Source organism: Mauremys mutica, chromosome 7 (genome assembly GCF_020497125.1).
Source record: "Mauremys mutica isolate MM-2020 ecotype Southern chromosome 7, ASM2049712v1, whole genome shotgun sequence".
NCBI classification, from domain to species: domain Eukaryota; kingdom Metazoa; phylum Chordata; order Testudines; family Geoemydidae; genus Mauremys; species Mauremys mutica.
This window is the reverse complement of record NC_059078.1, coordinates 119,747,695-119,819,783: the sequence shown is the minus strand read 5'-3', so window position 1 is coordinate 119,819,783 and position 72,089 is coordinate 119,747,695.

Below are 72,089 nucleotides of genomic sequence, written 5' to 3'. Positions count from 1 at the left end.
CAAGTCAGTTTTTCCCTAACCAGAGATGACTCTCTGCAATAGCCATGATGTATTTTCATACTGCATTATGTCTGTCTTATGTATCTGTCTGCCTATCTTATACTGTGCTCATTATCTGAGCAGCAGAGTATCTTACTTAGGACTCAATTCTGAAAAGTGTGAGCAAAACATTTAAACAGATGAGTAAGTCTCACTGTCTTCAGTGATACAATTCATGTCTTAAAGTTAAGCATGTGCTCAAAGTTAAGCATGTGCTCATGTGCTCTGCTGGATCAGGGTCAGAATCACCATCAGGCACGATCAGGCCTGAAGTGTACACAGTGCCAGTAGAAGTAAATTACTGAGTTTAGTTCTCTTTCCTTTTCCTGAACATGGAGCAATAGTACTTTCTCCTTTATCTTCTTTACTAACATCACCTATAAGTGTAGACAGGCCATCAACCTCCCTGTCTTGTTTCTTGCTCCCTCACAAAATGCAGATGAAGAAAAGGGTTTTGAAGGAAGAGGGTTGGAATACTCAAGAGCAGGGATAAATAATTGCTCCCACTCACAAAACATAAATCCAGCAATAGCTATAGCAAGGGTGGCCAACCTGAGCCTGAGAAGGAGCCAGAATTTACCAATGTACATTGCCAAAGAGCCACATTAATATGTCAGCAGCTCCACATCAGCTCCCCATCCCCGCTCCCAGTGCCTCCCACCCACCGGCAGCTCCATCAATCAGCATCTCCCTCTCTCGCCCAACACCTGCCGATCAGCTGTTTCATGGCGTGCAGGAGGCTCTGGGGGGGACAGGGGAGGAGCGAGGGCACAGCAGGTTCAGGAGAGGGGGCGGGGAGGGGGGGAGTGGGGGCAGGGTCTATGGCAGAGCCAGGGGTTGAGCAGTGAGCACCCCCCAGCATTGGAAAGTTGGCGCCTGTAGCTCCAGCCCCGGAATCCTCTACAAGGAGCCGCATATTAACTTCTGAAGAGCCACAGGTTGGCCACCCCTGAGTTATAGGGTTGTAATCCCTCTCACTCGCAAGGGAAGGATTAGCTAATATCTACAGGGAAATGTCTTCCTCTAGGCTAGGAGACTGCTGCCCTCACTAAAATAAGATTGTGGAAATCTGACACCTGCTATTTTGAAAGGCAAATTCCCTGGGCCCAAAGGTGACCTATGCCAAAGCCATTTCACACTGCTCTTTACTGTATGATAGGGCCTTTGAGTGAATGTAAATAGTATTACAGAGAGCCATGAGGACAAGATCCCTGCAGCAAAATGCTTACAATCTAAATAAACAGAGGACTGGCCCAACACAGGAAGGAGGAGAATCCAAGAGTTCCCTTCATAGTAAACTTTAGACACAGAAAAATTAGATGAGAGAGAAGGAGGGTGGAAATGTTAAGTGTTTTTCATCATGATGTCCTTGAACACTGGGTTAAGCGCCTCACCCCAAGCCTGATAGCATTTGGGAGAATATAACTACTGCAATGACCTGGCTAGTGTTTATATGCATCTCTGCCCTCTACTGGATTAAATCAGAGCTGCACAACTGTGCATCATAGGCTTATACTGCTAACTGCTAACAGAAATTCTGCTTTAGCTCAGTTGCAGGAAGCCACATTTCTTCTTCTTTTGTTTGTTTGTTTGTGCATGAGGCTCTGGGTTCTATCCGCACTAGTGCTGAAAAGTCCCAAATGGGCCTGGTGTCCAGTATAGTAGACTTGTAACAAAACTTAGGTACTATTTTGCGTTCCTAGAGTGCGTTCCATCTCACCTTCTCACTTTGCAGACTTTAATGCATTAAGCCTCTCAACACCTTGTGGAGACAGACTAGTATTATTCTCATTTCACTAGTGGGTAAATTAATTATTATTATGAATCACTTATATAGTGACAGGAATTTAGGCAGCATAGATATAACTTGCTAAAGCTTTTATCTTGTGGTATTTTCCTTCACAGGTGTCAATGATACCCATCAGTTAAAGGGGTTCTTCTATTTGTGAGAACAATATGAGCTCTGATCTTGCTTCTATTGAAGTCAATGGTAAAACTCTCATTTACCTCAATGGGCATTGGATCAGGGCCCAAGTGGCTTAGGCTAGGTCTACACTGGGGGGGGGACCTAAGATACGCAACTTCAGCTGCACGAATAGCGTAACTCAGGGGTTCCTAACGTGGTGCCTGTGGGTGCCATGGCGCCTGCTAGGGTGTCTAAGTGCGCTCGCATACTGGCTGGCGGACGAGCATCCGCCAAAATGCCGCTGAAGCTACGCCTCTGGATGACACTACTTGCTGCTGATAAACAGCGTCATTCAGAGGCATCATTTTCGCGGCATTTTGGTGGATGCTCATCCTCTGCCACAGTCCTCCATGGCTCGTCATCTGGCACCCGCCAGACAAAAAAGGTTGGGGACCACTGGCGTAACTGAAGTCAGCGTATCTTAGGTTGATTCACCTGGCTGTGAGGACGGTGGCAAGTCGACTGCTGCCGCTCCCCCGTCGACTCCACTTCTGCCTCTTGCACGAGGTGGAGTTCCGGAGCTGACGGCAGAGCGATCGGGGATCGATTTTATCGTGTCTACAATAGACGCGATTAATCGATCCCCAATAGATCGATCACTACCCACCAATCCGGCGGGTAGTGTAGACATACCCTTAATGCTAACCATGAGTTCCTTTTGTGATCTGATCATCTTGTTATCTACTATCCTCATTTTTTTCAGAGTTACTGCACCCTCCATTAAGCAGTCCCAGCCATTCAGCTTTTGAGTAACTATTTTTTTCTATTTTGGGTCATGAGGCAATTCCCCATTTAAAAGTTTGCAAAAGAGAAGACTTTAAAATTCTACCAAAATATTAGATTCGCTATTGGAAAGTAAAGTTCAGCACTGAAGGTAGAGCTTACATTTGGACAAGTTAACCTAATGACTAATAATTTGAGCTGAGAGCATCTCAGTAGTTTTAGTTACCAATGCCTGTTGGGGATACATATAGTTCAATGTATAGGGGTTCACAAGCCCCAAATTTTACTTTGAGTTTTAGTCTTGAACAAACTCAAAAATTTTAAGAGAAGCATTGAAACTATGTGAAATTGTCAGTTCAGAATGGGTTCAGCCAATACTGAGCTCTCATACAGCATTTTACACATCCAAAGAACTTTATAAACATTAGCTAATATGTTGTCACAGCTCCCATGTGAGGTATTATCCAAATTTTACCAATGACCCACAGAGAGGTTCAGTGACTTACATAAGAACATAAGAACGTCCATACTGGGTCAGACCAAAGGTCCATCTAGCTCCGTATCCTGTCTACCGACAGTGGCCAATGCCAGGTGCCCCAGAGGGAGTGAACCTAATAGGTAATGATCAAGTGATCTCTCTCATGCCATCCAGCTCCACCCTCTGACAAACAAACAGAGTCTAGGAACATGTAAAAGCCCAGCAAGTGAGTCGATTGAAAGAGCTGGGTCTTGAATTCCCACTTCCTAATCTGAAGTTCAAGGCTTGTCTACACACTGGGGCGATGCAGACCACGGGGCTGTGATTTCTGAAGAGTCTTAACATGCTGTGCACTAACTGGTCTGTGTAGACCCCGGTGGTGAGCACTAAAAGTTCCTGAAATTGTAGTGCACAGCAGAGGATCTATATGGACCAGGTGGTATGCAGAATCTTGGTAAACAAGCATTGCGTAGACAAGCCATCAGTTTGCTATATCAAACCACCTATCTAAATCTTCTCAGCTTCACCTGAAATCCAGCAGATATTTCAATGAACTTGGGTGAGCTGGTCTTCTGAGATGTTGGCCTAAAATGGCTGACATTTTATAAGCTCAGCAGTTTTTTAGTTTCCCACCATCCTGAACGGACTGTTCTCATGAGATTTCAGGTACAACAGAGCTAGACCTAGAAAAGAGGTGCCTTTTGGTTTTCCATACAGCCCACAGTCAAAATTGTAAGAGTGGAATTGGCTCTGGAGGTTCAAATCTGAATTGCTCTAGTTAAAAGGAAAAAAGGGAGATTTGGATTAGAAACTCCAGTTTCGGTCCATTTTTAGAAGCCATGTTACATACAATACTGCTGAAATGCAGCTACCTCTTGGGTGGACAGTGACAATAACTGGGCGACATGCTGCACAAGAGTGGTAGGAATGGAAATGTTGACCAGAGACAATGGGGCAAACCCCTACTTCCTACATCAAAAGCTCTGGACTCTTTACTCTCCACATAGAACAGATAAAAACCTTGCTGAGTGTGTGTCTGTTTTACAGCAATAGAATCATAGAAGATTAGGGTTGGAAAGGACCTCAGGGGGTCATCTAGTCCAAACCCCTGCTCAAAGCAGGACCACTAAGCTACCTGATACTCCATACATCTTTCTTTAAACTCTTCAGAGATAAACTGACCTTCTCGGGATTGAGATTTGTCATTTCAGGGGTTTCAAACATGATGTCTGTTCCTCATCAGCCACCCTCTTCTGGATAAGAGAAGACACAGAGGGCTGGCTTCCTTAGTCTCCCAGAATGTTCATAATAGTTTAACAAGCTCAAGACTACACAAAAGAAGCTATCTAATTATTATTCTCATGGAGAAAATGAAGGAGGGGAAAGACAGCACTATCTCCGTGTAGCAATCATGTTATAGAAAACTATTATGAGCATTCTAATTTATTTTTCTGGCCTTGGACAGCCTTCTGCTGCAAATCACATTTCAGCAGTCAAGCTGCAGATAATGCTTTTCCTAGCAGTCATTCCTACTATGTGTATCTTTATAGCCGATTGTCTCTGGGTATACATATCTCACTTGATTGGTGTCAGGTTTGGGAAGTAAGATTTGTGATGGCTCACGGCAAATGCTACATCTGACTCTTTGAATTAGAGTGAGGTTGATATTTTTTTAAAGCACTTCAGATCTGTGGAGTACATGATATGATATAAAAGGACGCTCATGAGCCACTGTAGAGCTGGACACCTGACCAGAAGAACAGAGAGGGGTCTCAACTTCCTCAAGACTGTGTTTAAGATACAGCCATAGGCCCAGCTTTTTAAAGATATTTAGGCATTGCTGTACTCAATGTTGCAAGGCCTAATTGATTTAGGAGCCTAAATCTCATTTTCAAAAATGATTTAGGCACTGAGTGCAGCAATGTTTAAATACCTTTAAAAAGCTGGGCCACCGTAGTTCTCAACTTGTGGTCCAAGGATCCCTCGGGGTGTGCAGACTATGTCTAATGGGGCCGCGAAAGGTTGTCGTTACTATAGAACAATGTTTTTTAAGCTGTGGCCAGGTAGCCACAGACTATATCTAAGATTTCCAAAGGGGTATACACCTCCATTCGAAAGTTTTTAGGGGTCTGCGAATGAAAAAAGGTTGAGAACCACTGGTCTAGATCATATATAGCCGTAGGAAATATAAGTATAGTGTCATACAACGGGGAAGTGCTTTGGTTAAATGACCTACTCCAGAAACACAAATCTTGTCACTAGAGCTGTCTGGAAAATGGAATTTTTCCCCAGAGGAATTCTGGCAGGAAAAAAAACGCCAACCAAAGTTTTTCCCATTGGAAAATAATAGTTTTCCCCTGGGAAAATTAAAAAAAAATTAAGACACCATGGCAACCTTCCTACTTTTTGGCTTTTCCAAATTTTGCCAGTTGGAAAACTGTAACAAAATGTGGAAATTGGCTTTTCCCCGTGTTCTCACACTTCTGATGTTGTTAGAAAGCAGCAAAAATTGGAAAACTGTCAGAAAATATTGAAAGTGTTACTTTCTCTCTGAAACTAACACCTTTGCTTTTAAGTATTAACATGAAAAATAAAGATTATTTAAAAGTGAAAGTGTTACTTGCTTTTTACCCGTCCCCCCGCCCCTCTACTTTTTCCGGGGGAAGAGGGGGAATTAGACAAAGTGTTTTCCCACAATTTTGAAATAAAAAATGTGAGGAAAAAAACCCTGACAAATGTAGTGTTTTCAACTGTTTTTTTCCTCAAAAATATCAATAATGAGATTTTTCCGTGAAACATTTAGCTTTCAATAAAACCCCATTTTTTTAAATTGAAAATAAATCTTTTTATCAAGAAATATTTTGACCAGCTCTACTTATCACACACCAATCAAGCACATTTTACTATCTTTGGACATGCCTGAAAGGACTCTAGTTCAGTTTGCAGTGCTAACATGAATACCGCTGATTGTGAAAAAATTCCCCATAAAAATGGCAAACAAAAAGCAGTTGTAGACTCTCCTGTCTTATGTGGATCAGCCACTATAAGATCACAAAGACACAGAAACTCTTAGGACCTGATCCAAAGCCCCTGAAGTTAACAGAAAGGCTCCCATTGACTTCAACAGGCTGGGTTACTTCCCCATTCACTAAAAAAGGCATAAATAAAATAAATCTCTCAAGTAGCTGCAATATAGTATATCATTAACTTGCTTTGAATGTGACCATTTTATCTTTCATTAAAACTAACATATCTTTTTCATATACCTTGCTAATATATGGTGGTCGTTTTCTCAAAGCCCTTTTTGGTTAATTTCCTTTTGGATTGGAGCTTGCTGATATAATGGACTCAGACTTTAAGGGTCAAGTTTATAAATATAGTGATAAATAGCTGTTCTCCAGGAGGAGAAATAAACAGCCATTTTTCACCATTGAGCCAGCAGTTTAGCCTGGAGTGAAACATGAAATGAGAAAACTCAGTGCAATATTGATTCACTTGTTGGTATTCATGTGGCTGATAGGCTAGCCGTACGGTACATGCTTACACAAAACTTTCCAATAACAGTGGGTAGGAGAGGAAAAAGTTTAGGTCATTAAGCATCCCAAAGTTTAGCTACATCCTGAAGTCTGGGACTCTTTGATCTTCAGATCTCATGAAAAACAGGCTTTCTTGAATGTTTCTCTGTATTTCATGGTTTCAGCTGGCTTTGGAAATACGGTGATAATCATTGTTCTGCTCCCAGTCTTGGATGGAACCAGGAAGTGCAGATGGATGTTGCCTTCATTGAATTGTAGCTGTTGGTTAGATTTAGGCACAGGCTTCTCCTTCCTTTCTCACAAACTATCTGGTCACCACCACCTACTTGCAACTTATTTCTAGCTTGAATCTCAAAATGGACCTGGATGACATAGATACTGTGAAAGACATGTTCTCTGGCTAAGGAATCGGATGTTTTTCATTTATGCAGCCCACTCAGTGTTACATAGAAGAGGAACTATACTGCCCATATGAGGGAAAAAGCCAAGAGTGGACCAAATAAGTGGAGTTGTGAGGAACAAGCTGGTTTTGGTCCACATGAACATCTTCAGCTGCGATCCAATGTCTATGGGCCAGTCACCAAAAGACCTGCTTCTGTGGAGCTAAACTGAGGTTACACCAGGTAGGTTTTAATTTTCACTGTGCTCACTCCCTGCTCCATTTTTTATGCTCAATTTATTCTGGATTTTTTCCCTCTTTCCTCATCTCTTTTCCTTTACACTCTGCATCTCCTCCTTTCTTTTCCAGGTGTGATGCAAACATCATAAAGTTTGAGTAGAAGCTGATATTTGAACCCACAGTTTTAAGATGGATTCAAAATGAAACACAAGTTACTCCACCTCTTATAGTACCAGCTGTCAGTCCTTAATGACTTGGGCTGGTTTTGAATGGACAAACTACAGGTGGACATTTTTGGTATTTTTACCAAAGGTAAAGGTATTTTTTAAATTACATAAAGGACATTTAGATATGGATCAAGGCCTGGACATGCCTATAAGGTACAAACCCTGTGTTGGGCACATCATCCTTCTTCATAGCAGGAAGCTTTCCATGTCATGGAGGCAGCTTGCTTTCTCAAGCTCTTTGATGTACAGAGGCAGCACTCCTGATATACCCTTCCTGGGGGTCATCTGACTTTCCCCTGCTCGGCCAGCCCGTGCTTCTGGCTAACACATTCTGGGCCACTGAACTACTGTCCCACCTCCTTCGCACTCCCTTTAGGGCACTGTGACAATCAAGGTCCAGGCAACCCAATGGAAGAACAGGGGTTTGAACCCCCCAAAATAAGCAATTGAATTAACTGGTTGTATACAGTGTTGTTGTAAAATATGCCAAGTAAGGTCAGTTATGAAAGCTTGTAATGGCTAGACTTGGTGGTCATGGGGAGATATGTATACAAACTAGGGTTATGAATCTATATATTTAGGTATATGGAATAGTATGTTCATGACACGTACTGTACTACCTTTTCAACTATACCTCACAGCAGACATACCTTCCATAATAATAATTAATAAGCCTCTCTCTGAGCCCATGAATATTCTCCTCCCAAATTTCAAGTTCCTGTTCCAATTCCCTAAAGCACTAGAGTTCTGGACAATAAAATGGTTGGAAACATGTGAGTGTCAACACTACCAATTTCACTAATCTATTTTTTTTATTAAAAACCCATTTAATATTATTGACTAACATTTTGGCAAAAAATTGGTGACATTTATTATCAATGTTTTTATCGACTTTATTGAAAAAATTCTATAATCATTTCAATAAAAGGTTTGAAAAGGGTGAGTTTCAAACCCTTTGGAAAGAAATGGACTTTGTAATTTTGAAATTTTGTACACGGCTATGTTTTCATTTCTTGACCAGGCACCAATCTAGTTCAGTGATACTTTCCATCAGTCTTACAAACTTTCAGCAGCCTGCACAATATCTATGATGCCAGTTAAGCCTGTTTAATCATATAAGATAAGCACTGGAATAAATTACCTGGGGAGGTTGTGGAATCTCCATCACTGGAGATTTTTAAGAGCAGGTTAGACAAACACCTGACAGGAATCATCTAGATAATATATGCCATGAGTGCTGGGGACTGGAGTAGATGACCTCTTGAGGTCCTTTCCAGTCCTATGATTCTATGATAATATCGTTTTCAGCATTCTGGTCCCTAATAAAGACATTTTATCAGGCTACATTCCAAATCAAATTTAGATCATATACTGATCTGTTTTTCAGCGGCTCAGATGACTGCTGAAACATTGTCTATATGGGTTATCTCACCTTATTTCCGCAAGGTCATTTAGCAATTGTGGTGGCTCAAGCATCTCAAATACCATCACTACCAAAATACAATGTTTACATGGACCAGTCACTGATAGTTCAGTTAGGTTAAGCCTTATTTCCACGTGGCAATACCACTCTGCTAGCACCCTGACTTATTCTAATGGATATCACATTCACTCTGGCTTTGTGAATGTTATACTCAATTTCTGACGTCAGGCAGAAACATCAATATTCTATTCTATTCAAGTTCTTATACCACACTCCTCACCATAGCTTAATGCTTAAGGCTCTCAGACACTATCATCTGTCACATTTGTTCTTTCATGCTCTTCCCAGAGGAAGAAGTGTGCGCACACACACAGGTGTTGCTATGTTCATGTTAGAGAAGGCAAGCTCAAAGTAGTGCGCCTTGTATTCGGGAGTGGAAAATGATGAAGTTTGTGATGGTCCTGAGTTCCTGTGGGAATTCATTCCACAGTCTTGGGCCAGGCTCCAGGATAGGCTGTCTTCTCAATCTTGATATGACTTGGAATTGCATGTTCTATATCTAAGTGCATCTATATCCTCAGAGAAGGGACTCATCTCTCATTTAGCTGTGCAGGGGAGTAAGAGCTTGAGCCTAAAGTCACAATCTGGACCACAGTGGTTAATGCCACAGATTTCAACCAGGACGACTTTATGGAGAAGTGCAGATTTGTGCAATGGCAGCTCCATGCTATACTTTGTGCTTCTGGCCACGAGCAGAAGATAGAACGCTACAATGACAAAATGATGGTCAACCGTGGCCATGTTCCAATGGCTTACAAATTACTGCCAGATCTACTGGTGCTGGTACAAATCATGAAAAATCCTGGCAGCACTTGTCTCCATGGAGATAAGATGAACAAGGTTTCTGAAAGAAAAGATCATCCCCATTCATGCTGATTTCTCTCATCCTTCAGTTCCCAGCACCAGGAAGAATCACAGCTGTTTGTTTTCATCTCCTCTCATGAGACTTTAATTGCAGAGCCTTGGTAACACATGGGATTCAAATTTGGTGGGTGGGGACAAGACAGAAACACTCCCACAGACACGCCCAGTTGTGTATACTGCTTTCTATTTAAGCCCATATTTTATGTTAAATAAGGGCTGCTTAGCCATGTAGTGGCAAGTAGACAAGAGTTTTTTGATAGCATATGTGACCCAGTTCTATCTCGCACCCTGCATAAATCAACCCTCCTTGTTGTGCTGTCATTGCCACAGCTGAACTAATGGCCCCCTGCCTTCAGCAAAGCCATATTATGGTCACCGAGGAGAGGCTATAACAAATGTCTTCAGAACGGAAAGTTATTTGTTATCTCTTAAACCCAATTCCTTTTTCATATAAAGACAGGGCCGAGGGAATCATATTTCTTGCAGAAGACTTTATTTCCTTGTCAATAGAAATCTTGTTAGTCACCTTGCAAGCTGAAATTTAATGTTTGAGCCTTCTTTGGCTGTGAGCGTTGCTTATTAACTCTGCTAGCAAAATGCCCAAGAGAGATAAGATATGGTCACTGTAGAGGAGAAAACTTTCAGCAGAGTCTGATCATCTTGATTAGCTTCCCTCACTGTGGATTCCATCCACTGGAGAGAATGAGATAATAAAACAATTCCTTTTCTCCAAGGCAATGTCTGTAGCTTGCCAAACAGTAAGTCTCCTCGGTGGAGATGGGTGAATAACTCATAATAATGAATAATATCATCAATGAGTTTCACCTCTTTTTTTCTTTCCAGGACCAGATTGCAATTTTCTCAAATGCCTTTGTTATTCCAATGTATATGCCGACTAATTTCTGTGAATAATTCCTGACCTGTGGCTCATTAGTGAGCATTTCATTGAGAGTGCATTGATTTGCGGAGTTGGTCACTTAAGTCATAAAGTGTGTTTCTGTTCACTGGTCAGTTGAACATAACTCTTACAATGAGATTCCTGGTACAATGCTTGTGCAAAATGAATTTAAAATTCATTTTCTGTAAAAGTTTTCCAACATTCTCTTCAATGTCACTGTTTCCAGGATTGGCCCTGCTCGTATGTTTGTTCACTAGGCGGTACAGGTCTTAGCTACACTGATTACATTCAACATTTCACCAACTTTTCACTATGTTCTGTAACTTCAATGGGAGATGCAACTGGTCAGCAGCTATCAGGATTGGACCCATAGAAAAGAGTTCTTAGCTTCCAACCATCTCTGCATCATTCAAGGTGCTTCTCCCATCGGCATAGAGTGGCTACACTGGAGCTCTTACAGCAGTGCAACTGCATCGGTACAGTTGTGCCGTTGTAAGCTCTTTAGTGTAGACATAGACCAAATCTCCCTCTCAAAACACAGCCAGTTACACTGTAGCCATCAGAATCTTATCCAATATTATACCTTATGGGCCAAATTCTGCTCTCAAACACACCAGTGATGTCAATGGAGTTACTCCAGATTTACACCTGATAGCAGGATACAGCTCAAAGTCTGTAGGGATTTGTTCCTAAGAAAAGAAACCAGAGAAAATCCACACTATCTACACTATATTATCTATTTTCTAGCACTCAATACCTTTCCAGCCAGGGAACATGTGTGTCCTCTCCTTACTATATTTTGTTGTGGTTGTGTTACTTGCTGGATACATAATTCACTCTTTATGTGAGCTGGTCAAACAGTTCCCGTCAAAATGCTCTTTTGACAGAAAATGGCTTGTCAATGCAAAACATTTTGTGGAAAAAAAACACCTGAATTTTAAAAAAATGGTTTCAGTTTTTGACTGAAATTCAGGTGATAAAAAACAAAACATTTTGCTTTTTGAAAAGTTAAAAAAAAATCATTCAAACAGAAAAAAATATTGTTGAGGAATTTCTTTTCATGAGGAAATAAATTATTTATCAACTAGATGTGCTATTTCCTTGATTTGTTCAAGTGCTTCACATAATTCTTACTTACTTCACAGAGTAACACTGCATTTTTGTTAATTAACATCTGTAAAGGGTTCTGAAGATTAAAAAATATGTTAGTGTTAGCCAATCTACTTTTCTCAAGACTGGTCATGTTTAGTCTTAAGAAAAGAAGACTGAGGAGGGGACCTGATAACAATCTTCAAGTATGTCAAGAGAAGTTATAAATAGGACAGGGATCAATTGTTCTCTATGTCCACTGACGGTAGGACAAGAAATAATGGACTTACTCTACAGTAAGGGCGATTTAGGCTAGATATTAGGAACAACATTCTAACTATAAGGGTAGTTAAACTCAGGAAAAGGCTTCCAAGGAAGGTTGTGGAATCCCCATCACTGGAGGTTTTTAAGAACAGTTTGGACAAACACCTGTCAGAGGTGGTCTAGATTTGCTTGGTCCTGTCTCAGTGCAAGGGTTTGGACCTGATGACCTCTCAAGGTCCCTTCCAACCCTAAATTTCTATGATTCTATGATTATTATCACTGAGTATGGATACACTCAAGTTGAGTAACACCTTCAATCCCAATTTCATCTGGCTTTAGGCCTAGACATAGTATAGGGAATTCACCCGTCCGGCCTCTGTGTCAGTTCTCTGCTTTGGCCTACCTTCTTCTGATGAAGGCTACCTCTTTTCTACTCTTTTCCTGGCCTATGGAAACCAGAATAGGGGCAGGCAGCTCGTTTCATCAGAGTAACCTTGGGATGAATGTGGGATGGGAATTATGGGCAGAAGGAGAGCTGTTCATAGTTTCAGAGAAATTAAGGATTGAAGGGACCATACAATAATCTAGTCTTACATATCACAGGCCACTACATTTCACCCCATTATCCGTATATTGAGCCCAGTCATTTGCATTTGACTGAAGCATTTGACTGTATCCTCCAGAAAGGAATCCCAACTTGATATGAATACAGCAAGACATGGAGAATCCACCATTGCTGTTGGTAGTTTGTTCCACCCTCACTATAAAAATTTGTGCCTTATTTCTAATTTGTCTGGTTTTTGCTCTCAGGCATTAGTTCTTGGTATGTGGTTCTCCAGTAGATTAAAGAGTCCTTCATACTCAGTATCTGCTCCCTGTGAAGGTACTTATATATTGTAATCCAGTCACCTCTCAATCCTCTTTTTCAAGTCACTCAGTGTAAGGCATTTTCGCCAGCCCTTCAATTATTTTTGTGGCTTTTTTTCTGCATTTTCTTCAATTTTTCCACATCCTTTTAAAAAGGTGGATGCCAGAATTACACACAATATTCCCATATCAATCCGATTAATGATTTACACAGAGGTAAAATCACCTCCCTGCTTATACTCACTCTTTACCTGTTTATACATCCAAGGATCATATTAGCCCCTTCTTCCATAGCATTACACAGTTTGTCATGGAAGTCATGGAAGTCATGGATTCCATGACTTTCTGTGACCTCCATGACTTCTGCAGCAGCTGGTGTGGCTGGCTCCTCCCGGGCTGCCCAAGCAGCTCAGGCAGCCCCTGGGCCAGTCACACTGGCTGCTGCTAGGGCAGTCTCAGGCTACCATCCACCCACCCCCTCAAGCAGGAGCAGCAGGAGGAGTTTGGGGCTGGGGGGTGGGGCGCAGGAGGAGATGAGGGCTCTGAGAAGCGCTTACCTTGGGGGTTGGCTCCCCAGAAGCGGCAACATGTCCGTCCCTCAGCTCCTAGCTCCACGCATTGCCTCCGCCCACATGCACCGCTCCTCTAGCTCCCATTGGCACACACACGCCCCACCCCAGCACTTGGGGCACCTCCCTCCCTGGGTGGCCACCCCCCCATAAATTTTTGTTTACTGCCAGTGACCTGTCCATTACATTTACTACAAATACCTGTGACTAAAACATAGCTTTAATGATGATCCTTGAATTTTTTTCAGTCATTGCTTTCCAGGAGACAGTCCTTCATTGTGTAGGTATGGCCTACATTCCTTGTTCTTAGATGTATAACTTTGGAGTTGGCTATACTAAAACACATTTTGTTTGAATGGGCCCAGGTTCCCCATTGATCCAGACTGCTCTGTATAATTACCCTATCATCATATTATTTACCCCTCTACCAATCTTTGTGTCACTGGCAAATTTATCAGCAATGATTTTATATTTACTTCCACATCATTGATGAAAATGTTGAATAGCATGAGGCCAAGCACTAATCCTTGTAGAACCCCACAAACACCTCCGTTCATTGATGATTCCCCACTGACCACTGCTTTTTGAGCTCTATCAGTTAGCCAGTTCTTAATCCATTTAATGTGATCTTTATTGATACTGTATCAAGCTAATTTTTTTTAAATCAAAGTGTCATGTGATACTAAGTCAAATGCATTTCAAAGTCTATTACATATACATAGTTAGCTTTATCAACCAAACTTGTCATCTCATCAAAGAACTAAATCAGGTTAGCATGACAAGACCTATTTTCCACAAAACTATGTTGACTGGCTCTACCAAAACTTCTCCACCGCTAGAAACCTCTTCTTACCACAGTGCCTCCCAATGTCAAATAGATTTTAAGATGCCAACTAATTTCAAATAGTTCACAATAGAAGATCCCTCTTCAAAGGTAGGAGTGAAGTATCGTTATTCTGTGTTGCGAGAAATTTAAGCCACTTCCAGCCAAGTAACATTCTGTTTGGCGTCTCAGATCTATTGCTGATTAGGGTTTGATCCAAAGCCCATCAAAGTCAACAGTCGTATTTCCACTGACTTCACTGAATTTTGGAGCAGGCATTTTATGCACTGCTGGAAGACTATTGAGTGTAGCTAATTATTCTTAGTAGCAGTTGCAAGTTGGCTGCTTTTGTTTTTAAAGGCAACATTACTCCAGTTTTCTTTACCTCAGAGATTGACGAATAATCACCTGCTTCCAATTTACATTGAAACATATTGATGGGGAATTAGGCACTCTGCCTTGATAGCCTGCAAAATGTCCTGTGTTAATAGAGAGAAAGAGGAGCAGAAAGTAAATCACTGCTTGAGAACAGACCAGTATATCAGCCACACACAGAGTGTATGAAGAAATACATATATGGGTAGGGCCTGGTTTTGATTATTCAAATACTACTATTTTGGGTGCCTGGGAGCAAGGACCAATGGAGCACTGGATTCTGAATCTGAATTTTTCTTGCATGAGTTCAGAACCAATTTCCTGAGAATGCTACTGTGTGTAAAAGAAAAATATTTTTCCTCACAAAATGTTTTTGTTTGCTAGCACATCCCATCCATTTCCATATGTTGTATCGTAAACTGGGGACCCTTTGCTAATGGCTTGCTTTTTTGAGCACTCATAAATCAGCTACTTGTTCAGAGCTGATTTTTATCGGCACTTTAAAATCAAGTTATTCTCCAAGCCTCTGAAGTCAAGTGACAGCTAACTAAATTATTATTGCCCATTTTCAGTACCTCATGTACGGATCTCAAGATTAATGTGTTACCTGAAATTAAAAAAAGCAATGAGTAAATTAAGTTTCTTCAAAGGGGAAGGCCTGGATATTTGAGAAGGTAATTTCTCTGGTCATGCTTTTGTATTACACTTGGGTTTTTTGTATTTGAAAAACTAAAATGTCTAACATTTTTTATTTATCAATATGATTAGGAGACAACCCAACTGAAGGACACTTGAATTGATGCCACATAGATCACAAGTGTAGTATTTGAAAAGTTGGATCTTAACAGCTTAGTAGTTGTAAAACAACTGATTTATTGTTGTAACCGAGGCGTTTTTAGGAGGGATTTTGCTATTATTACTTTAAGTGGCATATTTATAGGAATTGATTAGAAAGCACAGGGATTTGGTAATGGGATGCAGTCTTTCATTTTTAGGTCGCTGCTATCAATCTAGTGTAGGTTCTGTTGACAGGTATTTTCCACAGTACACTTTGCCTAACAGAACTAGGAGTTTTTAACTTTCAGTGTATGCGCCAAGGCCTATGCTTTCTCTTTAGCTACGGCAGGAGAGATTTGACATGTTTGATTGTAAGACCTTCTTATTCATGGTAGATTTTTACGCTGGGGTTTTCAGAATCCTAAGGGACTTAGATGCTAACTTCCTTGAAATTCACATGTATAAATGAGAAACAAATTTTTTTATTTGAGAAGTATTCTTGCTGGATATGCCTGCTTATTCATCCAATCAGGGGCCTGGTCTACACTAGGACTTTAATTCGAATTTAGCAGCGTTAATTCGAACTAACCGCTCAACCATCCACACCAGGAAGCTATTTAATTCGAACTAGAGGGCTCTTTAGTTCGAATTTGGTACTCCACCCCGACAGGTGGAGTAACGCTAAATTCGACATGGCTAGCTCGAATTAGGCTAGGTGTGGATGCAAATCGAACTTAGTAGCTCCGGGAGCTATCCCACAGTGCACCACTCTGTTGACGCTCTGGACAGCAGTCCGAGCTTCGATGCTCTGAGCAGCCACACAGGAAATGACCCGGGAAAATTTGAATTCATTTTCCTGTCTGGGCACTTTGAATTTGATGTCCTGGCTGGACATCGGGGCGAGCTCCGCAGCACCTGCAACGATGCAGAGCTCTCCAGCAGAGGAGTTCATGTTATCTGTGAATAGAAAGAGGGACCCAGCATAGACTGACTGGGAACTCTTCGATCTGATCGGTGTGTGGGGCGAGGAGTCTGTGCTTTCGGAGCTGCGCTCCAAAACAGGGAATGCGAAGACCTACGAGAAGGTCTCCAAAGCCATGAGAGACAGAGGATACAGGCGGGATGCAACGCAGCGCCGCGTGAAAATCAAGGACCCCAGACAAGGCTACCAAAAAATCAAAGCGGCAAACGGACGCTACGGAGCCTGTCACCACTGCCCCACCAGTGACCGTGGACTCTGACGATGGGACAGTGTCGACGGCCAGTTCCTCGGTGATGTTCGCGGACGGGGAAGATGAGGAAGGGTTTGTGGAGGACGAGGCAGGCGAGAGCGCTTACAACGCTGGTTTCCCCGACAGCCAGGATCTATTCATCACCGTCACGGAGATCCCCCAACAACCCTCCCCGGCCATTAACCCGGACCCTGAATCAGGGGAAGGAGCAGTCGGTAAGTGCTTTAACCATGTTAACTTTTATTCTTAATATAACAGGAATCTTAACTGTGGGAAAAGGAGGTCTCTCTAGATATGGGGATAGAACAGAAATCATCCTTGGAGATCTCCACGAAGCTCTCCTTGCGTTAATCGAAAAGCATCAGCAGGAGGTTCCTGGGGAGAGCTGCCTTATTGGGTGCTCCGTGGTAGCACAGTTTTCCGCGCAAGGCTTTCATGAGGTACTCAGGGAGCACTGCCTCCCCGAGCACGGCTGCATCGGGCCCTGGTTCGTGCTAGCTTTCACGCAGCATGCGCTCTCTATCTCCTTCAGTGACCCTCCTCAGGGTGATCTCGCTCGGAGACTCCTGCATCTAATTAGGGTAATTACTGTAATTTTACGCCTGGTCCAAAGTATTTTAAAAAATCTACGGACAGACGGCATAGCACAGACTCAGCACGCAGCTGCGTGACGAGCGTAACGGAAAGCCAAAGAATATAATGGACGCTCATGGAGGGAGGGGGGAATGAGGACGCAAGGTATCCCACAGTTCCTGCTGTCTCCGAAAAGTATTTGCATTCTTGGATGAGCTCCAAATGCTTCTAGGGTCAAACACAGTGTTTGCGGTGGGTCAGGGCATAGTTCGGCAATTTGCGCACACACCCCACCCACCACCAGAAGTGAAAACAATCCTTGGTTGACTCTTTTACATGTCACCCTATCTTTACTGAATGCTGCAGATAGACGCGATGGTGCAGCACTCAACACCAACATCCTTGCTCCCCCCACGCTATGGATGGCTGATGGTACAAAAAGATGGAAATCCGTCCTCATCATCAGCCTATTGGCACATGGGGCAGTGCAAAAGGGCTGGTAACCATGCCGACTAGCATCAGTAAGGTCGATCAAGGGCGCCTGTCCCTAATTTTTGATGGCAGATGGTGCAATATGGCTGATAACCGTCCTCATCATTGCAACAGGGGGCTGAGCTCCATCAGCCCCCACCCTTCATTGTAAATAAAAGATTCAATTGCCCCTGGACTAGCAGAGGGATGATGGGCTCCTTCATCCACACTCCTTAATGTCCTGCCTGGACTATCATTGCAGCTGGAGGCTTCCTTCCACTCATTTCTCACAAACAAGTCACTGTGTCTTATTCCTGCATTCTTTATTACTTCATCACACAAGTGGGGGGACAATGGTATGGTAGCCCAGGAAGGCTGGGGTAAGAATGGAATGAACAGGTGTTGTTGTTGCAGGAGCACCCCCTGTGAATAGCATACAGCTCATAATTTATGCAGGATCGGACACAGAGCAGCTGTGCTCTCTGGTTCTATGATACAGTGGTTCTCTAGTACACTTGCCCATAATCTAGGCAGGACTGATTCTATTTTTAGATACCAAAAAGGAGGGATTGACTCAGGGAGTCATTCCCAATTTTGGCTTTTGCGCCCCTGGCTGCTCGGCCAGGGGCACTTATGACAGCACCAAATGGGGCAGTGCAAAAGGACAGGTAATCATGCCCATCTTATTACCATCTTATTACCAATTTATGGTATGGTAGATGGTACAATATGGCTGGTAACCATCTCTGCTGTCATGCAAAAGCAAAAGCATGCTGCTGTGTAGCGCTGCTGGCCCGCTTCTGTCAGCGGCTTCTAGTACACATACGGTGACATACACAAAAGGCAAAACAGTGTCCATGGTTGCCACGCTATGGCGTATGCCAGGGCAATTCTGGGAAAACGGGCTTGAAATGATTGTCTGCCGTTGCATTCCCGGAGGAAGGAATGACTGGCGACATTTACCCAGAATCCACCGCGAAAATGATTTCTGCCCCAGCAGGCACAGGAGTCTCAACCCAGAATTCACAGAGACAGCCTAGACTCAGTTAATTGTTCGCAAAAATGTATCTTTGCAAGGAACTCACTCCCTGTTTCCCATCTCACAGCTTCCTCTGTCTCCAGACCTGCGACAGCATCCCCCTCGCAGAGGCTGGCAAAGATTAGGCGGCGAAAGAAAAAGACAAGGGACAAGATGTTCGAGGAACGTATGGGTTGCTACCTAGCAGAGGCGGACCAGCAGAGCCAGTGGAGGGAGACCGTCTCTCTGTGCCAGCGCTCACACAGCGAACGGGAGGAGAGGTGGCGTGAGGAAGACAAGCAGGCGACTGAAACGCTGCTTGGACTAGTGAGGGAGCAAACGGACACGCTCAGGCACCTTGTGGATGTTCTGCAGGACCGCAGGAGGACAGAGACACCTTGCAGTGTATCTGCAACCGCACTCCCCTGCCACACAGTCCCATACCCCTCTCACCGAAAATAATCAGGAGGAGGGGCGGCCGGGGATGTGAATACTGTCACTGCACCACAGCACAGTGCTCAAGTACCTAAAAGCTCTCATACCCTACATTTGCCGAAGTCCTTCACTTCCAGACTCACAGTAGTCCCAATCCCAGTCCCATCCCCTAACTGTCTACTTAATTAATAAAAATGCTTTGCTGTTAATTACTGTTTCCGTTATGTTTTTTCAAAGAAGACTGTGTTTGAATGGGGGGCGTGGGGAAGGGGGTGGTTAATTGCATAGGACAGTCACCTTTCCCAGGGTACAGACACGGGGGCAGGATCAGCAGCGGGTCACACACACGGTGCAGTCAGTAGGCACCCTGGTCGGTTTTTGGAGGTGGTTTCCAGGATCTGTGTGGGTGGGGGAGATGTGACTTTGCAGCGGGGGAGGGCGGTTACAGATCTTATACAGCGGTCCTTGTCCTGGACCGCAGAGTCACGCAGCTGAGGAATCTGTATCCGTCCTCCTCCACCACAAGGTCACATATCCGCCCGCACACAGAATTCCATAAAGAGGGATGGCAGGCTCCATTGAAAGAAGCATTCCGGCACTGCGGACCGCTCTAGGAGCAGGAGCCTGTCATTCGTTGAGTTTAGAGGCGGTCTTTACATCACCGCACACCCTACCCAGCACAGCCTGCGTCCCAGTTTCAACCCTTTCACGAAAAGTCATGAATAAAGAAACCTTTGTTAAGTAATAATGGGACATGTATTTTATTTTTACACGTGTGCTGGAAGTGGGGGTAACGGGGTGAACGGGGTATGTAACCGAAGAGGAGAGTCAACAGTAACTGGGTAAAGAAACAGGGGCAGGTTCAGCTTCTCTGTAAAGAAACTGAACAGTCACAGGTCACGCTGCTCGCTGCTCGCTGGTATTTGAAGAGTTCCTTGTCGCTGTCCCAGGCGCCTGTATAGGGCTTCATGAGCAAGTGCATTAGCGGGCAGGCTGGGTCCCCGAGGATGACTATAGGCATCTGCACATCCACAACAGTTATTTCGTGGTCCGGGAAGAAACTACCTTCCTGCAGGCGTCTGAGCAGCCCACAGTTCCTGAAAACACACGCATCATGAACCTTGCCCGGCCACCCGACGTTGATGTTTGTAAAACGTCCCCTATGGTCCCCCAGTGCTTGCAGCACCATTGAAAAGTAGCCCAATTTCTCATCAGCTGACTGTGGAAGAGGTGGACGATAAAGTGCGAGGAGGAGAAAACGGCGATGATCGCAGCGGGCTCCGTGCTTGCAGTGCTGTGGCGTCCGCGCTGTCACTGACCAGAAAAGTGCACGAACAGATTGCCCGCAGGCGCTTTCAAGGAGGGAGGGAGGGAGGTTGTGATTGACGGTTCAATGACGACACTTACCCAAAACCACCCTCGACACATTTCTCCCCCCAGCAGGCATTGGGGGCTCTACCCAGCATTCCAATGGGCAGCGGGGACTGCGGGAACTGTGGGATAGCTTCCCACAGTGCACCGCTTCCAAAGTCGACACTGGCCCCGTGAATGTGGACTCAGAAATTCGAATTAGTGTATTTAGTATGGATACACAAATTCGACTTCATAAGGTCGAATCCACAAATTCGAACTAAGTTGATTCGAAATAGTCTTGTAGTGTAGACAAGGCCAGGGAAAAGCAAAAGTACTGCACAACTTAATTGACCAATCACAACTAAGTAACATAGTTTTAAATATTTGTGATCAATCTATACAGTAATAAATCAAAAGGATTTTTGCATACATTCAGATAATTAATACATTTCAGAAAATTGTTGTGTACTCAAATATTTCAGGTGCATAAAAAGAAGATCAATTTGCAAAACAAACGAGGAATTGCAAATTATTCCCTCAGCAATGCCAAAATTCTTCTTAACTTTGACCCTCTGAAGGGCATTGCATGTATAATGAATAAATACATTAAGAAAAATTCCAACTTATTGGTGTGAAACTCTACAGGCATGGCTTTTTTTCCCCACTTTTCTTTTGTATCACATTCATTGGGTTTCACAATGAATATTTATTTTTTAAAAAATCAAAAAGAAATCTTTGAAAAAATTCATTGAATTTCTTCTAGCTCTGAGTCAAAATAAAACTGCTGAATTTTGCATAGTCATCATAGGAAAGCATAAATCACCACAAGTGCACTGAAAAGGTTTTGGTTCTTTTTTTCAAGAAAAGAGGCTCCAGTTCGGGGGTTGTAATTAAACTCAATTCAGGTGGGTTTCATCTGATTTGGAGTGTTGCTATGAACGAACCTCACCAAAAAAAAAAAAAAAAAGGGAGAGCGAGATCAAGAAAGGTGAAATGGGAGGTATGTACAATATTGTAATGTGGATAGAAATACTCTAGCAAATGCATGAAACATGATCTGGCAGAAGAAATATTATGGAAATGTAATGATAATTCCAGATAGGAAAGGAGTTTTACAGTCCTCATTTAATGACATTGACTTGGAATCAAAGAGGAAGAAAGCCACTTGATGTAAATTACAGTTTGCCAGCTGAATGTATTGATCTTTGTTGGAGAGTCTTGTCTCTTTGTTCTCCTTAACTATAAAATTATGCTGATTTAAATGAGTACATTCTAAGCTGGGAGGGAAGATACCATCATGATGGGAATCATATAAATAATATAATAGGATGCATAAAGGATGCATTTTTCTCTCTTTATTTAAGAACAATATATGTATGGAGTGTCTGAATGAAAGTAATTATAGAAAACAACCTAGCACCAAAGCTATAGGTAAAATGGTGGGAAACCCCCCAAAATGGCATGGTAAGCACTAGCATATTTATTGCTAACATAGAGAAAAACAAGATAGATAGTACAAATTTGCTTTAAATGGATGGAAAACAGTACACGGATAAAAGAACAATACAGTTAAATAAGTAAGCAAATCCATTTATTCATGTCTGAGTATTAGTGATATCATAGCAGAATTTGCAGAAGTCTTCATGATCTTTCATTAACGTCCAGCATTCAGCAGCTGACCTTCCAGGGATCTGCCACACAGCATCCACGCATCTTCCGAGGGGACCAGTGGGGGCAAAAAACCTAGCTGGTTTCAAGACTGAGCTTGATAAATGTATGGCGGGGATGGTATGATGAGACTGCCTACAATGGCATGTAGCCAATCTGTGACTGCAAATATCTCCAACGGCTAGTGATGGGACACTAGATGGGGAGGGCTCTGACTTACTTCAGAGAATTCTTTCCCAAGTCTCTGCCTGGTGTGTCTTGCCCACATTTTCAGGGTCTAACTGATCACCACATTTGCGATCAGGAAGGAATTTTCCCCTGGGTCAGGTTGGCAGAGACCCTGTTTTGGGGGTTTTTTTTGCCTTCCTCTGCTGCATGAGGCACGGATCACTGGCAGGTTTAAACTAGTGTAAATGTGGATTCTCTGTAACTTGAAGTCTTTAAACTATGATCTGAGGACTTCAATAACTCAGCCAGAGATTAGGGGTGTATTACAAGAGTGGAAGTCAGACTAGATGATCATGATGGTTCCTTCTGACATTGAAATCTATGTGTCTATCTCCTCACTGGTCATTCCCCTACTACAATGATCTTCCACCTTCCATTTTTCTTTCCGTAATCACTTTCTCAACGTTATTTCCATCTCTGTGCCTAATGTTGCCAAAGTACTTAAGTTTGCATCTGTTGATTTCCAACTTCAGGATCTGCTTCTTTCCAATAATATTTCTAACTAGGTATTCATCTTTTTTTTCCATCCAGGAAATATACAAGAGGCTTCGCCAGCACTATATTTCAAAAGCTTAAATTTACTTCTTGCCAGCATTAACTCTCCATGCTTCACATCCATAAATTGCTATGGCAAAATTAGACCTTTCAAAAGTCACACAATTGTATATTTTGAGATGCCATTGTTTTCCCACACATTCTTAGGATAGACCATAGCTGAGAAAACCATTGCTAGTCTTTCTGATTTCTTTAGAACAGTCTCTGGGTGGATATATATTATACCAGATAATATAGTTACATGCTTTATAAAGCCTAAATATTGTGCCCATCCTGAATGAATGATTTCAGATGTTGGTTTTACTTGGATGCTGATTTTAGAGAGAATTTGAGGATCGCATAAATGTGAATATAGATGTTTTAAAACTTTCAACCAAGGATCTAGGGATTACAGTGGATGAGAAGCTGGATATGAGTCAGCAGTGTGCCCTTGTTGACAAGAAGGCTAACGGCATATTGGGCGGCATTAGCAGGAGCATTGCCAGCAGATCAAGGGAAGTGATTATTCCCCTCTATTCGGCACTGGTGAGGCCACACCTGGAGTACTGTGTCCAGTTTTGGGGGACAGAAGGGATGTGGACAAATTGGAGAAAGTCCAGTGGAGGGCAATGAAAATTATTATGGGACTAGGGCACATGACTTATGAGGAGAGGCTAAGGGAACTGGGGTTATTTAGTCTGCAGAAGAGAAGAGTGAGTGGGATTTGATAGCAGCCTTCCACTACCTGAAGGGGGGTTCCCAAAAAGATGGATTTAGACTGTTCTCATTGGTACCAGATGACAGAACAAGGAGTAATGGTCTCAAGTTTCAGTGGAGGAGGTGTAGGTTGGATATTAGGAAAAGCTATTTCACTAGGGGGGTGGTGAAGCACTGGAATGGGTTACCTAGGGAGCTGGTGGAATCTCCATCCTTAGAGGTTTTTAAGGCCTGGCTTGACAAAGCCCTGTCTAGGATGATTTAGTTGGGGTTGGTCCTGCTTTGAGCAGGGGATTGGAGTAGATGATCTCCTGAGGTCTCTTCCAATACTAATCTTCTATGATTCTATGATTTACCGTGGACTTTATCTTACAAAGGCTTTTCCTCAAATTTCTTGCATTTCCTAATTATCTGCAGCAGTCTGCTATTGCTAAATTTCATGCTGCCTAATGGACATATTTTCTTTTTGTCACTGCTGTTGTCTTTAAAAGGAACTTTATCTATGCTTTGTTTATATTCCCCTCCGGTCATTAAATTAACTTATGGGCACAATGTGGGGATTATTAAAAGTGTTCATTCCTGAAATTACGCTTATTCTATTTCCCACGTCATTCCAGAATTCACGGACTCCAGGGCAAAACTGAATATAAGCATCAAATTACCACTGGTCATTTCTGGCAACCGCCCCTCTCCTGTATTCCAGCTTTTAAAAACAACAGTATAGAGTCAGACAGAAAACACATGGTTGATCGATGTGATCAAATTTAAGCCTGGTTTCTTAAAGCCTTCTTGTGGCTTTTTATTTAATGGTGATAGAAATAATAACAATCTCTGGAGATAACCAGCTTATTGTTACAGTAAATTCAATATACTATATAGTTACAAGTACAGAATTCTCAACATTCCAATTTGCGAGCTATGGTTCAAGTTCAGGACGCATTGGATAAAAATCTTGGTCATCTATGGGAGTCCTACGATTGACTTCAATGGGGCCAAGTTTTCACTCGGTGTTTTTACTAAGGCAAATCCTATTTGATCTCAGTGAGAGTTTGCCTCAGGAAGCACTCAATAAAAAAAAACAAAAACACCTGGATTGTCCCCTCACATAGAGAAATATACAGGAGAAAAGGTAAACCCTGTGTGCTCTTCGTGGAGCTGCTCAGAGAGATTTCCCTGATTTGCTCCACTATGCGGGTCATGGGTTTGACTTCATCAATGGGAATGACAGCAGTTTTCTTCCCAAATTCATTGATCTTGTAGGATCCATATTAGCAAAGGATGAGGCTAATGTAGGCCTGGTGCTTTGGACCATCTTTCTTCTGTAATCACTAGGGCTGTCAAACAATTAAAACAAATAATTGCAATTAATTGCGAGAGTTAAAAAAAAATAGTCATGCTCCAGTGCAGTTTTAATTGCACTGTTAAACAATAATGGAATACCAATTTAAATGTATTATAAATATTTTTGGATGTTTTTCTATATTTTCAAATATATTGATTTCAATTACAACCCAAAATACAAAGTGTGCAGTGCTCACTTTATATTATGTTTATTAAAAATACTTGCACTGTAAAAAACAAACAAAAGAGTATTTTTCAATTCACCTCATACAAGTACTATAGTGTAATCTCTTTATTGTGAAAGTGCAATTTACAAATATAGAATTATTATTATTATTAATTTGTACATAACTGCACTCAAAAACAAAACAATGTAAACCTTTAGTACCTACAAGCTGAAGCATGAAGGGGCATATGAATGTTTAGCATACCTGACATGTAAATACCTTGCAACATAGGTTAAAATAGTGCTATGTGAATGCCTGTTCTCATTGTCAGGTGACATAAATAAGAAGCAGGCAACATTATCTCCTGTAAATGTAAACAAACTTGTTTGTCTTGCCATTGCCTGACCAAGAAGTAGGACTGAGTGAACTTGTATGAGGTGAATTGAAAAATACTCTTTTGTTTATCTTTTTTACAGTGCTAATATCTATAATAAAAATAATATAAAGTGAGCATTGTACACTTTGTATTCTGTGTTGTAACTGAAATCAATGTATTTGAAAATGTAGAAAAATATCCAAAATATTTATAATAAATGTAAATTACCATTCTATTATTGTTTAACAGTGCAATTAAAACTGCGATTAATCGTGACTTTTAAAAAATCTAGTTAATTTATTCTGCATTAATCACATGCATTAACTGCGATTAATTGGCAGTCCTAATAATCACCCTTGGCTTCTTCAGGGACTTTGACTGGCATTGCTCCATCCCTGTAAGCAGGTTTCCCAGGATGGAAGCACAACATAACTTTTGCCATAAGGCATGGGGGAAACGAACTCCTGTCACTGCTGTGGCCTTCCCAGGCATGATTCCTCAACCCAGTGAAGGGCTTTCCATGGGATCTGGGACGTGAGAGATTATAATCCATGGCACAGAGCACATCCACATGAAGTCACTGCTAAATAGTTGATTCTGGTGAATGATTAGGCCCAGAGCAAAGAGGTTTGGATCTGGCACTCTATGAATAATCACTAATATTTTCAGACTGTTTATTTTGAAACTGATTTATTAATACCATAGTTACTTTGGATTGCCCAGGTTGGAATGAGAGGATATGCCAGAAGCAAGCTGAGTATTTGGCTGTAGGATCATAAAAACAAGGATATGGTTCTGTCCTAATGTCTGAACTTGGAATGAGACACCATTTGATTCAAATGGAGGTGAGAGCGCTTGATTGAAGTCTAAATTTAAAAAGGCTAGTTAAAAGCAAAGTGCCTGCAATGAGATGGAGCTGTTCCTATTGCAGAGCCCAAGGCAACCACACTGGTTCAAAATTCAGTGGGTTAGGAATGTCTTGCCAATCAAATAATCTGATTGGAAGAAAATCCACGTCACAAACATTAGGGAATATTGTGGGGTCCTTTGCCCATAAAAAGGCTGCATTGCTCATACTTTGCATTTTTCCATTCACTCATTGTTCCATTTTCTCTGTCGCTTTCAGACGCCACATAAATCCCTCAGGCAAATCTGCTGCCCTCCATAAAACAAATCCCAGATTTCTGAGATATGAACATTTGGAAAGACATTTGACATGTATTGCTCTTTTCCAATCCCAAGTGGAAATTTAGTATGTCTACTTTTGGCAGAGGATTTCCCCCTCTCACTGTAAGAGCAAAATTGTAAAAACAATCTTACTATTTACAGAGCAGCTAACTCTCTCCTGTTTCAATACATTAGGAGGTCAATGGTTTTTTGCTCAACAGCATCTCCAGTGCTCACATACTTTCTTTCTTCAAGAACGTAAAATGCAGTTAAATATACTACGTATGTTATTCTAAAGCGGCCGTGCTTCTGAAACCTAAATATGATTTGGACTCTCGCTGAAGTCAATAGATATTTTACAACTGATTTCAGTGGGAGCTGGCTAGGGCCCTAATTTAGGACAGCAGAGATAATAAGCCACCTACACCATTATCTAGCCACTTTCCTATTCCCTTTTTCTAGTGAAATATGCAAACGCAATTGCTGAAATTCTGATGATATCAATATTGAACCAGATTCTTTGGTGGTGTAAATTTTCAGGTGGTGACAGCAATGTAGCTACACTGAATGAGCTGATAATCTGGCATGTTTCTTGCAATCTTCATAAACATCATATTTGATGCATTTTCTGTTGGATCTTTCCAATCTTCTGCTGCGGGATGGCCGAATTAATCTCACGAGTTAAATGAGAAGAGACCCAAACTTTCACTCAAACTGGACCTGAATTTCCAAAAAGTTTGGTTAATTTTTTTTTAAATGTCGGTGCAGCTTTGCAGTTGACATGAGCAGAACCATAAGCAGAAAGTAGCGCAAAACCCAGGAAACCTGTTGCTTTAGCTGCTGTAATGTTCTTTTAGGCTTTCCTACATCTTACCTTTCTCTCCTTCAGACAGCCTAAAATACCCCACTTCTGAACCTTCCTCTCCCAAGGCTCTACTCCTCCTCAACAACCTTCCTTGGTTTTGTCTTTTGTAGGGTTGAAGTCAAGTTTTGAGACTCCTCTACAAACTACTGCTAAATTCCACTCCTTTCTACATCTCTGCTCTCATTGGACCTGACCCCATTCCCACTGGCTTTAGGGGGAGCTGGATCAGGCCCATTCATCTTCTTTCTCCTTATGGGAGATTTGGCCGTTTCAGGCCAATGGGGGCTGCGGGAAGTGGCGCGGGCCAAGGGATGTGCTGGCCGACGCGTCCCACAGCCCCCATTGGCCTGGAGCGGCAAACCGCAGCCAGTGGGAGCCACAATCGGATGAACCTGCTGACACTGCAGGTAAACAAACTGTCCCAGCCCGCCAGGAGCTTACCCTGATGGGTCATGTGCCAAAGGTTGCCGATCCCTTGTCTAGGCCTTCACAATATCCTCTGGCAAAGAATTCCACAGTTTGACTGTGCATTGTGTGAAGAAATACTTCCTTTTGTTTGTTTTAAACCTGCTGCCTATTAATTTCATTTGGTGACCCCTAGTTCTTGTGTTATGAGTAGGAGTAATAAAGAGTTCCTTACTTACTCCACACAAGTCATGATGTTATAAACCTCAATCATATCCTCCCATGGTTGCATCCCTGTCCATCTTGGCTACTAGCCATTGATGGACCTATCCTCCATGAACTTATCGAATTCTTTTTTAGAACCCAGTTATACTTCTGGCCTTCATAACATCCCATGGCAATGAGTTCCACAGGACGACCGCATTGTGTGAAGATGTATTTCCTTTTGTTTGTTTTAAACCTGTTGCCTATTAATTTCATTGGGTGAACCCTATTTCTTGTGTTATATGAAGGGGTAAAGTTATCAGTTTGTTCCAAAAACTCCTCTATCAAACCTCAGTCTGGGACAGTTCCTCCAATTTGTCACCTAAGAAGAATGGTTTGGATGTGGGGATCTCCACCACATCTTCTTCAGTGAAGACGGATGCAAAGAATTCATTAAGCTTCTCCACAACAGCCTTGTCTTACTTGCATGCTCCTTCAGCACTTTGATTGTCCAGTGGCTCCACTGACTGTTTGTCAGATTTCCTGCCTCTGAGGTACTTATTTTATTTATTTATTGAATTTCACAGTTCAGAGTGAACTTTGAGCAAAGTAAACAATGTTGGCCCACTTCTATCCCAAATTACACCTATGCAAGCCTCCCTGAAGTTAATGGGGTTGCTCATGTGACAACTGCTCCAGGCTGAGTTGTCTGCAGGAACTGAACCCAGGATCTCTGAGGATGTGCCTTTATAGTCAGAGCTAGAAGACCAGCTCCATTAGCTCAGAGGCAGTAGCAGACTCATAAACCTCTTCTTTATGTGGTCCAGCCACTAGACAGGAGCAAAGACTCATTTGGCCAGTGCATTACACTCAGATGTAACTGAAGGTAGAATCTGGCGCTGTCCTGGTTACTTCATCCAAGTTTATCCTAATATTTCACAGCTCACCTTTCCTTTACACCCTGCTGTTGTCAACAGGATCAGCCACTCTTATTAACAAATGGTATTTAATGTGGCACATGGTGTTCTTGAAAAAGAATATATACAGCAGAGTCCAAAACTCACACAAGCTACTCTGGTGTATATTTCTTTCTTTCTTTTTTTTTTAAAGAGTTTCCTTTCAGGGACCAAGGGTTCCCATGGTAAGGATGCTTTGTCAGCTGAATACTAAACTGGGTGCATAAAACCTGAGTAATACACTAAACAGCTAAGCTGCTGCAGTACAATCTTTGCTGTAACAAGCACATTGTTAATGACAAATATGTTCTTCATTGCCTTCACAGTACATTATAAATGAAAATTCTCACCCTTATTAGCAGGCTCAGTCGAGATGAATGGGTCAAAAACTTTTGAATATTTCAAATCTCACTGGCAAATGCTCAAACATTCTTTTTTTTTTTTGAAAACCAGCTTGTACAGTGGTTGGAATTTTTCAAAAAATTCAACAATACTGATGAAAAATGTTGGTGAAATTTCCAATGAAAAATTTTTGATGTGTTTTTGGACCAACTATAAATGCTACAAACTGAACCAGTCTTGGTCTCTAAACTCCCTTCCTACAATGGTGGTTCCTCCTAGTCAGGGTGGAGGCACACTGGAGATCAGTGAGGAGGGAAAAAGCTTGGTCTGCCTCTGACCCATGATGCCCTTTTTGTGTGAATAAAGTGCTTTGAGCCTGATCCGAAGCCCACTGAAGTTAGCGGAAGGACTTCAGTATAGAATCATAGAAGATTAGGGTTGGAAGAGACCTCAGGAGGTCATCTACTCCAATCCCCTGCTCAAAGCAGGACCAACACCAACTAAATCATCCCAGCCAGGGCTTTATCAAGCTGGGCCTTAAAAACCTTTAAGGATGGAGATTCCACCACCTCCCTAGGTAACCCATTCCAGTGCTTCACCACCCTCCTAGTGAAATAGTGTTTCCTAATATCCAACCTTTAAAGTATGCTTTAGATTGGAGCCCCACTCCCCAAGGGGCTGACAAGCTCCTGTGAGTGCTATGCAGCTAAGAGGAACTGAGGGTATTCAGCACTTCCTGTGAGGTGCTCAGTTCCTTACTGGATCAGGCCCTTTGCTCTGCAGACCTGCCACTCTTGTACCTTTCAACGCCATGACAATTCATTTTAAACTACACATTTTAATAACAGATAAAGAGTTAACAGCACTCTTTTTTTGTTGATTCAGCCTATTTTAGCTGCTGCACAATCACTCCCGCACACAATGGTGGAAGAGCTGCTTAGTATCAAGCCCAAAAGGAGCAGCTATTCCGCTGCTGTAGTGGAGAGCACTGAAGCCTCAAATGAATCGATTACTTTTTATGAACTGGAACCTAGAAGTCCAGAGCTGCTATTCCATAACAATTCTTCTGCCTTGGCAGAGATTCTAATAGCCAACCCGGCCCCAAAAGCTCTTGTGGGAGGAATTGAAATCCTCTGTAGTCATTGTCTGCTATACGGTAATCGAACCAAGAAGTAGTGCTAATACAACATTGTAATAAGCTTAATGACTTTGCCTTGCACATCTCTATAATGACTAATGGAACATTATTAATGTAAGGCAAATATAGCGTGCTTGTTCTGCTTCGCTCAGGCCCTGCACAGAATAAGAATGTGCCATATGAATTATTCACAGCTGTTTTTTTAGAGAATGTCATTCCCCTCCCCCCTGCCTTGGCATACAGCAAAGCTCCATTTTTTATTTTATTTTTTATTTTGTTTGCTTTGACACTCGTTTCTGAGGAAGTTAATGTTGTGGGGAGGGAAAAGTCATTTCTATTGTATTAGAATGAACCAGGTGACCGGGGTAAACAAGAAGAGATTAAAAATGAATGCAGCAGCATTGCTGGAGAAGGGGAGAAGCAGGGCACTGCCCTCTTAATCCTGTTCTCCAGAGTTATCTGAGATATAATTATCTCCTACTCCACGCTCTTGCCTTAGTGAAGCATCCACAAAGGGTGATGCTCTCCCTCACCAGCATCCTCCCCATAGATCCTTCTTCCTCACAACCCCCAAGTGAGCTCAATCTGCCCTCCCCATCACAACCTTCAAGTGAGCCTAGTTAGTCTTTCTACCGCATCCTACTCTTGACCTCTGTAAAGTACCTAGAGTTCTCTACTTAGACCGCTTCATGTTGTAAGCCCTATGTCTTGCTTCTGTAACAGATCTCTGGGTACCTACAGCTTCACAACTGTCAGTTGTTCTGCATACTGTTGCTGCCCGTATAACCCACTGGTCAGTATGTGTTATGTAGCCCATGCTGTGCAGAATCCACAGACCTACAAATCCTGTGTGTCTAGCTCAAACTGTGAAGACTCCTTGTAGCAGGGTGGAACCCCACTCCTGCCCTGAAGGGGTAAAAACAGCCCTGGCAGGGGGCTATGGCTGGAGAAAGCAGCTTTTAGGCTGGGCTGATTGGGGAAGTGGCTGCAGCTGGGGCCACGCCCCAAACTGAGCAACAGGGCCTTATAAGAAGGCCAGGGAAGCCAGAAGCAGGACTCTTCCTCTGCCTGTAGAGGGAGAAGGGCCTGGCTGTAGGGAGCTAGGGGCAAGGCAAGGCAAGGCAAGGCAAGGCAAGGCAAAAGCAGAGGAGCTGGGGAACTCCAGCCTGGAAAGCCCCAGGCTGCGGCCTAGCAGAGGGCTAACAGGTACTGGGGGTTGCAGAGGGCAGCCTGGGGTAGGCCAGGGCAGGAGGTCCAAACCCTCCTTGCCAGTGATGAGTAGGCTGATACTGCAATCTGCCCCTGGGCGTGGGGCTAGATGATGACTGGCAGTAGCCTTATACTGAGGTGAGGTGGGAATAGTGGGTGGGGGTTCCCTGGGGAGAGGAGACCCTAAGACTGAGGGGTTACTGCTAGGGAGCAGCACCCCAGGTAAAAGGGCACCAGGTCCAGGGAGGGACACGGGGGCTAGAGGACAGGTGGATCATCAGCCTGCAGAGGGCGCTCCGGAGCTGGTATGAGCTAATTCCCAGAAGTCATCAGCAGGAGGCGCCACAGGGGTGAGTCTGCTCCTCTACACTCCTGCTCCTTGCTTTAGAGGTCTGTGGTTTAATCCCTGATGTGGGACAAGATGAAAGTAGCACGCATGTGTGACGGCTGCCATCAGCCAGGATAAAACCAAGATCTAGAAAAATAGAGTTCTGCTCTCTTAGCTGAAGGAGAATTGAACCTCCTTTATCTAGAGAAGGATTAGGGAGGACATTCTTTGCAGAAGAAGGCACAGGTGATGCGTTCAGACAAGCAAACTTCCCTTTCTAACTGTCTGTTCCCTGCTCAATGATTCCCAGGCAGGGCATGTGTTTGGATCCCGCCTATCTCTATTTTTTATCTCTATTCTGATTTGTATCAGGGTGATGACACACTGCATATCTTGAGCTGCAGCTTAGAGACCCTTTATATGACTCTTCAACCTCTAGAAATTTCACAAATCAATCACTAAAGACACTCTTCTACCCAGGGCTGACCTTAGGGAAAATGCCACCCTGGGCAAACTGGCATTTTGGCACCCCAACCTGTGGGTGCCCCACCATTGCCCCATCCCCCATGGGCTTCCCAGACTCCCCACCCCCCCATCACCTCCAGGCCCCACTACCTTCTCTCAGTGCTTCATTTGTATTGAAAGAGGTGCCAGGCTGGGTGGCTGGAGAGCGGCAGCTGCTGGTTGGGCGCCCAGCTCTGAAGGCAAAGCCACTGCCAACAGCAGCACAGGTGTAAGGGTGGCATGGCATATGGTGTATTGCCACCCTTACTTTTGTGCTGCTGCAGCTCCTGGTGCCTGGTGTTTGGCTTGCAGCTCAAGGGAAGCTCTGCGCTGTTGCATGAGGGCTGCATCCCGCAGCCCTCTGGCCACTCCTGGCTCACCAGGGGCACCCATATCAGATTTTTTTGGGAGGGGGCAACTTTAATTGTGATTCCAGGGGCTACTTAGCCACCTGAAAACTCTAGGTTTTTGTGCAAGTAATAACTTAGCTGACAGGAGCACTGTATCTAATTCCTATATAAAGAAAGAAAAATATACAAACTCCAATTAAAGCCATATTTTAATTTTGTATGTAAATTTTGAACAATCAGGACATAATACAGCATGATATTCCCAATCCCAAGACTTGAGGTATGCATTCTGGAGCTTTAGCACAGGTATCAGAAACTTAAGTTTGATACTTTGTACACTATCTTTAGTAGAGATAAATAAAATCTGCTTACTTTCTCTAACAGACACACTCTGTTACTGCCATTATCTACTCTATTTTAGACAACTGTTTTTCACTCCACTAAAAGAGTATGTCTTAATTTTAATACATATGAGTAAAGTTTTTTCCTCTTTTATTAAGAAAGGGAATTTATTTTTTCTAATTATTTTGGCATTTATGTTTACTGCTCACAGTCATGTACCTGAGTCACTAACATTGGACCCCATCATTACTATTAGTATTGTACTTGGAACTATATTTATATTTATATGAATTTTAAATTATTTTACGAATATAACCAAAATACAATTTGAAAAAAGTGCCTTTCATCGTCACAGTGATTAAAGTTACGTCTTTCACTATTTTTTTTAAACTGGCACTGCTAAAATGAGTGTACGCTAAATTTACATTCTAGAAGGACTATTATTTGATTGTACCACTTTAAGTAAAGCATGACAAAGCACAATATGGTAATAAAAGTCATAATGATAATTGCTCCAGCCAGGAGAGGTTAAACATTTTAGAACTCATTACTTAAAGAATTAAAGTATAAGAGAGAAATAAAATTTTGAAATGCACAGACCAGTCAAAACACTAAAACAGCACTGTAATCCTTAATGAACTTTGAAAGAATACAGTTATAGAGAATATATGTGCATTGCACATTTCAACAGGAGGACGTGCCAAGCAGTAATAACAATAATAAAACAAGTGTGTGGGGGGAGAGTGCATGTGTTGGAGGAGTGTACGAGATAGAGTGTGTGCGGGGGGAGTGTGTGAGAGACAGTATATTTGCGGGGGAGTATGAGAGATGTGTGTTAGTGTGTGTATGTGAGAGCGAGACAGAGTGTGTGTGTTGGGGGCGTATGTGTCAGTGCACTGTGTCTTTAAGCAGATCACTCACTCTGGCCGCTCCCACTCCTGACTCAGAGGCAGCAACACAGGCTCCTTGTCTCCCCAACCCCAGCTCAGTGGAGACTGGGTATGTGAGTGGGGGGATGGGGACACCCTGACATCAGGCTCCCCACACTTTGCACAGCAGACTGGAGGCTCCTGGTCCCAAGTAGCTTGGCCAGGGGTGGCTCCAAGACCAAGATGGGGGGTGGGGGCAGGAGCAGCGGTGACTGCAGATGGCAGCAGAGCAGCGGGAGGAGGGAGCGCACCCCTGAGCATGGCACCCTGGGTGGTGACCCAGCCCACCCACCCCTAAGGTCAGCCCTGCGCCTACCTGGAGAAACGAGACCTAAAATGGGACTTGGAGCAGAAAGAGCAGCTTTCCCACAGTCAAGTTCCACTGGCTTCCATGAGAGCAAATAGCAAATTTGCCTGCTGTTTCCCTCCTCTACCAGCTGATTCTCTATTTGCTTACTGAATGACTCTAAATATTTGACTTCTGCTAAGAGAACCACAGCAGGTTACCGCTGAAAAATAGGTAATGTTGTTTTTGGAAGTCAGGATTGAATATCAGTTACACTTTGCCTATGAAAATTAGCACAAAGCCTGTTAGGCTAAATGGTAATTATTACAGTAATAAGGATGGCTATGTTGGGGGACTAATTGATATTGATTTAGTATCCTAAGCAAAAGCAACTGGCCTGAACTGACACTCTGGATCCAAACTTCCCTATAAATCAGATCCTAGTTGCATTTCACCTTTCTCTCTACTGAACTCCCTGAAGCTTGAAGAGCTCATAAAGCTGGCTTTCCTTGGGTAACAGAGAGCTGGCATAGCGGTTTCTATGCTACATCCCCCACCACTGGTGTATGGAGCATATCAAGAAGAGTATTGGGCTGGAGCACTCCTGATTTCTGGCACTCTCCAGCTGGTGTGATGGCCCCGGGGTTGTTAAAGAAGTTAGAGCAGCCTGGAGGCTTCTCTGACTTGTGCCAGTTACCATGCTGGCTCCTGGCCAGCCTCAGGGTCATTATCTGAGATAGTCTATGATAACTCATGCTCAAATTACTGTTATCCCATCCTCTCCCTCTCTTCCCCTTTCAGTCACACGTCACGTCTTATTTTAAAATAAGACAGTAAAATCTTTGGGGCGTGGACTGTCTCTTAACACATCTCTGTAGAGTGCCCAACATAATTGGTTCTGGCCTGGTTGAGGACTCTAGGTACCACCATAATAAATTACAATAATGAAATGTCCTAGAAACATTTCTCTCTTTCGTTGGAACGAAGGGGATTTATAGCTGGCTTCACCCAGAACAGGAAATTAACCCTACAGCACCCAATGACGGTGGAGCTCACTTTCACTTTAGAAAGACTGAAAGTCGGGGCTTGTCATAACTATAAAGGGAAGGGAACAGCCCTCCTGTGTACAATACTATAAAATCCCTCATGGCCAGAGACACCAAAATGCTTTTACCTGTAAAGGGTTAAGAAGCTCAGGAAACCTGGCTGACACCTGACTCAAAGGACCAATAAGGGGACAAGATACTTTCAAATCTTGGTAGGGGGGAGTGTTTTGTTTGTGCTCTTTGTTTTGGGGGTTGTTCACTCTTGGGACTAAGAGGGACCAGACATCAATCCAGGCTCTCCAAATCTTTCTGAACCAGTCTCTCATATTTCAAACTTGTAAGTAACAGCCAGGCAAGGCGTGTTAGTCTTATTTTTGTTTTCTCAACTTGTAAATGTTCCTTTTTGCTGAGAGGATTTTACCTGTTTGCTGTAACTTTGAACCTAAGGCTAGAGGGGGTTCCTCTGGGCTATATGAATCTGATTACCCTGTAAAGTATTTTCCATCCTGATTTTACAGAGATGATTTTTACCTTTCTTTAATTAAAAGCTTTCTTTTTAAGAACCTGATTGATTTTTCCTTGTTTTAAGATCCAAGGGGATTGGATCTGGACTAACCAGGAATTGGTGGGGGAAAAGAGGGGGGATGGTTAAATTCTCCTTGTGTTAAGATCCAAGGGGTTGGATCGGTGTTCACCAGGAACTTGGTGAAAAAGCCTCTCAAGGCTACCCAGGGAGGGGAAGGTTTTGGGGGGGGAAAGAGGTGTTCCAGACACTGAGCAATCTGGATGGTGGCAGCGAACCCAGATCTAAGCTGGTAGTTAAGCTTAGAAGTGTTTATGCAGGTCCCCACATCTGTACCCTCAAGTTCAGAGTGGGGGAGGAACTTTGACAGGGCTAAAGAGTGAAGAAATAGACACGTTAACAGCAGTTTCTACTGTGCACTGGTGGCCTGCATGATTTCCATTGCTATCCCCAAAAAGGGGGGATGTTTTCAGTGGGCTCCTGACTAGGTACTCCATCTGGGAAACTCGGAATAGAGGAAAATAATCTGCAACATCACTGAAGAAAAATCTGTTCACTACATTACTACCAGGGGTGGTGGGTATCATATGCTAGGACAGGCTAAGCCTCCCCGGACCGAGGCTGTGGCCTCACTCATGTTGTGCCCCCAAAGCCCCACCCTCCCTCTCTACCTGAAGCTGGTGGGGGCTCAGCTCCAGTCAGCGGCCCGGAGCAAGGGCCCACCGGCAGCCAGGAGTGGCTTGGGGTGGCACACAAGCCAGATGGGGGGGCAGGGGTCGGGCTGGCAGTTTGGCCCTGGGGCCAGCCCAGCGCTCAAGAGGGCTGGCTGGGGTGGGCAGGCTGGGGCTTCTCCAGCTGCGGGGAAGGAGGAACTCAGGGCTCTTGTGGGCAGGGCCTCGGGCGGAAGAGGTTGGTGGGGGGGTTATCTAGCCTCCCCGAACAGGGGGGTTCACCCACCGCCCATGATTACTACCTATTATTGTATCCAGCATGAAAGTGGAGCCAGTGAACAGAGCATACAATGTATTACCTGCTCCAGCTGTTTCTGTTCCTGTCTCTACTCTGGTATTGCCCTGTCCTCCTATGGAAAACAGAATGAAAGTGACATGTTTATTAGCATGCACACTCAGCTGCTTTGACTGATTGCTGTGCTGCGGAGACACAGCTCTTTGCAATAGCTTTATTTTGATGAAGGATGATGTTTTAATTGTCTTAGTTAATCATTTGCACACTGACTGAGAACATAAGGTCACACATCAGCCATTACTGCAGGTTTAATGAACAGTGTGTCCTGCTTCCACAATATTGATGCTAAGTTAAATTGTTACACAAAATGAAGAAAAACCTGACTCATGATTGGCTGAAGACAGTCATATGATGAGTATAAAAAAACCCTTTGTCTTAACTGGTGAATGTTATTTTAGAAAGAAAGATCTATTATTCCTTTAAAATTCATGGCCATAACAGATATTTTTCTAAATAATTTAAATGAAACCATGTAACATTTACATTGCCTTTGTATTTGGTGTGTTGTGGTTAAGGCAATGGACCGGGACTCAGGAGATCTGTGTTCAGTTCCCAGCTCTGGCACAAACTTCTTGTGTAACTGTGGAAAAACCATTCAGGCCATTGAAGTCAATGGGAGTCTTTCCATCGAATTTAATGGCGTCTAGGTTAGGCCTTTAATTCTTCTCTGCTGCTGTTCCCTTGTAAAATGGGGCTTCTAAAAACTCCCTTACCTCAAATGAGTCTGATGAAGGTAAATTAATAAATGCTGATAAGGTGTACAGATACGACATCGGTGGGTGCCATATAAGTTACTGAGATAGAATATCGAGATTCATTTATAGTCCTTAAGGGTAAAATTGAGTTTGGTTTTCATCAAAATGCTATATGCCAGGTGCAGTATGTCGTTGCCTAAATGTCTATTGTAGAACTGAGAGGTATACGGAGACCTGGGGAAGCTGAGAGTTAAGAACTTGCTAGGTGCTGATACTTGGTACTTCAATAGCTTTTTTCGTCCCATGACAAGAGAACGGTTTATGAGCACTGGTTATTTAAGCCTCAGAACACCTTATCTGAGGTGGCTAGCTGTTGTTATACCTGTTGTTGACACTGAGCAATGGGAAGGTTAGATGACTTGCCTAGGGTCACACAGCAAGTCAGTAGCAAAGCCATGAATAAATCCCAGCTCTCTTGCATGCTAGTCCCCTACTCCTAACACTAGAGCACAGTCCATTAGCAGTTTCAGCTCTGCCTCTGTGCTGCTAGACAATCCATTTCTAATGTGCCATCATGGCATCTTTATGATATAATTCTTTTGTGATCCATCCAATACACTAGTGATAATTCTTAAAATGGTGCTCCTTGGTGATCCATGAAGAGCTGCAGCAATAAATAAATGGAAGAGGATGGGTTTTAATTTAGTTAATTTATTTGTGCAGCTATTCATGTTCCAATTTGTATTAATTACAGCCCTTCAAATAATCTCTCATTAGGTTAAACTGTGTAATAGAACAACACTGTGGACCATATGCAATAATTTATGAAGAACAACTAGTGTCGTTTCCTGGGTGGTGTTATTCATTATGAACAGTCACACAGTTGCCTTGGGATTGTCACTGACTTTCGTAAGCAGTGCTACAGATAGTGCTAGGGCCAGATCCTCAGCTAGAGTCAATGGTTGTACCCAACTGAGCTACTCCAGTTGACCCCATGTGAGGATCTAGCCACAGAGTTGAAAATAAATGATCGATTAGAACCAAAATTCAAATGTCCCATATATGAAAAGTAGTGACCCTATTCAGCAAGATGAATGAAGCCAAATACTGTGAGGTGATATACAATATGTCTGTCTTTTCAGTTGCTCGTCTTCTCAGATTCCTCCTGTGCCCTGCTTCAAAACAAGCTTAGTAGTATTTCCACTCCTTTCTACCAGTAGAAGAAGCTCTTTGACACATCCTTACTGCACAGGCGCTTTTTCTCTTGCAGCATCTTGTGTAGTAAGATGAGGCCCTGAAACAAACTCTTGTGTCAGAGGCCTAGTCTGAGGCCTGAAGCCTGAACCAAAGTACTTCCAGGCATTGCTAAGCAAAAGCTAGGCTGTGAGCCAGAGGCACGCCTCACTCACAGAAGTGGTGAGAAGAGGAACTTGTGCCAAGATGACATCAGGCCACTCCACAGACATAACAAGGAACAGGCAGGTGCATCTTAAAGACAGTACAGCATGATGGATAGATCTGTATGTCTGGAACAACATGATCAAAGAGGAGACAGCACCCTAATGAGCCAAGAGGCTGTACCTCAAAATGTTAGGAGGGATGAGTAATCTGTCCTGTAACAGTATAAAAGTAGGTCCTGGAGTGCACGTCTTTGGCTAGCCTAGGGGGCAGTGGAGTGTCCCACCACTGACTGAGCTGTGTCCATTGCTGGGGGCAAATATTCGTAGTATGTCCTGTAGAGTCTATAGGAAACTATTACTGTGCTTCGTTTGACAATAAACCTGGCTCGGGTTCCATCGTACCTTACTAGAGTCTGTCTTTAGGGGTTCTCTCGGGGTCTGCTGTGTCAGCTATCAGCGCAGAGCTGGGACAGCACACAGAGAGAACACGCACACACAGCCGACTGTTTTCATCATTGAACAACAGCAGAGCACCACACCAGTAGCTACTTACAACACCTTGCACTGGCCTCTGAAGGGACCAGAAGGCAGGATATCCAGTGGTGGTAGAGGAAGAGGATCTCTAGTAGATACAAGTACATTCTGAATCCCCTTTCTTGGGACTTGGGAGAGAAGCAGCTAGAGCTCGGAGGAGAAGATCCCAAAGACCACATCATTCTCCAAAGCACCTCTGCAATCAAGGTAAAGGCCAGAAATGAGATCCTAGAAGCTCTAGCAGTCTGCCCAGGATTTGAGAGGTAGGAGAGAGCACAACTGATATTCATAAGACATTTAGCAGGCCACTTGTAGAGACTAGAAATGGGTATGAACCAAAATCCCAGATGTCAACAAACTTTGGGGAGGTTTTGAATCTATCGGCGTTTGTACCTGAATTTCATATGTTGCACTTCTCTTGCTCATGCTTCAGAGCAAAAATCACAAACGAAAACACTGCTGGACTTTCAAGGCTTTGAAATCTGTATTTGAATTTTGAGGCATTATCCTTTCTCATCATCTACATTTAGCTACCAAGCTGGTAGGCTAGACAGATTGCTAGACAGATACTCTAATTAGGATTCCCAAATACTAATATAATCTATAGCTAATAGATTTCTAATTAGCATCCCCAAAATCACTGCTATAGTCTGGATCCAAATACTAGCCTATATACCTATCAGCAGTAAGTGTAATATATCACATTTGTACAGACTATAATAATAGATAGTAATACAAGGCTACGGATGTATAAATTAGTTTATCCTGTTCAATAACATGTTAAATATTTAGCAATGGTTTTGCAACATGCTTGTAGTTGATTAAAGTTTAATTATTTCATACCCACTTAATAAGGCATAAATAGCAGTTAACTGTTACAATTAACTGTGCAAGGAACCTTATCCAGAAATTGTTGGTCAATTATTTCTTCCTCTCTAGTGATGTATTAAATATTTAGGACTCATCCTTGTGAGATTCTCAGTACTCTGACCCTGATCCAGAAAGGGTCTTAAGTATATGCTTAACTTGAAGCCAGTGAGCAGTCCCACGAGACACTACTCACATGGTGAAAATTAAGCATGTGTTTAAGTTTCTGTCTAGATTGGGAGCAGAGTGCACAGCAGCTTCTTTAAGTAACAGCTATTTACGGAACATCAATTTTAGTGGAAAATGTTACCAAACATTAGCAGAGATCATTAGCAGGATTATCTGGCTATGTAGACTCTCTCCTCAGGCCCTATGCTACCAGCACTCCCCGCTATCTTCGAGACACCACTGACTTCCTGAGGAAACTACAATCCTTTGATAATCTTCCAGAAAACACCATCCTAGCCACTATGGATTTAGAAGCCCTCTACACCAACATTCCAAACAAAGATGGACTACAAGCCGTCAGGAATAGCATCCCTGATACCATCACAGCAAACCTAGTGGCTGAACTTTGTGACTTTGTCCTCACCCACAACTATTTCAGATTTGGGGACAATTTATACCTTCAAGTCAGCAGGACTGCTATGGGTGCCCGCATGGCCCCTCAGTATGCCAACATTTTTATGGCTGACTTAGAACAACGCTTCCTCAGCTCTCATCCCCTTACACCCCTACTCACGCTACATTGATGACATCTTCATCATATGGACCCATGGTAAGGAGGCCCTTGAGGAATTCCATCAAGATTTCAATGATTTCCACCCTACCATAAACCTCAGCCTGGACCAGTCCACACAAGAGGTCCACTTCCTAGACACTACAGTGCTAATAAACAATGGTCACATAAAACCCACCCTATACCGGAAATCTACTGACCGCTATACTTACCTACATGCCTCCAGCTTTCATCTAGACCACATCACACAATACATTGTCTAGAGCAGGGGTCGGCAACCTGCGGCTCCCGGCTCGCCAGGGTAAGCACCCTGGCGGGCCGGCCCGGTTTGTTTATCTGCCGCGTCGGCAACTTCGGCTGATCGCGGCTTCCACTGGCCGCGGTTCGCGGTCCCAGGCCAATGCGGGAGGCAGGAAGCCGCGGCCAGAACATCCCTCGGCTCGCGCCGCTTCCTGCCTCCCGCATTGGCCTGGGACCGCGAACCGTGGCCAGTGGAAGCTGCGATCGGCCAAAGTTGCCGACACGGCAGATAAACAAACCGGGCCGGCCCGCCAGGGTGCTTACCCTGGCGAGCCGGGAGCCGCAGGTTGCCGACCCCTGGTCTAGAGCCAAGCTCTAAGATATAACTGCATTTGCTCCAATCCCTCAGACAGAGACAAACACCTTCAGAATCTCTATCAAGTGTTCTTAAAACTGCAATACCCACCTGGTGAAGTGAAGAAACAGATTGACAGAGCCAGAAGGGTACCAAGAATTCACCTTTTACAAGACAGGCCCAACAAAGAAAGTAACAGAACTCCACTAGCCATCACCTACAGCCTCCAACTAAAACCTCTCCAGTGCATCATCAAGGATCTACAACCTATCCTGAAGGATGATCCCTCACTCTCACAGACCTTAGGAGACAGGCCAGTCCTCACTTACAGCCTCCCAACCTGAAGCAATTACTCACCAGCAACTACACACCACACAACAAAAACACCAACCCAGGAACCAAACCCTGCTACAAACCCTGGTGCCAACTCTGTCCACATATCTATTTGAGTGACACCATCATAGGACCTAACCACATCAGCCACACCATCAGGGGCTCGTTCACCTGCACATCTAACAATGTGATATGCCATCATGTGCCAGCAATTCCCCTCTGCCATGTACATTGGTCAAATCGAACAGTCTCTATGCAAAAGAATAAATGGACACAAATCTGACATCCGGAATTATAACATTCAAAAACCAGTAGGAGAACACTTCAGTCTCTCTGGTCACTCAAAAATAAACCTCAAAGTGGCAATTCTTCAACAAAAAAACTTCAAAAACAGACTCCGGTGTGAAGCTGCAGAATTGGAATTAATTTGCAAACTAGATACCATCAGATTAGGCCTGAATAAAGACTGGGAGTGGCTGGGTCATTACAAAACCTAAACTTAATTTCCCCAATACTAATTTCTCCCTACTGTTACTCACACCTTCTTGTCAACTGTCTGTAATGGGCCACTCTCTTACCCAGGGAGGAAATATAACTTTTGAAGTGGTATCCTGCTGTTAATTGACTTCTCTTGTTAAACTGACCTAACACTTGGTAAAGCATCCCATCCTTTCATGTATTTATACCTGCTCCTGGATTTTTTACTTCGTACATCTGATGAAGTGGGTTCTAGCGCACGAAAGCTTATGCCCAAATAAATTTGTTAGTCTCTAAGGTGCCACAAGGACTCCTCTTCTTTTTTTTTTTTTTAGTTCCTTTAATACCCTCAGTAATATTCATCTTGGGGAAAACCATTTGGCAGCAAAGAATTCGGCTTCAGCTTATTGCATTTACTTCTTATAAAATGATATCATGTTAGCTTTTCATTTTTACAGTTGAGAGCTAGAGTGTATTTTGCTAGCCTTCACATGCACATGTGCAAATCGATGCATTCCAGTGCCTCACTGGGAGCACTGTAAATAAAAATAAATGTTTAGTCACAAATCAGCCAACTTTGTGCCCCAAATGGGTTGACCACATGATCAGATGCTCTGGTGTCCAATATGGCCCTTCAAGGATATGAAGCCTGCTCCTGCTGCCATTGTACTCAATGGCAAAACTCTCATTTGCTTCAACAGGAGTAGGTCAGGGGTCCCAGTGATGCAGCAGACTGAGGCCAGTATTCCATAGACCAGTGGTTCTCAACCTTTCTAGACTACTCTCCACCTTTCAGGAGTCTGATTTGTCCTGCAGACACCAAGTTTCACCTCTTAAAAACTTGGGCTTCGACTTCAGCCACTCACGGCAGGGCTCAGGTTTTGGCTTACTGCCCAGGGCCTCAACAAGTCTAACATGAGCCCTGGTGACCCTATTAAAACTAACTTGCTCACAGTTTGAGAAACGCTGATATAGTCTATAGAGCAATAGAAACAAGTCACTGTCTGCATGAAATTGTAGTTTGTACTGACTTGGCTAGTGCTTTTTATGTAACCTGTTGTAAATCTAGGCAAATATCTAGATGAGTTGATGTACCCCCGGAAGACCTCTTTGTACCATCAGTGGTTGAGAACCACTGCCATAGACTTTCTTTCAATACAATATATCATGTAAATACACTAATGCCTTTTCCTTTTCTTTTTTTTCTCAGTGTCTCCAGGTCACAGATGGGATTTGTTATTACATTTGCTAATTCTGAAGCCTGGTTTCATGCCCTTAGGGAGCTTTCATTTCCTGGCATACAACAGTAAACATATACCTGACACAAATCAGTGTCTTTAAAAATGGCTCATTAAAATAAGACTTCACATTTCAATGCAATTGTCTTTAAATGTCCCGAGCTTTTGCTGACTAGTCTCTTCTTATATGCATGCTTTGGCATGCCAAATGTTAGCAACCTGTTGTTTAAAATTGTTTTGCACAGAGTATATTTTACTGCATAATTGTTAGGTTTATTAGTTTAGCAATCAGCCCATCTATCCCACCAGCAAAAGGTTATTACCCTTTTTCTTGGATGATAAAAATGTTCTTATTTTGCTTCTTTTCCCCTTCATCCAAATAAACAAGATTTCCTATAGAATGGAAAACAACTACATTAATTTTACTTAAAAGCAGCTACCTGTTGTCATCGTTTCTCTCAGTTAAAGGCTAAAAACAAAGGGCCACATTATGTTCTTGCTAGCAAAGTGATAACCAAACAACGATGCACCTGAATGTATTCTCTACCACTGGGATCATCATTATTAAAATTAAAATCATAGATAGGACCAAACCAAAACCCCAGTTCACAACACATTCAGACTTTTAAGTGTGAGTCCAGATTTTCTTAGAATTCTTTCACTTTATCCTTCAATATTGATGTTTTCTACCTTGAAAAGAGGACAGAGTCAGACAGAAAGAAAGAGGAGCATCATTGTGCATGTTTGGTAGAAATATATTTAGAAAACTGGTTCTTTTGATTACTTTTAAAGTGTTTGCTTTATGAATGGGAAGCAGAGGTAGGGCACTCAATGTTACTCTATAGTAATTTATCATCACCAAAAAAGTATACTCTTTTATCCTTCTATTGATGGTTGAACCCTCAACAAAGGTAACATTCAGGTAGTGAGACCTACAATATTGAATCTTTCAGAGCCTGATCTAGTGCCCACTGAAGTCCATGGAAAAAATCCCATTGACTTCATTAGGGAGTGGACCTAAGTGCCTTGAAAACCCTGTATTTGAGCCCTTCAGCTCCTGCATGGTTCCCAGAAATACATAGAAGTTCACAAAAATGAAAAGAAAAACAACATACTTTAAAAAAAACATACATATAACTTTTTAGCATTTCAAAAAAAAATTGGTCACTTTGAATTTTGTGTGAAGATTCGCATCAGTACATATTTTACCCAGATCCTTTGCCTGTCCCTGCTAAGAACCTGACCCAAGGGAAGGATCATTTTTGTTAAAATGCTGAAAGGCATTCAATGCCAGACTCTGAATCACAGTGTTTCATGTTGAATGCCATGAGAATAATCAAAAACACCACTAGCAGCATGAAAGGATCACACGACTTGCATTATCCATGAGCTGCTGACATCAGATAAAGATTCTTCAGCTAATTAGCGCTTATCAAGGATGGATGAAAGTAGTAAAAGTAAGTATGGGTGGGGTGTAGAGAAGGAAGCCCTGATTATGGTTTGGAAAATTGGTAGTTATGATGGATTCAGAGAAGTCCTATTTGGAGAAAAACATCAAAAAGAGGATGGACGGCTCAGGGCCTGTCAACAGACCTTTCATCTCTAGGTCACTGGTTTGTAACGAATTCAGGTTAGTAGTGACTGACAGTTGCATCCAATTGGTGGTTGTTCAGTAGCCTATATGTCTAGTTGGTTTCAGTCCAGTTCCTAACAGAAAAATGTCAACCCCGTAAAAATATCATCACAATCATCACTAATTAGCATCCACATTGGCTGAGTAGAGGGGGGGAAGATTCAATGAACATGGATATTGAATATATCTTTTGATCCTAAAGATCATAGTCAGGGCTTAGGGAAGTGTTGGGAGAAGAGTGTCCATGCTCATATTAATGAAGGTCTCAATTTATCTTGAGCATGGACAACTACCCCTAACATGTCCCTCAAGCACAGGGTTTCTCAAACAGGGGTTGCCGCTTGTGTAGGGAAAGCCCCTGGCAGGCCAGGCCAGTGCGTTTACCTGCCCCGTCCGCAGGTCCGGCCATTCGCGGCTCCCACTGGCCGTGGATCGCTGCTCCGAGCCAATGGGAGCTGCTGGAAGCAGCGCGGGCTGAGGGACTTACTGGCTGCCGCTTTTGGCAACTCCCATTGGCCCGGAGCCGTGATCTGTGGCCAGTGGGAGCCACAATCGGCCGGACCTGCGGATGGGGCAGGTAAACACACCAGCCCGGCCCGCCAGGGGCTTTCCCTACAGAAGCGGTGACCCCTGTTTGAGAAACCCTGCTCAAGCATGACCTGGAATGATTGGCTACCTAGCAGTACAGATTTAAAAAAATGGAACAAAAGAGAGCTAGCAGTGCTACCGTAATATCTATCACTGAATTACTGTCTAAATCAATTCAGTACAGCCATAATTATTTAGAATAAAATTAATTCTTAGTCCAAGTTAAGCTAAAACATGTTTTACTTACTATGTATATCTCCAAGTCTTTCACATATGTTGGTGTTTTAATTTCATTGCCTGTAGCATTTCAAACTGATGGCAAATTATAGCAACGTTCTAAAAGGACCTAATATATTTATCTTTTCTTCCAATCAGCACAGCAACAAAAATAGAAGAGGGCTTTCAGTTTCTCTGCCAAGTTTCTTCAGTTCGTACTGCACCATTCAGAACATAAATTGGAAGGACAGGCCATGAGTCAGTCAATGAATTCACCCTAATCCAGAAAGGTTCAGCATCCCAAAGATTTGATCATTTATAATTTTTGCTGTATAATCATCCATTGCAGGACACACATTTTATTAGCCATGAAAGGTATGATTAAATCTCTCTGATTTCTTGGACTCTTGGTTTTTCTTCTCTATGTGTATGGTTGTGCATGTTTTCATACGCAAAAGCTACTTCAGTGTTTATGGGGCAGCTTGACCGTACCAATAGAATGACGTGTGACCAGTTTATTGGCGTTGTTTTCTGTAATCTTTAACACCATCTCCAAAATCACTCTAGAACATTTGGATTCACTTCTTACTGACCTTTTTCCACAGTCTATTTTATAGAGCCACTGAGCATATTTCATGGAACTATTTATGTGCTGACTACTTGGAGTATCTAGGGTAACTAAAGATGACACTGAAGATAAACAGATTGGGTCTTGAAAACCAGCTAAGAATTAACTGGATCTGCCTCTGAGTGCATGAGAAACTTATAATACTATCTAGTTTAATTCCCCTGCAATTCCTGTATAAGAAATGTGAATTGACTAAAACACGCTCTACTTAGTTACACCTCCCAGTCCATAACCCTCATATGCCTATTGCCTCCTTTTCTGGAACTCTAGAACCTCAGAATGGTTTATTTTTATTTTTACATGCCAGCATATTTCCTGGTTCTGCTGAAAGCAGAAGGATACCAACATATGAGGACAAAGGATAGATATCTCCATAAGATGCTGTCAGGAGAGGGCATCCCTTTCTTTTTACCCTCAATATGCTTCTGCCTGCTGTCCTCACATCCATAGCTAAGAGAGAAGGGGAATGTCAGATCTGCTTTTTCCTTCCCACTTTCCTTGCCAGATGTGAGTTGTTATATCTTTGCTCTCTGCAGAGGCATAACAAGGAAGCTGATGGGGGACGAGGAAGAGTGGCCATAAAATATATTGATGTGCACTCTGCCCACTCTTTCTAAGACTGTGCACTGTAGCAAAGTGCTGATCAACGAAGTCTGATAGTAGCAGACCCCATTATTAAATTAGAAGCCATGGCTACATATTGGAGCCACTCCCTGATAAGCTGTGGGTTCCCTCTTGATCATGGTATTTATGAGTCCAACAGATTCACTATATAGACTGGCTAATAGAGAAAATAACTCCCCCCAATGACAAGAAATTTCACATTATCATGTCCCTGTGCGTTCTTGGTCTCCGGGTCATGTGCGTTCATGTGATTAGATAATTCTGGATAATTCAGCTTTCAATCATAAGTTGTTTGTACGAGAGCACAATATAAAATAAACCTATCAGTGTTCAGGTTCTGCACTTGAGGATGCTGTCGGAATACACTTTGCTATGTTAGTGAGATTCCTGCATCTCCACTCTATGCTTGTGTGTCTGACTCTTGAGAGTCTTGGGAATGTTTTAGACTATTACTTGCAATGAGAAATGGATTGGTCAGAGGTGAGCAGTCAGAGAAGGATAGCGGGAACAGGAGAGGTGAGAAAATAAAGACAAGAAGGAGCTCTAACGATCAAGTCAAGTGATTAATTGGGATGAGAAGAGGTGCTTGTTTAATAGCAATTCCAGTGGCTAAGAGAATTATTCTGTAGTTTGTGATTCTGTGTGTGTGCGAGCAAATGCATGCATGCACGAGGGATATGTGTGACTCTGTCCAAGTGTATACGCCTGTATATGTATATGTGAGATATTGGTTGTGTGCATGTGAGTTGTATGTGTTATGTGTGTATACCTCTTTCTCTCCTGCACAGGTGAATAGTGTCAATGCTCATTTAGAAACAGTCTAGTGTGTTCCTAGGACTGCGACATATCAGATTACAAAAAGGGACACTAAACCAATAGCTCCAGAGTGGCAGCTAATCATAACCTTCTCCAAAAGAACACATGTCTAGAACTGGCCAAAAATATTCAGTTGACACTAGCATTTGGTAGAAAATGAAGTTTTGATCACAGAGAAATTTTCACCATTTTTTCACCATTTTGTTAAATATGTCTGGTTTTCATAACCCTCCCCCACAATTTTCTGCAGCTGACAATTTTATTTTACATTTTCAAGGGTTTTTTTTTGTGGGGGGGAGGAGGAGACAGGGTTCTGATAAGAATCTGAAACATTCTGAGGAAAAATGTGGAGGAAAACTAAAAAATAATTGGTTTTTTTTTCTAGATATTATTCCATGGGGCTAAAAGCATTTCCTAACCAGCTCTACATTTTGTACACTATGAGCAGCCACCCAAAGCCATGTGCTCCTGTCCGCTCAATTCCTTAGTATTCATGGTTGTTGCCTTTTGCAATCAGAGAGGTCACTGCCCAGAATGCAGGCAAAGTCAGCCCAAATCACAGTATTATTTAGCATATTTTAATTGGTTCTTCTTTTCTCCTCATTCCTCCCCAGTCCATCCAATAGGCTACAGCTACCATCATATTCCCCACACTCCCACAATCCAGTATCCACAATATAGATAAGGCTTGCCCAAGCTTATTTTATATTGTGCTTTAATATAAATGACTTACGGTTCAGTGGTTAAACCATAGCTAGCTATTAGGTAGCAGCAGTACAGACTTTGAAGCTAAGCCAAAATATGTTGATTCAGTAAATGAGCGTATTCTCCAAACTGGTTTCCATCAGTGATTTTGGCCTCTCAAAGGCCAAATGCAATGTACAAAGGAGGGATAACTGAGATGCTCTGCCAGGTGCTATTAAAGTTTGGTGCCTTGTGTGAAATGAGTTGGATGGGCACAATCCAGTCCACAGCAAACAAGTATCAAAATCATAAAATGCATCACCACATTAGGCACTGACTGGTACCCTTAGTGGCATTCTCAGCAGAGATTCCAAGGACTGACAGGGTCATGAGGACTGACCAATCATCTTACCCCTATTGGAAGTCCCTCCCAGGGGTGGCTGAATAATCCCATGGTGCAGCTGTGTGAGGGAGGCTTGCATTGCCAGTGCCAGTACTGCATGTGTCTGTGGGTAAAGAATGGGCTTCCCTCTCCAGGATGTCAAGCCAGCCTGTTTATAAACACTGAGGCCTGGATACAGCAAAATACTAAAGTGCACGCTTAAGTTCAGGCACAAGCTCGTGTCCCATTGACGTCAACGGGACAACTCACCTGGTTAAAATTAAGAAAAATAAGCTGCTCCTGAGGCACAGTTATTTTTCTCATTGCCTTTCATTGAAATTCAAATAAAGTTCAGCATCATGTCATTGGTTAAATTCCAGCTTGGATCACTGGATCTTTATTTAATGTGTGTGAAAGATGGGGAAGAGAGGCCGGTTTTTATGACAGTAGTAATAATAATACCTAGCTCTTGTATTGCACTTTTTATCAGCAAATCGCAAAGTGCTTTACAAAAGAGGTTGGTATCCCTACCCCCATTTCATAGATGAGGAAACTGCTGGACATAGTGTTGAAATGATGTGCTCAAGGTTACCCAAAAAGGCTAGTGGCAGAGTCAGGAATAAAACCCAGATCTCCTGCATCCCAGTGTATAAGGCTTCTAGGAAATGTGTGCTGCAGTCTTGGAGTGTTGCTTGTAATCAGCATACTTTTGCTACCTGTCAGGAAAAAGAGGAGTATTTCTGCTATGTAGTATCCATGATTTTACATTTGCACCCAGGGGCAGGGCTTAGATTGGGCTGGTACATGGCAGTGGGGAGCACTGGCGCCACACTCAATCTGCTGTGCTGTTGGCCAGAATCTCAGCATATAGACAACCTCAAAATTGTGAGGTGAGCATGACTATGCAGTGATGACTGTGTGAGTCTGCAGAGAGCCTAGAAAATAGCCTTTCTGTAAACTGCTGCATTCATCTAAAAGCGGTGTTGACTCAGATGCCCAGTGATAATTTAATATCACCATTGTTAATTATTTCATTCCTTATTTAAGACAGGAAAAGGAAGATCACATTTGTACAATGTACTAGTCTAAATAAACCCCTTTACTGCCCTTACCACCATACCATCTGAGTACCTTCCAGTGCAATAAGCAACGGGACTAACATTTGTTACACGTGGTTCATTCTTTTTTCCCATCCTCTTCCCTGGCAAAGAATTGTGTATGCAGTGTAGTGTTTTTAATGTACATGCTGTTCTGTGTTTATATTAGTGAAGACAAGCTCAAAGAAGTGCACCTTGCACTTGGAAGAAAAGGTGGTGTGACGGTCCTTAGTTCCTGTGGGAGTTCATTCCACAGTCTTGGATCAGCCTCCAAGTAAGCTCTGTCCCCTGCACAGACAAGCTTTACTCTTGTGCTAGAAAGTTCCACAGTGCCTGCAGTGTGGAGTTATCCCTCATCTGGGAGATTTAGGTGATCTTTTAGATATGTTTGGTCCAGGTCATTGAACACCTTGAAGATAAGGATTGGAGCCTTGAATTTGACTCAATAATCAGTCAAGCCTGCAGACCCTAGTAAACACCATGGACATATTGAAGCTCCACTGAAGATATGCCAAGGAATCCAATGAAGCTCACAAAGCATAATATTGCTTTGAACAGCTGCACAACCTACCATGAGCAGTGTTTCATTTCGGTAGCTTACATGGACAGAGCTTATTTTGTGGGAGGAGTTTATAAGACCACCACCTATTTCCCCCCAAATTTCACCTTAGATCATAAGCAAATGTTATGCTCTGTACTTCCCTTCAGTATGAAAATATTTTATTTCATTTCAGTTTGGATGATGTCATTATAAACCTTTTGGTAGCTTTCCTCATTTGGCAGCAGAGGATTAAGAAAGAAAGGCCTATGTGGTGAATGGGAAGGTTAGAGATAAGATCTTTGAGTGGGTGGCTTTTAAAAAGTCAACATTCAGCCATAAAAACATCTAATCTCTTCTCTGAAACTTACTAAAATGTTTGATAAATATATATCATGTAGCAAGCTAAACAGGTTAAGTAGACTTAGAACTCCTGAAAAAAATATATTGATGTTAAATAATACTGAATTAAAAAGTCAGACTGCAATTAAGGCATATTTCTAGAAGTCATGATTAACTATTGCACCAGGAAGAAAAAAGTAGGTGCTGCCCATGTGTTTTTAGCAAGGAGAGCACAGGGCAGAATGTATGCTGGGAACACCAATATCCTGGGCCTCCAATCCTCAACGGGGTGCATCTGGGCAGATTTTTGCACTCATATGAAGCTCCACTGACTTCAGCTGGGCACTATGTAGGTGCAAGAATTTGTCTATGTAGATCCAGTCACAGGAGTAGGGCTTTGGTGTTTGCATTGCCTGAGAACAATGAAGACATGCTGAAGGGTATGATGTAGGTGTAGCGAATGAAGACTCACTGGCACGGCGCCTCCTGCTGGTCATCTTGGGAATTGGCTCTCCAGCATATGGAGCTCCCTCTGCAGGCCAGTGTCTCGCCTGCCGCTGGCCCCATGTCCCTCCCAGACCCCGGTGCCCTTTACCTCAGGGTTCTGCCCCAGCAGTACCCCCACTCTCTGGATCTCCCAGGGGAATCCCCAACCCTCTAAGCCCACCTTGCCTCAGTGGCTACTGCCAATTATCATCTAGCCCCCGCTCACTGGGGCAGACTGCAGTCTGTAATGGCCACTCATCATTGGCAAGGGGTTAGGACCAAGGGGTGCCTTTGCCTAAGCCCAGGCCGCAGCCTCTGCCTAAGCCAGTACCTGTTTTGACCTTTTAGCAAGACCCACAGCCTGGGGATTTACCAGGCTGGAGCTCCCCAGTTCCTCTTGCCTTTCCCCAGCCCTGCTCCGTTCCATGTACCCTGAGCTCCCAGGCTGCCAGGTCTTCTCCCTCCAGACTCCTCCAGCCTCTGGCCCACAGCGCTCTTATCAGGGCCAGCTGGGCCCTAATTGAGCTGGCCACAGCTGTGGCTGCTATTCCAGTCAGCCTAGCTTGGCTATTTTAACCCCTGTTCTCCAGGAGTGGGGCAGTTGCCCCACTACAGTAGGTCTGAACTGGGGAGGGCCATGGTTCCCCACTCTCCATACCACTAGGTGACTGAGGCCAGTTCTGGAGGATGCACTCCTTATTCCACAGTTTTCATTCCTATGCTCACTCTCCTCCATTGCTCAAAGAGGCAGGCTGCCTCAGTTCTTTAGTCGGAACGTCTCCGGGAACTGTCACTGATGCATTGCCTCTCTTCACTCTCTTAAGTAGAAATGGCTGTAAAAGCCCATGATGTATCACAGTTAAAACCCAACTGTGTTTAAGGCTAACCAGTGTCATGACCAGTTGCCACAACTTTGCAGCTTACAAACCGTGATTTGTGTCCTCTTATCGGCTCAATACAGCACTCAGTGTTTGGGAAAAAATGAGTGGTCTTAGGACTACATTACCATTTATAGCACTTCTCTGGACACCATACAGTCCCTGGATATAAAACAACTTCCAGACCTCTGGACTCCCCCCACACCCACTATTTCATACCACATGGGAACCATCAAAAAACCCTACTCACTTATGGTGCATTAAGTTCATTTTTATAGCCAGTTTAATGCTAATGATGGGCAATTACTCTTGGAAATCATCATAAAAGTCAAAAAAAAGGGCAGATCCTGTATATCTGATTTCCTCTCGAGTCCAGCTTCAACATGGAAGCGACTTCTAGCAGTTTTAAAGTCATAACATGCAGATTCCCTGCTAGAGGGCAGGATATAAAGATAGGTGTCGCCCATGGGCTGCAAGTAATGGATTCTGGGGGAGGCTAAGCTTCCGCAAACCGCCGCTGATGCTCCCTGCCATAGCCCTGGGGCCAGGCCGTGGTGGGGCTTAGAGTTCCTCCTCCGGGGAGGGCTAGGGCTCCTCTGGATTGCTCCAGGTGCTGGCAGGCCAGCCTGGGCTCAGGACTGCTCCAGGTGCTGGTGGGCGAGCCGGAATTTGGGGTTTCTCTGGGTGCCAGCCAGAGTTCTGGGCTGTGCTGGTGGGACCGGCCAGCAAGGGAGATGCTTAGGTGGAGGGAGTGGTGCGGAGCAGGGCCTTGGGCTGAAGAGGCGGGCAGGGGTCTAGCCTCCCTGAACAGAGGGTGCCCGCACCGCCCTATCCTACTGCTTGCATGGTTTGGGCATTGCTCCCACTTATGGAGAGTAACACAGGATTAGTTATCTTCCAGAGGTTGGAATTTGCCTCCCACAGTAATACATTCACTTAATTAGGAAATCTCCTGAAAATGTCACAGTGAGATCATTCTTGAGTGCTGGTATTGGTATTAAATGAATTGGTAGCTAATAGCCCTTACTCTTCCACTGGTCAGTAGCTTAGAAAACAACAACTTCTCCCACCTTCAGGGGCCTGAAGAAGAGCTCTGGGTAGCTCCAAAGCTTGTCTCTTTCACCAGCAGAAGTTAGTCTAATAAAAGATATTACCACTTGGTCTCTCAGTCTAGAAAACAAGGTGTCTGAACTACAAAAGGTAAGGATAGTGGAGAATTCTTTTCCAGTACTGTGGGGTAGGGGTGTTAATAAATAGTGATGATGGTAAGAGTGATTAGGCTCAATCCTGCATACATGACTGATTAGAGAGGTGGGTGAGGTAATATCTATTATTGGACCAACTTGTGTTGGTGAGACAAACTTTCAAGCCACTCATAGCTCCTCTTCAGGTCTGTGTGGCTCGAAAGCTGGTCTCTCTCCCTGACAGAAGTGGGTCCAATAAAAGGTATTACCTCATCCACCTTGTCTCTCTCATATCCTGGGACCAACATGGCTACAACTACACTGCAAACACCACAGGTGCTGACTATTGTTTTTGCCAGTAGGTGGTCCTCTCAACCTCTCTACCCCCATGAGAGTGGTGGGTGAGACCTCAAGGGGAAGAGGTTGAGCAGGAGCAGGACCTTAGGGTGGGTGGGGCTTCAGGGCAGAATGTGGGCAGAGCACAGAGCAAGGCCACAGTCCAGGCCCCGGGGCCCCCGAAAGATTAATCCGGCCCTGTGGACGCTAAGCCCCCCCAACCTATTTTTTTTTCCAGTGGGTGCTTGAGCCCTGGAGCACCCAAGGAGTCGGCACCTCTGGCGCACACTAATTGGTTGTAATTCTTACTACAGTGAAGTCAGTAGGACTATTGGGGTAGTAAACACCATGCTGGGTAGCTGATGGTTATGAGATTGTGCCTAGAGATAGTATACAAATTACAGCTATAGTTCCTCTCAGCCAAGTTCTTGAAGGCCTCCGCAAAGAATATTTCAGTATTTAATTAAGCCACCCAAGACTCTTGGAGCTAGTTATGTATTTAATAAAGAGGTAATAGTCATGTCCTGCCTCATGCCCAACATCTCCAAGGGAGTTAACAGCCCTGTAGAAGCCAGCACTCTAACTGCTTTATGCTCAGTTATTCCTCTGCAGGGCAAATGTCAAACCTATTTATCTACATCCTCATCACCGTAGTGTCCAAGCTGTTCCTAATCATTACTGGAATTTTATCATCCTAACATCCCTGTGACATAGGGGACTTTCATCCCTGTTTTACAGGAGGGGGATTGAAGCACAGGTAGTTTAAATGAGGTGCCCAAAGTCCTACAGGAACACTATGGCAGAGAAGGGAATTGATCCCATGTTTTCTGAGTCTCAATACAATATCCTATCTACTAGACCATCCTTCCTACCCCCTGAGGTTGTAAGTACTTGCAGGAGGGGGTCCAAATGACTTGCCCAAAGCCAGACAAGCAAATAATGACAATAGCCAGGGATAGAAACCGGAAGTCCTGACTTCCAGGTTTCTGCTCTAACCATTAGATTGCACTGCCTCCCTAAAGAAGAGAGCAGGTGAGAAAGAAACAGAGTAGAGATCAGACACCTTTAAAGGAAAAAAAAGGTACATAAGAAAACTTTACTGCCCTTAAGCATATTACCCTAAACTATAAAGTTTGGATAGAAGTTCAGAGTCACAGCAGAGGGCAGTGATTTGGCTGAGGCAGGAACTGAACCCAGGTCTGTATTGATTAGCTCTACCATCTACTGCACCACATTTATCCAAATTAGGTCACACACTGGGTAAGTGACAGAAGCCAGGAGTTTTGACTCTCAGCTCTCAACACACTCCTAATGATAGGACACAAACAATGGATGTTATGGGTGAGCTTTTCCATCAGGGTAAAGTTTCAATAATATTTCTATAGTTATTCTTTAAAAACAACGGGACAGGTGCACTGCACTGTTCTGTCAGCTTTGTGCTGCTCAAGGGAAAGAAAACAAATGGAAATCCTTCTTCACTGCCTGATAGACTTAGCACCATAGGGCTGGCATACAAGCACCTATGTCCAGGATGGGGTTGTGGCTGTGTAAAAAGTGGCATAGCGAGGAAGCTGCTACAGGCATCTGATCTGCAGCTGCCATGTCTGTTCCTAGCAGTCAGAGAGACAAGGTGGGGGAGGTAATAGCTTTTATTGGACCAACTTCTGGTGGTGAAAGACACGCTCTCAAGGTTAATATTACCTTAAGCATCTTGTCTCTCATATCCTGGGACTGACCTGGCTGCAACAACTCTGCATACAACCTAGGAATCGTAGGCAGCTGACAAGATAGAGCAGGCCCCGAAGAACTTTCATTCATTCCAGGAAGACACGGAGAGGCTTTGAAGGGCTGCATTAGGCAGGTTTCACTGTAGATAAAATAGCACCAACTGAGATTTATGAAGAGCTGGTTTGCTTAAAAAAAAAATTTATAAACATACACACACAGAAGCTAAATAGTTAATTATTGCAATCCTGTTCCGTTCCATCTCGGAAAGGAGTAAATGATGACTGTGGATTGCCTACTCATTAAAATTTAAAAATGCACTCCCTCATGGATGCACCTGGCACATGGCGTGGAAAATAGCACCCTGTCCTGCATGGATGAAAAGGGTGAAATTGACAACAGGGCCCGCTCCGCTTCTCCTTATTTATCATTTAATTACACTGGAAAGCAGAACCATGTCCTACAAATAAATATTGCTTCACATCCTTAATAGTCTCAGAATTGTGGCTCCCATTTCTGATGTGTTAACATCTTTGTCAAATCTTTCTCCTACTCACCCTTTTCCAAATGTTACATTGTTAGCAAAATGAGATTACTGAGAGCAGCTGATGAATGTTTGGTGCTAAATTCTGTTTAGAGGCAGTTCTTTTATTACTTCTTCCATGTTCCATTTTCATTCTCCTCCCAATTCTGCTCTCCTCTTTTTTTGGGGGGGGGGCTGCTTATTTGTGTTAATTACCATGGACATAGGCCTGGAAACAGGATGCATATTTCAGCAAGAGATTAAGAACAAACTGCAAACGATCATTCATTCATTATTGTTTTTGCCTTTATTTATTATTTCTGCAGTGCCAAAAATGTGCTGGTCACTTTTCAAACAAATGCACCATGACAAGGTCCTGGCTCCAAAGAACTTTCACTTGGAGGCCATGCTCCCAAGACAGTGTCCTGCTCTCCAAGAAGCTCTGGGTGGGGTTGTCTCTCTTGAAATACAATCCCTGCTGGAACAGCTCCAGCTGTGGTCTGTCTCAAGATAATGATCTTTTTACTTTGTTCTGGAAGTGGTGAGATTCATGCTCCTCCTCATGTGTTCCTGGAGCTAGTCCAGCTGATAGGAAAGCTCATTTTCCAATGCTCAGGAGTCTCACCCCTCTGGTGGTGAATTCCATTGTTCAAGTAGAACAGACTTGTTATAGGTAGGGTTACCACCTTTGAAATGCAAAAACCCCAGCACCCCTCCAAGGCAAGCCCCCCGCAACCCCAGCCATAAGGCAACTCTGCAACTCAGTGGTCTGAGCATTGGCCTGCTAAACCCAGGGTTGTGAGTTCAATCCTTAAGGGGGCCATTTAGGGATCTGGAGCAAAAATCTGTCTGGGGATTGGTCCTGCTTTGAGCAAGGGTTTTGGTCTAGATGACCTCCTGAGGTCCCTTCCAGCCCTGATATTCTATGATTCTAACACATATTGATGATATCACCACTCTCAGGTGACTCAAACCTGTGCACAGCAGGCTTGCGTGTTGGTGGGCAGTCAGCTGCTGTACTTCCAACAATTTTGATCACTGAAATGGGAACACTGCAGCATCACAGAAACTTAACATTAGATCTCTCAGTGTAGTGTGATAACAATGCAAATCTTTAGACTCACATAAAAAAACTCCAATAGATTAATTTTTTCTGGCAACTGGCAACTCCATAACACACACACACACACACACACACACACACACACACAGGCCAGTCAAATAAATAAAGGAAGTCTGTGGCAGAGTAAGAAATTGAACCCAGATCTTTCGTCTCCCAAAATAGTACCATAGCCACTAACCCAGCCTGCCAACCAAAGCGAAAGTATTGGATTGGGTATTCCACAGGGAGTTCGTGCAAAGAGCCTCAACATGGACTATGTAGGTGACTGCTGCATTCCGAACCAACTGGAGCATTTTCAGAGTGGGCAGCTTCACTTTCTCCTCAAACCATTATGGATCAGAGACGTACCTTTGGAAAACATTCAGAGCCATATAGGCCAGTCCCACAGGTGTCAGAAGATAAACTTCATTTGTTTAAACAGTATGGGGAAAGGTTAATTACATGAAAGAAATGTAAATGTCTTTTAAATGTCTCCAGCTCTTGGAATCCTCATTGGTCCCCAGAGCTTGCAGCCAACTTACTCTAATGTGTCAGATACTCGCCTCTCGCTAAACATGGCTATTGTAAATGATAAATTTGAGTCAGCACTGCAAAACTAGAGCCAAGCAAGGCCAGTTATGTGCTTTCAGGGTATATTTGGAAAGAACACCTTTAAACAAAACTAGCCAGAGAGAGCAAAAGCCACCAGTATATCCGGTGGGAAGTTATTGCACATTTTTGTACAAAAGCAAATTTCGGTGTGATTTTTCTCAATCTAATCACCACACCGTGTGTCAGGAGGATACAATTCTGCCCAATAGCTCCAAAGATAGATCATCCAAGGGTATCTGTGTGTTTATACCACACCCAGCACTGTGGTATTTGAGCACTTCACATCAGGAAGGGATGGGTGAGGGTGCAGAATGAATGCAAAGCAGCTATAAGATTTTTCTAAAGCCATTGCTTTCACTTTAAAGGGGCCTGTACAGACAATGTTAATCGGGGGAAGGCTGATTCTGGGTAATGTTTAGGGGTTTTCACCTTTCCAAACCTGGAGGTCTCAGTTCAGGCCTGCTCGCCCACAGGAAACACTACACCCTAGATGAAAGCAGCTTCAGTTTGCACTCTTGGCTCCCTCTGAACCCAGAGGCTCCATAGGCAATCTCCTGAATCAGTGCATTCATCAGCCCCCTAGCCATGCCCATCCCTGACCAGCTCCATACACTATTCAGACTGTTTGGCAGCTGTAGGATCCTCCTCACACTGCCATAATCCCCCTCCAGAAGGACTTTCCATGGGTGAAGTGTGTATGTAACGGGACGGGAGGCTTATACTATGGTTTATAGCAGTGGAAACCGGCATAATCTGGGACTGACTATAAGAAGGATTATACATGACTGGCATTCATATAAGGCCAGATCCCACTGAATCAGTGGGAGTTGGGATGAATTACAGTGGGAGGAGGATCTGGACCACATATTTATAGATCTAGCTTCATTCATACTGGACATCTGACAGATCTACGGTACCTTAATTCATAGTACACGTTGTAAAACTCATTTACATGTACTAGAAAAAATAAAAAATAATAAGAGCGATATATAATATTGGAAAATATATAATTCAAATGCTGCAGTTAGTTGTGTATGGCAAGGGCAGAGCTTTGGTGTCTTATGCGTGCCAATTCATGCATCAGTTCCTTCTAAATTCCACCTCTGGAGTTAGAGCAGAATATAACAAGATAGTTTAGATTCGAATTTGCTGGGTTAGTGTCAACCTTAACTGTTCTTCATATATTTCATGTTCATGTCTTTTTAATGACATCATTCCAGTAGCTGTGGCATTAGAACAAGACAAACAGACTCTGCCTCAACCATAATAAAAGAATGGCAAGAAACCGGCATAAATTCTGGGAAGTTAAAATTAATTGTTTAAAAGAAATCTGAATATATTACTGCAATGGGGGAGCACTCAGCTCTCACGAGCACCCCCTGGCCAAGTGTATGTGTTTGCATTCGCTCTCTGTTTGTGGTGGGTCTTCGGTGACCCAGCCCCCCTGGCCAAATCAAACACAGTTAGTCTGTGTGATAAAAATAAAGCAAACCCCCTTCTGGGATATAAATCCAACAGGGGGCCTATTTCAGCACCCTTGGTAAGGTCCTTTGAGCTGCAGCCCTATCCTGGGGCTCTCTCTTCAATCATTCCAGCAGGGCCTATCACAGTATCCTGGCCAAACTGTGTCTCAGACCCTTCTGGAATCCATTGAATTATGCCTGCTCTTTAGGCAGTCCCAGCCCTTGTGTAGGCCCCTGTCCCCCAGGGCTCCCTCCCTGGAGACTCTTCACCTCTCTGGGCCTTTCTGGCCACAGCTCTTCAGTTGGGCCACTAAGCGAATTCTGTTCCCCTTCTGGATGTATCAAAGTCCAGGCCACTTTCCCAGTGGCTAGTTGGGGGGACTTGGGCCCACCATCTACTCCAGGTCCCAGCCTAGGGACCGTATGGATAACAGATGTCAGCCATGTCCCTTTAAATAAACTATTTTGCTGCTACAATTCCCTGGGCCACTTCCCCATGGCTCAGCAATTTTTCACCCTTACCTCAGGGCCTTGTCCTGATGGCATCCCAGCAGACAGCCTGGAGCACCATCCACTCTTCTCCAGCAAGGAACTGAACTTGCTCTGGCCCTGCAGCTCTTCTTATACTAGCCTGCTGGGCCCTGATTGGCTGCTTCCCATACAGCCGCTCTAGGCACCTTGGAAGACCTCTCTACTGCCCTTTTCTGGGGTGGAGTGTGGAAGGCCTCCAGCAGGGGATCTCAGGGCCTAGTTTACCCCCTCACAATTACCCACTGCAGTTTTTCTGTGGAATCAATGGTTCGAGTGCAGAGAGCTAGCCGAGTCTCAGACTTCCCCAGCTCTCTCACGCTGGCTGTGTGACCTTTCAAGCAAATTACATAGCCTGTCTGGGCTAGATTTTTAAAGGTAGTTAGGCACCTAAAGAAGCGGATAAGTGTCTTGTGGAATTCTGAAAAGCTCCTAGCTGCTTAGCTCCCATTGAAACACATTTTGAAACTCCCACTAGGTGCCTATCGGACTCTTTAAGCACTTGCATACCTTTGAATATCTGTCCCTCTGATTCCCAACCAGTAGAAGGGGTCTAATAATATTACCTAACGCTAAGGGCTGATCACTACCGGGAGATCGATGCTGCTGCAATCCATACATCAGGGATCAATTTAGTGGGTGTAGTAGACACCTGCTAAATCGATGGCAGAGCGCTCTCCAGTTGATCCTGGTACTCCAGCTCTCCGAGAAGAGTAAGGGAAGTTGACCAGAGAGCGTCTCCCATCGACTCTACATCATAAAGACACTAGGATAAGTTGACCTAAGCTATGTCAACTCCAGCTACGTTGTTCATATAGCTGGAGTAGTGTAACCTAGGTCGACTTACCCCTGTAGTAAAGACAAGCCCTTAGTGGTGTTGTGAGGCTTAATCAATTAAGGCGGATGAAATGCTTTGTGAACCTTGATCCAAAGCCTACTGTAGTTAAAGAAAAGATACTCATTGACTTCATTAGGCATTGTATCAGACACCTAATGAATGTAAAATGTTACTATTTTTAGATTATTTGGTTTTCTTCACCATTTTTCTTTTTTCCTCTAGTATTATTGCTAAGGACAGAGCAGGTTGAAATGCAGAATTTCTGTTTTGAGGGAAAATTTCAACAATTTAAATTTTATTTTTGTTTAACTGAACTTTTTCAAAATTTCCCATAAATTTAAAAAAAATTGAAAATTTTGTTTTAAAAAAGTTCCAAAACCATTTCAAAATGAAATTTTCATTTAAAATGTATTTTATTTTGTTTTGTGAGTTTTATGACTTTTATGTTTATATTATTTCATGACATGTCAGTTTTAGTGCATAATATGATGTCATATCATGTTAAATAATGTCATAACATGACATCATAGTATCATATTATGTAATAGTGAAAATATTTTATTCTATTATTTATTTTAAATGTATTTGTTTTTTTAAATCATTAAGGGCAGTTGCTACCTAGTACTGATTGAAACAGTTCATCTTATTTTCTTGATCTGAGAATAACTGGCCTCCTTTACTGAAACCACCACCCTGGGTGCCAGTTTTGCCGTAGACTCATGTGTGCAAGGTTAAGAACTAGAATGAGACCACTAAGTTATTGAGGACATCCAAAGAGCCATCCATCATGCGGCAAGGAGTTTTAGTTGCTACTGACCTGGGATGAATTTGATTCCATGATTTAGATGGGACAAGGCTCCATATCTATTACCAGTTTCCTGTGGCATTCAACTCCCAGCAGCGAGTATTTAATTTTGTCCTATTTTATTTCTCTCTATTTGCCCATTACAGAACTACAAAGCAAACACTGTGTCTCCTATAATCCAATTGAAGAACTGACTGATTTATTCTGACAACAGGTTAGCAGAAAAAGGAAACAAGGAAAGTAATTTATTCAGTAGGATAGGGACATAAACTGATTTGACTCCAGTAAAAAATCAGAATGCAATTTTGAAATTCATAAAGAAATAACCCTGGTGCAAACCTGTAACATCTTTGCAGTGGGACTTCAGTAAAAAGTAATGCCAACACCAGTGCTCAGTTCAATGACTGATTCTATCACTGTACAGGTGGTGTTTGGATCTGTCTTTGGCTTAGATTTAAGTTAAGTGTGTTGAATTAAAGGCCTAACCAAGGGTAAGCTTGAAGGTTTGATGGTGCTAAAATCTCATGGCATTTTCTTGTGAGACTTCAACTCAAAATGGCATAAATTTTGCAGGAACAGCTGTTGACAAGAGAGTTCTGCCATCTTTGGCCACATCTAAATGGTACACACACCATTTGATCGTTAACTAAAACAATAGAGGTTCATGGTTTGGATGCAGGAATTCCATGCTGGATGATAAAGATCGACAAATTCAAATTAGAAATAAGGCATCTATTTTTAACAGTGAAGGTGGTTAACCATTGGAACAAACTACAAGGGAAGTGATGGATTCTCCATTTGTTGGAGTCTTAGTATCAAGACTGGATGCCTTTCTAGAAGATATGTTTTGGCTAAAGCATAAGTTGTTGGGCTCAAAACAGGAGTAACTGGATGAAAATCTATGGCTTGTGTATACAAGACGTCGGACTAAATGATCAAATGATCTCGTCTGTCTTGCAATCTATGACCCATGTGGTCCAGACACTGGACTGGAAGGCAGGTGTTGTATCATTTGCTCTTTACACAACAAAACAACATGAAGAAACCCCAGGAATACAGTTGGGTTCCAAATGCCCATGTTCACTAAATATACAGAAAGAAGCAATGCCTGGCTATACGCAGACTGCTGCTCTGGCTGCTTTCTGGCAGCTTCTATAACAAAAAACACAGAGTTCTAGTGGAGTTCTCACAAATTAATTAAAGGGATACTACCCTATTCCTATTCAGTACGGCAGGAGACCTGGATTCTATTTCAAACTTTACCACTGATATGCTGTGTGATTTTGGGCAAGTCACTTCATCTATTTGTGCCTCAGTTTTCCCATCTGTGCAATTGGGAAAATAATATTTTACTTCCTTTGTAGAGCACTTTGAAATCGGTATATTAAAATCAAAGAGCTTATTCATTATCAGAACTTCAGGATTTGAGGTGTTCATATCTGACTGCCACAAAATAAAAATCATAAGATCTAGGCAACATTGAAAGAAGGACTTTTAGAAAACCTGATTCATATGGGGGAAAATTCAGCATTTTTAAAACAGGAGTTTTCTTTGCTTTTTCATACAGGTGCAGTGCGGGATAAGTGTATCCACAGGGCGGCTTGCAAACATTTGCAATGTACTGACAGAATAGCGAGCATGGCTCTTCAAATAATAGTCTCGTCTCTCAACAGCAGAATATGCTGTGTGTGTGTGGATCTCTTCGTAGATACCTTTGGGCTCAGTGAAGCACAGACACTCAGCTGTGATGGGCTTCGAAAGCCTCCTAGTTCACTGAGAAAAACTCCGCTCGCTGGCCTCAGGAGCAATTCTACGATCCACCTCTCTTCTCGCTACCTCTCCTGGGGAGACAGCTGCCTACAGCAGCCAGCACGTGGTGATCTCTATTCACACGGTGGAAAGAAGAAGAGGAATGGGCAGCAGAGCCCAGGCGGCACTCACAAGCTAAAATTCAAAGCACCCTCCCAGGGATGAGGTAGTATAGTCTCTATTTCAGTACAAGCGAGGGGTGGGGGAAGCTCATCCAAAGCCCACTGAAGTCAAATTAGAGTCTTTCCATTGACTTCAATGTGCCTTGGATCATGTCCTCACAGGTTCTGTGATGGTTCTAATTTAGTTATGGAATCTTTTTTGTCAACAGAGAGGGTGTAAGTGCAGTAATCAACAGGGGCTATTTGGTGGCGGCAGAAAGCAAAAGCCAGCTTTGTATCCTGGTTTGAATAATTCCTTGAAATGAAATTAATTCATTAAACTGAAAACCCAGCCAATACGGAATGGATCGCAGTGGAGAACCACACACCGGTAAAGAGCATGGCTAGCTTTACAAAGGAAGGGTTTTCTTTTTCTCCTTGCCACAACAAAGCCTCACAGCAGCTCCGGTAAACATCTACAGTGCTTCCTTCAACAGAAGAGGGTGGTTTTATTGGGTTACTAATCTACCACCAGTCAGCAAGAGCCCACTGCAGTGTCAAGCTGTTCAAAGTCTTGAGTTAGGGTCTGATTCTGCTTCCACCGAAATGAATGGCACAACTCCGGTTGTCTTCATGGGCACAGATCAAGCCCTAAAAAAAGCTCTCTTCCCTCTTGAGACAGGAATGGGGAGAACCCTCAGTACTTTCTAGCTACAGCAAAATAGAAGTTTTATTTTCTCTTTCCTATGGCCTTCTTGGTATCTTTAAAGTTCTGCGGCATAAGATCACGTGTCCCGAAGTGGTAGAGGTAGCACGTTGCATGGGGCTGCCATTTAGAGAGAGAGAGAGAGTTTTTTTATCCTCCTGAGTATTACTGCACTGAGTGAGGGACCCAGAGATGGGTGAATTTACAGATCATCATTCAACTCAATCAATCAATTAAAGTCAAGTAGGTGAGTAAAAATGCCAAGCGGGCTTAGGAAAATATTCTTCATTGATTCCAAGTTAGAACATTTGCCTTGAAGTTCTTATTCAGGCAAAACTCCCTTTTTGTACCAATAAAGTGCCTTTCAGCCAATGATTTGCAAGAGCTTTGCAATTAATTAACCCACAAACATTTCACAGATGGGGAAACTGAGGCAGAGAGGGTCAGTGGCTTGCCTAAAATCACCTAATGAATCAATGGCAGAGCTTGGAACAGAACAGATAGTTATAGCTTAATCTTGGGTGGCACATCTCTGGACAATGTGAAGTAATATGATTGTTCTATTGCTGGAAGAAAAGGACACAGCTCCAGTTAACTTTTAATTAATGTTGTTTTTCTAAAAAAAAAAACATTTTGTTTTGTTTCGTAGCACTGCCAAAAAAGGAGAAGCTTTTTAATCACTTTAAGAATTCCATTTAATCAGCCTTGATGTTGGACTCGTTCCTTCAGTGGCAACGACTTACCTAATCAATATATGATTAAACCAAAGAGCTTTGAAAGGATAGTACTGAGATGTGCAGGGGTCTATTGCTAATAAAGTCTCTTTGACTTAATGCTTGTTGCAACCTAGCAGCAAATAGGCTCTGCCGTGGGGTGGGTCTTGTCTTTACGTGCATAAAGTGCAAGAGCCTGGGGAGAAATTCTGAATAAGTGTCTCCGTTCAAACTCAGTAAGTCTATTCTTCTGAGAATATGAATATATAGCTGGTGTAAACTGCCATTGTTCCACTGAAGTAGGTGGAACAACGATGATTTACATAATCTGTTTGAAGCAAACAAAAAACTATGACACAACTAGAAAAAAATAAAAACTACAAAGGAACAAGAAGCCAGATCCAGGTGGAGAAGGTAACTTCTGTCTCTAGAGGGCTATGTACTTTAAACAATGACATACTAGAGTTTGTGCAGTCTATTTTGCCAGGTGGTAATTGGAGAAAAGGGGTTAACCCCCTTCCAGCTAGCTACTTTGGAGAACATGAGCTGATCAAAGTCATTTGGATCCCAATGTTGTATCTGTAACATCTCAGGTGTGACACAGGCTGGTTAATACAGAAATTAATCTAATTACAATATCAGAGCAGGCTCAGGCTCACAATCTAATACCACAACTAGCAACCCTGGCCAAAGGCTTTGCATTATCATGGTAGCTGCCATGATAATGTGAAGGGAGGAATTATTCCTAGCCACATAACCTGCTGCAGCAACACAGATGGAAGGAATAATGTGCATGCCAGAATGTATAAGTATCCCTGAGACTCCTAATTCCTATGCCATTTTTTAAAGCATCATTCTTTAAAAGTGTGACCCAAAACCCATTGAAGTCAGTGGGAGACTTTCCACTGGATCAGGCCCTAACTGCAATGAGGAACCATACTGAACTAACTGGAAAAATACTTGGTTTGCTGGCAATTTTCAGGGCTGCTAATAACACTAGGTAGCAGATGAAGGAACTAGGGTGGGCAGGTAGGGGATAAAGCTGCCTGACTTTTTGGTTCACAGAGAGTTCTGAAAAGTTACGTGCAAATTGGTTGGGGTCAAATTAAACATTTTGTTTTGATTTTGAGCTTCCCGTCTATTTTTAAATGATTTTTTTCCCACAAAACTGAAGGAAATTTCAAAAAAAGGAAAACCAGTGACCACAACTGTGCATGGCTTTGCTGTAGGGCTGCCATGAAGTGAAGATTTTAGAAGGGCCTGAGGTCCAACGTGATCAAGTGATGTGCTGGTTACACCGATATGCATACGCTGTGTGATGACTGGTCTCCTTTTCTTTCTCTCCCCTTCTCTTATCCCATTACAGAATTTTCCATTCCTTCTCTCTCTCCTTCCTCGCCCCTCTCATCTAAAACTCTTCTGCCCTATATTGCTCTTCCTGTCTCTCCATCTGCCCCTTCTCCATCACGTGCTCCTCTGCTCTGAGATGTATCTGGGTTCCGTGTAAATTCCATCCCTTCCAGTGAGGGCTCATTTTAACGTTCGTCACTCAGTCGAGTTGCTTTGCCTTGTTCTCTGCAATCCATCCCCCCAAGTCTGGAAAATGCAGGTGTCAGTGGGAACTCGAGCGGAGAATCGCTCGTTTGTCAGAGTGCCTACAACAGCATCTCGTGAGGATGATTTCTTTTGCGCAAATGGAGCCCTCGTTGCCTCACAAAAGCTGAGAAATCGATGATTCACCCCTGGGGGGAAGGATACAGACTCAGCGCAGCTGCTAAAGCAAGCGTTCATTTCCCTCTGCTGTGGGAAGGCTGCACTAGTCTGTATAGAAAGCTTCCTTGCCAGGATGCCGTTGATGGTGCTGAGGTCGCACCTGATCACTGTTGGAGTTGGATACAGATTCTTCTGATTTATTGATCTAGTGGGGCTGCGGTAGCCTACAAGTTGGTAAAACATCCTTTAACAGGGCCTGCATAATCAGCTGCAGCTCCACTGACTGAAGCGCAAACGATACATTTATTCCTGCGTGCCTTTATGTGGGCTAAAGCTGGTCTGAGCTGGCCTCCTCATCACTACTCAGTGACTGGAAATGAATGAATAAATAGACGCTTTGCACTTCTATAGCACAACCGATCCAATAAGCTCACAGCATGTTATACACATGGATGAATTAAGCCGCCTAATTCCTTTATGGGGTAGGAAAATATTATCATCCCCATATTGCCAGCAAAGAAACTGAGGCCCGTGGGAGAAGTGAAGAGTAAAATGAGTCATTTGAGGTTACACAGGAAGTTTGAGACAAAGCTGGTAACATAACCCAGATCTTTTTACTCCCAGGCCATGGTGCCTTTTCCACTAGGCTAGGGACAGGTGAAATATTTAAGATAAAATAAGAGTCTTGTGAGCTACTTACTTCTAGCAGGGAGAGGTTTGAAATGTTTGGATAACTTTTCTTTTTCACTGCCTCATGTCTTTGCCTATTCCGATACTGGAAACAGAAGAGTTGAAGTTCCCCTGAAAAGCCTGTTTATGTGATATTTTCATCTGGGACCAGGGAGGAAGCACTTTGATCTAGTCTCCTGCGATTTCCAATCATGGGAGATTTAGCTAAGTGTCCAAACTCTTGGGTTATGTGCTCTAGGCAAACCTGAACTATGGACCTTGTCTAAGGCTCTCCTTGTACTAACAGAGGTAGGGAGAAGCAGCCTAAAGCCTGGAATGTTTATTATTATAAACAAAAGCAGAAAGACCGTACCCCCAGTTTCCTCTTTTACCATCCATAGACTGGTAAAAAAGGAAATTCTATTGTTAATCCAGGCAGATTTTGCTGCTCATTCACAATGTTGAGCAAGCAGCGAATTATCTGAATATTCAGCATTCTCAGTTCATACCACAGGTCTGAGACAAGATTTGTATTATTAGTGTTATTTCTTTCCCCTTCTTCCCCCCAGTTCTGAAGATTTTTGCCTGTAGTTACAGCCTCCACATTTTACTCTTGAGCTTCAAAGTAGCTTATTGGCATATTCACATGATACACTGGCTAGAGATGTGCTAAGAGCCTCCTATTTCTCTCCACAGCCACAGTGCCCCCAGGTGACCGTGACTTCATATTATAATTATATTGGAGTTGGGCCCAGACTAGAACAGTGAGACCTAAACTGCACCGCACTTGGGATTTGGACCCAAACTTTGTCACATGGGCCCGTGTTCGTTAGATGGAGCCAGACTAGAACAATGAATCCAAAACACCTTGTAATTAGAAGGAATTTGGACCTAGATCTGCACTTAATGGCTTGGAGCATCTCTAATTATCACTAGGGAAAGGCTGGAATATTCCCTCTGTTTTCTAAAGGCGATATTTTTCAAGCCTTAATACAACTAGCTCAAGGTTTCTAAAACAGGGGTCGCCGCTTGTGTAGGGAACGCCCCTGGTGGGCCTGCCCGGTGTGTTTATCTGCCCCGTCTGCAGGTCTGGCCGATCGCAGCTCCCACTTGCCGCGGATCACTGCTCCGACTAATAGGAGCTGCTGGAAGCGGCAGCCAGTATGTCCCTTGGCCTGCGCCGCTTCCAGCAGTTCCCATTGGCCCGGAGCAGCGATCCGCAGCCAGTGGGAGCCGCGTTTGACTGGACCAGCAGACGGGGAAGGTAAACACACCGGCCCAGCCCGCCAGGGGCTTTCCCTACACAAGCGGCGACCCCCGTTTGAGAAACCCTGGGTTAGAGCCATCCACTTTTCTTAGCTAGACTGGAAAATACCAAAACTCTTGAGGCTCAGCTCATTAGCAGTCATATTAAAACCCATGCTTCAATGTCACTGAAATAAAAAGTAGGTATGAGTAAAGCCTTCTGAAGAACTGGCAGATACAAGACAGACTAACTCGCATAGAAACATTAGTAATATGAATAACAAAAAAATGCATCAACAGAATTCTTGACTGCAAACAGTGTTTTATTGAAAACTGAACTGTTTGTGCACTGGAACTTTCTTTAGTTACTTTGCTTGATCATAAACGTTGATTGGATATTTAGTATTTATTGTACAGGGCTCTTCCTAGTCTTTCATATAATAGAATGCAAGCTGTCTGAGTAACATGATGAAGCTCATAATACAATGAAATGTCAAGGAACCTTCTTTAATAACAAAAGGAGCAAAACAAAACACAACTGTATTTCACTGTCAGAGAGTTTCCCGGGAACCAGCAAAGCAGGAGAAATAAATTATCTGTTGGTTGATGTTTGTGAAAAGTTCTAGTCTTAAAGATATTCCTTATGCACCCACACCAGGGATATTGCCCACTATATTCCTTTGACAGCCAGGCAATGATATTTCATTCATAAAAACTGAATTATGGAAATGATCAATATAATGAGGGCCTGAAGTGGCTCAAGTCCAGAACATCAAGTTCCATGTACAAATAGAAACAAGGGCAGCAGTGCTAGACAATTAGAAGTAAGTTTGGTTTCATATTGTTTCAGTTGGAAACATGGCTGGTAATAACTAAGTCATGGAGAAATTTTGCTCTTTTGAAAATGTTAGGCATAATGAAGCCCACCAAATTATGGCACTTAAGTCTATCGCACAAGAAATGGCAATAACAGAAATGTACAGTAGCACCCACAAGGTACTAATGAAGGATGGCCCTGGCACTGAGGAGCTCATGGGCTAAGGAGTCAGAAGTTAGAAGCAGTCAGAAGTTAGAGCAGCTGTTCTCAAAACTATGGGTCAGGACCCCAAAGTGGGTTGTGACCCTGTTTTAATGGGGTCACCAGGAATGGTGTTAGAGTTGTTGGGACCCGGAGCCAAAGCCCAACCCCACTGCTCAGGGCAGTGGAGCTCAGGTGGGTGGGATCAGGCTTCAGTTCCTGCTCCTGGGTCATGTAGTAATTTTTGTTGTCCGAAGGGGATCACTGTACAATGAAGTTTGAGATGCCAGGCTAACTATAGAGGGTTGTTAAATCAGGATGGTCCTCGCTTCAAACCCATAATTAATTTAGGTTGGCCAAGACTAGAGAAGACTGCCTGGAACTCCTCCTAAATGAGCTAGGTGAAAGACAAGCACAATGGCAGATGAAACTCACTGTGGTCATGCACATTGGAGGGAATAACATGAACTATCCATACTCATCACTGGGTCCTACACGAATTGCAGTCATTCAGGAAAAAGCCCTGGCCATCATTGTGGACTGCTTTTTGACAACCTCTGCTCAACGTGCACTGGTATAAAAATTAAAAAGCAAATAAAAATGAGTAGGCATGTTACGGGGCAACACTCTGCCCCTGCACTCTGGTACTGCTCAGACTCCACTGATGGGATATCCAGACTGTACTGTTTATTTCAGCTCCTTCCACCAACACCTTTACAGTTCTGTGTAGCAATACTATGTACACCTGTCCCTTGTATCCACAGCCCTTTTCCCAGGCCCAAGAGGAGACAAGATCTCCCTTTCTGGAGATTTATTTGACTCTGAGCTCAGCTAGCCCAGGTCTTCTCTCTCCTGCCCTTCTTTCCTTTGCCTTTTTATTTAAATCAGTTCTCAGGTGCTGGGCTAATTAATCCTTTAGCTCACCCTGATTAACTAATTACATTTTAACCCTCACTCAGACCTCGCTGTGGGAGCTAATTAGTTCCAGAGTGATCAGAGTGCAGGCTCATTTGTTAACTCCCCGCACTCTGTCACAACGCATACAAATAAGGGTGCAATTAGTCTTTAAAGTTAAAACAACTAAGCATGCAAGGTCATGGCCCTTAAAATTCTTCCGCTGCAGAAAATAAGTGACCTTTTCTTTACAGGGCCTCAGTGTTCTTCAGTGGCAATTGTGCAGTGCAGGAAATCCTCTTTGAGAAACAAATGGAATGTTACAGCCCCAGGACTGCATGAAGGGACCAAACCAGAGCAGAGCCTTAATTATACATTTTGGCAGCTCTCTGGCTGTATTCCTTTTAATGTAATTTTAAAGCAAAATCCTTCAAGCATTTTCTGGAGAAAATGTAGATGATAGATCAGAATGGTCCCTTAACAGCTTTAATGCTAAGAATTTTTACATTTTCTATTCAGATTGTGATTTAGGGCCTTTTGTGCATGTGTTTCCGATTAACCTCTGTTTGGGGAAGGTAAGTGGCTAAATTAATAATTCCAATTAAACAGGATAAAAATCTGTTTATCAGCCTGACACTGCCTCTTCTCTGTGTCTTGCCTTTGGGCAGTACAGAGCTGATCTCTGCAGGAGGCACGGCAAAATTAAAATAACAGAGAGACAAATGATTTCTTCTTGTACATTGTTGATTACAGGGGAGATCAGCATGGTTATAAAATGAAGCATCCTCTACAGCCAAGATCAGGTGCTGAAACTAAACATGAGGACAATGCACAGGCTCCCGCTGGTATAGTATCTGCTTTCATAGATCAAAATTTGGTTTTTAATGTCGCTTGACCCTTTAATTGCCAAGGCCTTAAACTGGGACCCAGTGGAGAGACTTGAGCATGGGACTGATGTACTCCCAGTTCAAGACCTTGGCAATTA